The sequence below is a fragment of the Lactuca virosa genome, chromosome 9 (genome assembly GCF_052849685.1).
Source record: "Lactuca virosa cultivar CGN04683 chromosome 9, Lactuca_virosa_CGN04683_v6, whole genome shotgun sequence".
Taxonomy (NCBI): domain Eukaryota; kingdom Viridiplantae; phylum Streptophyta; class Magnoliopsida; order Asterales; family Asteraceae; genus Lactuca; species Lactuca virosa.
Genome location: NC_136434.1, coordinates 101108481 through 101180569, shown reverse-complemented (window position 1 = coordinate 101180569; position 72089 = coordinate 101108481). Strand labels below are relative to the sequence as shown.

Here is a 72089-nt window from a genome sequence, read left to right as displayed (position 1 = left end):
CTTCATACCCACACAGACAACATGAAATTCCTTAAGGAATTTATGTGGGTCTTCATTCTCAAGACCACAGAATGAGGGTAACAAATGGATGAGTCCAGACTTGAGTTCAAAGTTGATTGTTGCAGGGTAATTAATGCATAAAGGTTGTTGGGTGACATCTTGAGTGGCCCACTGTCTAAAGGTTTGTTCAGGTGGTGGGTTTGGAAGATTTTGGTTTCCTCCATGATTGTCTGCCATGGTAGGAGTAGGTGAAGATGGTGGGGTGGTACTTTTGGATGTTGGTGAAGATGTGGTTGATGGATTTGATGAAGAAGCTCCGGATCGTTGTTTCTTTAAAAGTTTAGCTTGCTTCCTTCTTTGTTTTGCAGATTTCTCTATCTCCAAATCAACTGGTAAAGGTGTACCTGTGCGAAAAGATTTTGGCATAAACAATTAGTACTACCGTATCCCCGACAACGGCGCCAATTTGTTTGGCTGTCAAACCAACAAATAATGGGATAAAATAATATTAATAAAGCTCAAGTCACTGCTATTTCTTATACTAAAGATAGTTTAGAGTAAGCAGGGTCGGTCCACAGGAATACATGACTTCTTATCTTGCCATATTTTCACACATAATACAAATAATATTAAAATGGGGGATTGTGTTTGAACTAGATTTAAACTTCATAAATAAACCAGATTGTTAACAGAATTTAGTAAAAGAAATACATTTCCAATTCTGATTCTTATACATGTATTATGTTGAAAGATGCAAAATGAATATGATTATGTTCTATCTAGGTTGGTAATTTAGATACTAATAAACTCTAATATCCAAGTTGACAAAAATTGTTTTATTCAAAACATGTTCTTCAAATAAAACTTCATTTAATTGATTTAATTCAAATAAGCTCTTTCATCAAATCATTAAATGACTTTAAGTTCTTGCAACAATTACCAACAATATTCAATATTCTTCATAAGCTTGGGATTATGAACATTTAATCTTTGATTACACTCACTTTGATTTAATTACAATCAATTAAGTGCATGTTACTAACATCAAATCATAAAACATATACGAATTTTACAATTTGATTAACTAGATTGATAAAAACCCTAATTCATTGATCAAGTGAAAAAGAGAATAAACCAAACACATGATCAAGATCAAATCAAAGATTACTAGATGTTAAACACAAATCAAGTTCAAGTTACAACCTAACAACACATACTTAAGATTGTCTCAATTATATGAGAGTAAAGCTACTTTAAAAACTGTCGAGACGTTTATACGGCCCGTGTAAATTAAAGTGTGCAATTTACACGACCGTGTAAACAAGAAAAGTAGAATGCTCAATCCTTCCAGACCTTCGAAGTAGAATGCTCTTGTATATGCGTTTACACGGCCTGTATAAATTATAAGCTATCATTTACACGGCCGTGTAAATACGTGTGAAGCCAAATTCTTTATTTCTTCATTCTCTATTTTCAATGCTCCAAAACTTCTGAAACTTTGTCTCCAACTCTTTTTAACTTCCTCCATCAAGATCCAACCTTCAAAAGTCCCTGAAATATCATAAAAGTGTGTGAATGGAATTGCATCATGAAAAATCCCGAAAAAGATGCAAAATGCATGAGTTTAAACCTAAATGCAATGCACTTTTATGAACTAAAACTACAAAATGAATGCATGAAATTCACCTAACAAATTTCCCCAAGCTTGAACCTTTCTTGTCCTCAAGAAAGAACAAGAAGATTTAAACTGGAGAAAATAAAATAGAATAAAAGAAAAGAAAATTAAAGTTAAAACTATTTGAAACTTAATGCATGAAATCAAAACAAACATGAAAAGATCCAACCCAATTACCCTGTTTTGTACCATAGTTGAGAATGTACCTGTCATGCCTTGAATCAACTTGGCTTTAGTCTCAAAATATTATATGATAATAGAAATAAGACTTTGGCCACTCCTTAATGCTAACAATACAAATGTTAGTAATAATGCTATCGGTAACCCCGATCGTGGTGATGGCCAAGTACAGCAACGAGCACCTACTTGTAAGAACACCTCGAACCTTAAGCCTAATATCCTTAAACGAAAGTTCGAGAACACGAAAGGGAGTTGTTCAACTCAAGAACCTATCAGAGGGCAATGAACTGTGGTAGTCGATACCCCCATCAGCCCTGTTATTCTAGCACCAACCAAGCCGTACTTAGGAAACCTCCCACACTGCAGCAAGTGCAACTACCATCATCATGGAGTTTGCCGAGAGCTGCATTGCAATAGATGCAACATGAACGGGCATACCACCCGCATCTGTACAAACTCCGGTCGAGTTCATCACTTCAACTACCAATGTTGGAACCATTCCTATATGTCACCTTTGTGGCGAAATAGGACATTACAAAAGGGATTGTCCAACAGAGAAGAACGAAGGGGGAGCAGGAGGATTTTGATCCCAATACATGGGAAAACATCAAAGAACCCTGCTATATTTTGGTACGCTTCCAAACCCCGATAATTATCTATAATTACTTATATAAAAATTTGAAACCCTAACAGGTAAGCTATGATAACTTAGTGTATACATAAGGGTCATTTATAATTAAGATTTGTAGACTTAGAGTGAGTAATCCCGCCTCATTTCCTGCTCCTTGTTTGGTTGTGGATTTAAGGCAGGGTTGCTCAGTCAAAGGTCTTACCAATCTTAATTATACATGACTTGTATACACCAAGCGATTATAGTGAGACCTAGTAAGGATCGTTTCATGAAAGTTCATAATTTCAAATTGTCAGAACCCTCGTATTGGTAGTACCCGCCAATTTCGAATCAAAAGGGGTTCGTAGCGATAATAACATAATAAAACTAGAAACGCTGAGAACTTAGGTACATAGGATATCATCCTAGTAAGCATTCGTCCCAGAACGACTTATTATCTATTTCATCGAGAAAATTCTGACATCCTCATTCGACATGGTTTGGCCTGGCCCTTACCATGTGAAAATTCTTATGCTGTATAAGAGAACTTTTTCCTTAATCAGCCATAAGATGAAATTCTTTCAATCCATAACACAAAACCCTTAGGTTGTCTCTTGTTTCAAAACTTCAGAAGTACCCATGCGAAGAGTACCCCGTCATTCTAGCCTACTCAGTAGACAAGAAACTTCAAACGAAAAGCACCGAAGAAGTCATAGAAGTCAGTAACTATCGAAGTACCTCAATAGATTGTTGGATATAGTGTCTAAGTCCATAACTATATTTGGTATGTACTTGACCCGACCCGGCATGGTCCATTTGGGTTGCACTTCACCCGAAAAATTTATGGATAATCGTTTGAGAATAGTATAAGTTATGATTTATTAATATATTATAAGTCCTAATATATTAATATAAAATCATATTATTTAATTAGTATTGATCTATAATTAATTTTGAATTAATTTAGAGATCAAAAGTATGACTAATTAAATATGGGCTCTTGTATTTATATAGTGTGGGCTAATGCTTATTTGGAATGGGCTAGGCTTGCATGGAAAGTCCATGGATACTCCATGGAGCTTTAACCCATGGATCTCATGGAAATGAAAAGACATGGGTATTAGGGTTTACATGGATGTAACCCTAATCCACCACACTATATAAAGGAGGCTTTGGTTCTTGAAATTGCACTAGTTGATGTGTGTAAACCAAGAGGGCCGATTTCAAGAAGTTTGTGACTATTCTCTCAAGTTTCCAAGTTTGTGGTGATTTGTGACTTCCATTTGAGGCATCCACATTATTGGTGCTAGGCTCTCAAACTCCAAGCAATCAACTACTACTACAAGGTAAGTAATTCTACTAGTTTTATTTGATTCAAGTATCCCATGCCATGCTAGTTAGGATAAGAACCTTGGAAAAATAATTATTTGCATGTATCTTAGTCAAACATAGATCCAAGGTTTCTAGGGTTGCATGTACACCATAGGAGTGTTAGAATGCTCAAAACCCATCAGTGGTATCAGAGCCTGGTTTGTTTATTTGATACTTGATGCAAAAAAAAAAAAAAACTTGAAAAATCGAAGTTTTGTTCAAAAGCTCGTATCAAAATTTCAAGTTTTGTATATGTGCTTACGATTCTTGAAATTTTTGATATGAACACTCATAAACATATGCGTTTAGAAGATCATAGAAATTATGTGCTAATAATTGATTAGATTAATTCTTGATCTTTATGTGTTTTAATGGAGTCCATAACTAGTTCTTAAGTTATGGATAACCAAAAGTCACATTTATAAATAACCATTAAAAGAACACATAGGTTACAAAAAATGAAGAGTCTTCATTTTTAATAACCATTAACTCATAAGTTATGAGAAATGAAAAGTTTTGAAAGTTTACAAAACTTGCCCTCAAGTTTTGGAACATGTAAAGTCATATTAAAAACTTTAGTTCCAACCCCTAGAATTTTAAAAGTTAAAATTCAACTCTTATACTTTATAATATTATAAGTTTAATAATATTTATATATGTATAAGATCAAGTCGTCTTACCGCTAGTACGCCTCATTCACGAAGCCGGTCTATAAGGGGGGTATAAGGATGTTGCCTATAAAATGGCAACTTAATGGGTGTCCATTCTCACCCACCGCTTCCTTGATCGGTGGAGGGTCGTTAGCCGAACGGGTAGGACAAGGACTTATTAATTCTCATTAAAAGTATAATGATAATACTAAAGTAACTAAACTTTATTGAATTCCCAATCTTAGTTATTTTAGGAAAATATGAATAAGGTGCTAATCCATGAAATTACACTTTACACTTTGTTTAAGTCGTTAGTGGAGCGTGTGTGGTTAACCGGCACACTAACTTGAACTTAACAAGGTAGGTAAAGGGTGACTTAATGTTTATCATAGTATCGATGGAGCGTGTGTGGTTAACCGGCACATCGATTGAGGGGTAATACATTAAGGGTACCAAGTAATTTGCATGGTTACTTCACACCTTGTTTTGTGATCCTCGGCATCCCAGTCACAAAACTTGAAGGGCACACTCGAGATTGAAACATGCCATTGAAGAAAGTTCAATGAATCTCAAAGAATCTAGGAGTTTCTAAACCAATTAAAACCTAATTAAATATTTCGTTTTTCATGGTGGAAATTGGTGAATCGTCGTTCACCTACCTTCAAATATCTTATAGCTTAGATTACGGCATCCCTCTTCTAAGTTATAAAATATTGTGTTGGGTCCTAGCCTTAATATTACATTTGGGTGTTTTGTTAAGGACTATCTCTATATCTAATCTAATCTATTCCCCCCTTCTTTTCAGATGTCTTCCAATAACAATGCTTCTGGCTCAAACCCTACTAGCTCCTTCTCTCTCATGAATCGTTGTGGGAGAGTCATCTTTGATGGGTCCAACTTTACAGATTGGATCAAAAACATCAGGATGGTCACTCGGTATGAGAACAAAGAATATGTTCTCGACAAGGAGCTGAAGGTACCCGAGCCAACTGTTACTCCTGAAGAGCTTGCTGAATATGAGGTACATGAAAGAGATGCTACAAAAGTGGCATGCATCATGATGGCCACCATGACAGCCGAGCTCCAAAAGTCCTATGAGGACTATTATCCTTTTGAGATGCACCAGGACTTGATGGACCGCTACCATCAAAGTGCTCGTCAAGAGCGATATGAAATAATCTCCTCCATGATAACAACCCGAATGAAGGATGGTGAACCCATCACGGGCCACATGCAGAAAATGCAAAGGTATGTGGACCGTTTATTGAAGCTGAATGTGAACTTCCCTGAGGAGTTAGCAATAGACATCATTTTGCACTCCTTGCCATCGTGTTATGATGAATTCCGCATGACATATCACATGAACAAGGAAGAAGTCACCCTCAGTAAACTTCAAGGACTCTTGAAGACCGCCGAAAGTGGTCTAAAGGGTAAGTCGGTTGTTACTACTCCTACTCCTACTCGAACTGCGGCCAATGTCTTGGCAATCGGGCATGGCAAAGGGAAGAAGAGAAAGAACCCTTCTAAGGGTACCAAGGGTAAGATCCTTGAAGGCTCATCTTCAAGCAAAACCAAGAAAGGTTTTGTCACTCCTTCTGCTAACCCTAATGAGGCTGAATGCTTCTATTGCCACGAAAAGTCGCACTGGAAGCGAAACTGCCCAAAGTACCAGCAAGATTTGAAGGATGGGAAAGTAAAACCCAACCATGCAGGTATATACACTATATTGTCTAATAACTCACCTCATTCTAAGTCTTGGGTCCTTGATACAGGTTGTGGTATTCACATATGTTGTGATTTGCAGGGACTAAAAAGAAATGAGAATGTGGAGCAGGGAAAGATAAACTTGATCATGGGAAACAGGAAAGTTTCACCTGTCACCAAGATAGGAGTTTATTCCTTAGTGCTAAATAGTGGGTTTACATTAGATTTGAATAAAAATATATTATTCGCCAGAAATGGCAAGAAATGTTATTTCCTTTCATGCATTGTATAAACAAGGTTTTGCCTTAGCCAAGGAACCAAGAGATCATGGGAGATCCAGACACATTGACAGAAAATATCACTTCATCAGACATCAAATAGAAGAATGAATCCTCGTGGCAAAGAGGGTATCATCGGATGAGAACCCAGCAGATCCCCTCACGAAGGGACTGACTCGGGCTAAGCATCTCCAACATGCTCGGAGCATAGGGCTGAAGGATGATATTAGTTTTAGTAGTTAGATAATCTTGAAATTTGTAAAATGTAATTGACATTTGATAATAAATAAAAGCTGTTATTTATGAGTAAAGTGTTGCTATCTCTTATCAATCGTTTACTATTATTTCTTTTTGCATGTTTTGACTTCCAGAATAATTATGTTATGGTTTATATCATATTATTCAAACTCTCCACAGTCGGTCATATGTTGGAAGTAGATATGAATCAAGACTGTCATGGGTTGGCTTGTAGAGGTCTAAGATGTTAGACAAAGCGGGGCTACAGCACTCATGAGTGCTCATAAGTTCTGAGTATTGGATTCAACCCACGCTCACTTGTATCACTTCATGGAATTTATCTCGAGTGATCGTGAGACGGTAATATCATATAAGTCTTCAAACCTAGAGATATGATTTGTTGCCTATGAGTTGGTTATGCATTGATTGCACGAAAACGCATTGGTAACTCGATGTTATAAACCGTGCCTTTGTGTGTAGTTCAACAAGTAGTAGAGCAAACATATGAGTCGAAGTTTATCTGTTCCTTCTAGGATTAGAAGGGATATCTGGGCCCCTCGATGATTTTGTTTTGACCTATGTACCGGGCCCGTTCAGAACTAAATTGATGTGTTCAGTTAAGTTCTATGTCAAACAAATCGGAAATCGGGAAACAAATGCTGGACAATAAGCAAGACCATGTTCCATGTATTTGTCCGGCTGATATCTAGAACAGAGGATTATATGATCACTTATCTAAAATGGCGCTTCATAGTTCAACAGAGTTTAAAGAGCTACGATTGCTGATCGGTTCCTGAAGTCATACTTGCAACTATAGTTATTAGACTTATCCAAGTGGGAGACTGTTGGATATAGTGTCTAAGTCCATAACTATATTTGGTATGTACTTTACCCGACCCGGCATGGTCCATTTGGGTTGCACTTCACCCGAACAATTTATGGATAATCGTTTGAGAATAGTATAAGTTATGATTTATTAATATATTATAAGTCCTAATATATTAATATAAAATCATATTATTTAATTAGTATTGATCTATAATTAATTTAGAATTAATTTAGAATTAATTTAGAGATCAAAAGTATGACTAATTAAATATGGGCTCTTGTATTTATATAGTGTGGGCTAATGCTTATTTGGAATGGGCTAGGCTTGCATGGAAAGTCCATGGATACTCCATGGAGCTTTAACCCATGGATCTCATGGAAATGAAAAGACATGGGTATTAGGGTTTACATGGATGTAACCCTAATCCACCACACTTTATAAAGGAGGCTTTGGTTCTTGAAATTGCACTAGTTGATGTGTGTAAACCAAGAGGGCCGATTTCAAGAAGTTTGTGACTATTCTCTCAAGTTTCCAAGTTTGTGGTGATTTGTGACTTCCATTTGAGGCATCCACATTATTGGTGCTAGGCTCTCAAACTCCAAGCAATCAACTACTACTACAAGGTAAGTAATTCTACTAGTTTTATTTGATTCAAGTATCCCATGCCATGCTAGTTAGGATAAGAACCTTGGAAAAATAATTATTTGCATGTATCTTAGTCAAACATAGATCCAAGGTTTCTAGGGTTGCATATACACCATAGGAGTGTTAGAATGCTCAAAACCCATCATAGATCTCATAGGAAAATCATTGTACCGCAGGTCAAGTTCAAGAATAGAGACTAAGAACTCATTAAGTTAATCTATCGCTGCTAAGTGTATACACGAGAGTGGTATATATGTTAGACTTAACAAGATTAAGGATGTGTGATTCTGCCCTATCTCCTGTTCCTTGTTTGGTTGTGAACCTGGGGCAGAGTCACACATCCGAACGTTTTGTGAAATCTAAATTATATACGACTTGTATACACGAGGTTATGGTGGATGAGCCAAGTATGAGTCTGATCATGAACTTCGGAGCAAAATCCAGTATCATGTATTCTACCAGGTAGAATTCAACATGAGACCACGACAGTGGGTCGAGCTACTAAATGACTACGAATTTGAAATTTGTTATCATCTCGACAAAGCCAATATAGTAGCTGACACCCTAAGTCGGAAAGAGTACCCAGGTCATAGTTCCAATCATAGACTATGATAACCCATTCAAATCTCTCCACATAGAGTAAGGAGGCTCAACAGGAAGCCTTGAAACCTGAAAATGTGGCAAGTAGATAAGATAACTAGAACGTGTGAGTGCACGGTATGCCAATATCTGTTATCTCCATTGAGATAATAGAATCATCTCCTAGTTTAGGCCGTCACTCAAAAACCTCTAGGAACCATAGTAGTCATGATTCTATGGGATCGGCTATGGTAAAGAATGGGATATCCATTCACCAATTAGTCGAGTCCTTTAACACACTAGCATTTAAGTTGCTCCATTCGAAACCTTCTGTGGTCACAAGTACATATTTTATCTGCACTGGACTAAAGTAGGTAATACGCAACTAGCTAGAGATCCAATTTCCACACAACACCCTCGCTGATCTGGAATTCATCCGAGAAACTACCAAAAACAAAATACGAATCAGGAAGCGCCATAAAGCTTCCAGAGTTAACCAGAGAAGCTACGACTTCGATAAAAGAAAACCCTTGGAATTCCAGGATTGATGACCTTGTCATATGAAGGTCTCACTCAGGAAGGACAAGATGCGCTTGAGAAAGCGTGAAATACAAAACTCAAAGTACATAAGACCATTTAAGGTTATTACGAGAATCGGTCTTGTACTTTTAAACTTAGACTACCACAAAAACTTAATAACATTCATCCTATTTTTCACATATCAAATCTAAAGAGGTGTCTATCCGATAAAACACTTGTTATTTCACTCGATGAAATCAAGTTAAATAAAAGTCTACACTCTATAGAAGAAACAATAAAAACCATGGATAGGGAAATCTGAAGAACCACGCTAAGTCTCATCCCGTTAGTGAAGATTCGTTGGATTACAAACCAGGAACCTGAATTCACTTGGGATAGGAAAGATTAGACCTAGTCCATGAGTATCACTTTAGACTTAATTTCGGAACGAAATTCCCTCTAACGGGGGGATAATGTGACACCAGTCAAATTTTGGTCAGAAATTAATTGATCAATAATCATAATTGGGATGAACCAAGTGGTAGAGTTTGTAACAAGGTTTCCAAAAACATAAAGAACACTGAAATCCGAGTTATAACGAAGAAGTTATGACCAATCGAAAATCCGCGGTAAAACCGGCAAAACACTGTTCAGTGAACAAAGCGAATTTTCGATAAAAGGATTTTTAGCCTTAACAATCTAAATGAAACTTGTAGAATATGTTATACCGAGAACGTTCATAAAAAGAACGTGAAAATCCGACTTCGTATGAGGAAGTTATGATTTTTCAAAGTTTCGGTTTAGCAGTAGACAGCTAAAAATTCGAAATATAAATCGATCGATATTTAGCCAACGCAACTTAAACGAGAATCGAAGGTCTCTTCAAAAGTAGCACAACGGTAAAAAGACAGACGAAAACGGACGTCGGATGAAGAAGTTATGAATTTTTAACGGATTCCCGTCCCGGTCTGTTTAAAATAATAATATTAAAAATAAATTCAAAACCAGCCGACGAAGTCTAAACGAAAGTCGTAGAGTATGATTTTACCTACGCGTGCATATAAAGAACGTCAAAAACGGAGCTCGTATGCGAAAGTTATGATTTTCGCAAGTTTTTGGCACAAAAATCAAGAAAATCTTGAAAACCGGGAAATTTCGCATGTCACCCTTCAGACACGTCATCATCACGTTCGAACCTCCACGTGTCATCTTCCGGTTGGACCGTGGTACACGTGTTATCTCCTGAGTGGAGCGCAGCCGAGGTCCAATAAGCTTCGGACAGCCTCGCATCGGACACCCCGGAGACACCCCCTTCGCATACGTGTCAATCTTCTATTGGACCGAAGTCCGGTCCAATCCGAGCCTCCCATCTGCGAGCCTGCGGTCCGAAGTAAGCCAGAAACCTCACCACCTGTCCGACGCGTGTCACCTTCGCACAGCTTCGGGTCCGAACCTTCGGACTATATATAGCATGCGAGGACTTCCGAAGAAACCCCATTTTTCACCCCAAAATTTCCCCCTTTTCACATTTTAGCCCCGGAAACTTTCTCACGACCCCCGAAGGCCCCGATATCGCGTCTAAATCCCGAAGCAAGCCCCGGAGCCCCGGAATTCTCGAGAATTCATCCTCTCTCCTGTCGAAACTCTGCCCGGTTTGAGCCGGTTTCTCGTTAAATAAACTCTTTACGGGAAACGAAACGCTGCCCAAATCACCGCTTATCAAAGTCAGTTCATACCCCTATAATTTACCTTTTCAATGGTTTTTAAATACTTTTTTAGGGGGGGATACAAGTTTAACACAATATTAAATTGTGTTAATAACTGTGTGTGATAATAATCACACAGAAAGTTTCCGTATGCTTTTAAGAATTTCCAAATACTTCCAAAATAACGTGAAGCCATGTTAAATTCTTTGAAAAATGTTTTATAAACTATTTCAAAGTATAAATGCCAAAAATCATGTTTATATATGTATAAATATATAAATAAGAATTGAAGGGCTTAGGACTAATGAATTATCCTATATCCTTTTCCTTGTTTGGATGTGGAATTAGGGTTGTATTATTTGTCTGAAGGTCGTTTCCGTCTTAATTATATATATATATATTATACATATATGAGTACCAAAGGTTACTCCTTTTGGTATCTTCACCTTTGTATCAGGCTGAGCAAAGGTGTTCATCCATGAGAAACCATGCTAATCAGATAGAACATATAAATTATAATAGGTATAATTTATCATTCAAAACTGAAGATACAAGTATGATTTACAACTGTATACTTTCCAAGGAAATTACCAGAATTCATTCACCTATACCAAGATATGTATAATACCTTTAATATACGAACAACATATTAAAGAAGTAAAGATACATCATACCTAGTTTGCATTAACAAAGGTACGATACAGAGTACCAGGGTTAGCAAACATGTGGTAATGCCGGGTTTGCTTTAACAAAGGTACGATATACAGAGTACCAGAGTTAGCAATCACGAGTAATAATACATCATACCGGGTTTGCATTAACAAAGGTACGATATACAGAGTACGAGAGTTAGCAATCATGGGTAATAATACATTCTGTCGGGTTGGCATTAGCAAAGGTACTATACAGAGTACCCGAGTTAGCAAACTCGAGATAATAATACATCTTACCGGGTTTGCATTAACCAAGGGTACGATACAAAGTACCAGAGTTAGCATTCATCGGGTAATAACAATAATACATCGGAAATCTTGTTGAAACAATAAATTTGTGAGACCCTTCACGGTGTGCTTATCTAAGTACGACCTTTTTAAGTCCTGAACTATTAGCCAAAATCTCTTGTAGGGAGAGCGTGAATTTGTGTATAGATCTATACGGGACTGACAATCCCGCACCTTTACTGTTCGCTATAGTTTAGCCGACAGGCCTAGGGTGTCAAATATCATACCGTTCCGACGCCTGAAGAATGTCGCTGCAGGTATTTCCGTCATATTAGTATGGTTAATAGGACTCACATGGATAAAACAACGAGTGAATTACAAAGTAATATACTTCTCTTATAACAGTAAGAAAAGTTAATTACATCCCGACCAGATATACCTTCAGTAGCTTTTACTTACAGTAAGAGCTATATATCATGAAATCAAGTATTGTACTTCTGGTTTTGAACATTTAAAACCACAAGGCAGTATTATGGATAATAGAATACTCTCCATGATTAATACTAAGGTTGTTACTGTAGAACATATATAACTAAGAACACTTTTACCAATGAAACGGTTTATGGGATTAAACCACTTTTACAAATGAAACGGTTTATGGGATTAAACCACTTATACAAAGGAAACAGTTTATGGAATTAAACCACTTATCAAATGAAACTTAGTCACTCAATCTTTGTAAACTAGTATAACATAAAAGACCTTTAGTGGTTAATTCTATAATTCCTTAGTTATTACATCAGATTCGTACATAAGTAATGTCCGATTGACAGTGAAATGTGTGACTTCCGCCTTACTTCCTGTTCCTTGTTTGGTTGTGGGCTTAGGGCAGATACATCCATTTAACTATCAATTCAATATTATGTTATGTATAATCAGTATAAACTAAGTAATTACAGAGGGAAACTATTGAGGTTATCAGTTAATCACCTCAGGAGATATAGGATTTCCTGGAGAAACCAGTGAACTCATTCAAAGAACTTAGGGTATACTTAACAGAACTAAAATACTTATGAACTCACCAGCTTAAATGCTGATCTACTCTTTTCAAATAACTTGTATTCTCAGGAATCCAGTAGACAGGTACACTCCAGAAGCTTTTGAGAAGACTACCTAGTACCGTACCGCGACTCTTGTCTTCTATTGTACCTACTTTAGTGTTTCAATATGTAATGTTTAAACACTTATGTAAAACTTATACTTATTAATGCAATGGTTGTTTGTACTTTGATTACTATATTGCATGTGTTGTGATACTTACCTAAAAGTCCTCCACCCCCGAACGTTTCCGCCGTTCTGGTTTGGGGGTGCGACAGTTCTTGATGAAATTGATGGAGGCATAACCGATTTCATGAGTTATAGATGGGTGAGCTTGTATTAACGAAGATCGCAGATGCAGAGCTTTTAGAGGAAGGCGACAATGGAGATGATGCTTCCGATTTAGGTCAAATATTATAGGCAGAGCTTGAATTTAGGTTACAATTTTAGATTTTGATTTGGGCTTACCAATTTAGGTCAAATTATGGTGATTTTGCTCCAATTTTGGTGGTGTCGGAGAAATAGAGAACGTGAGGGTGATGGGTGAGGGAGGCTATTTTAATTTTTCTAATGGGAGCAACTTATCGGATTTTCTGGCGAGTTTCGACGTGACCGGAAGGAGAAAGAGTGCAGATCTTTGAGACATAGAGCAACAATGGCGGTGGTTGGTGGTCTGAAAATTGTAGTGGCGATGGTGGTGCTTCACCACCGGTAGGTGAGGGTCTGACCGGAAGGAGAAAGAGTGCAAATCGGGGTTTTTCTTCCCTTTGATTCTTCATCCACAGAGAGAGAGAGAGAGAGAGAGAGAGAGAGAGAGAAGACCCTTTAATATTAAATAATTATTATTTTTTTAAAAATAAGGCAAAACTTTATAAATGGTCTCTGTGGTAGTGAAATGACAGAAATACCCTTCACTTAACGGCCAAATTGTAACGGAGTTAACGAAAATGACCATTTATTAAAAGTTTTGAAACCATAGGGACCATCTGTGAGGTTTTTATAAATTAGGGACTAAACTTCAGATTTTCGGAAAGTATAGGGACCATTTTTGAAGTTTTGTCTTTAAAAAATAATAAATCAGGAAAAACCCATCTCCCTCTCATATTTTACGATCTACATTCCCAAGCAATAGGTCATCAAGGCTATATATGACGGGTGTGGTTGGCTGACACGACCTTAAGTAGTTGGCTCCCTCAAGTTTTCATGTTGGAATCTGCACATGTGATTGTGGTGTAGTCAAAGTTTAGCCATTATGTTGGGCAAGTTTCCTTTCGTCGACCTCTTAGGGTGGAGCCAAGTTTGCATAATGGAACAATTTATTCTTGTTATTAAGATATGTTGTGTGATCGTCTTCTTGTGACAAATGGATCTGGACGTTGCATGGTTCCCGGAATTTCTCTATGTCCATGGCTAGGGCTTATGATGATAGTGTAATGTTGTCGTCGATCCTGGCTCAGACTCGATGAAATCAAAGGGTCCTTGTAACATCCTAAATTTAGGACTAGATATTTTCATGTTTAAATTAATTAAATAAATAAGTACATAAAAATCTAAAAAGAAAATAAATTAAAATGATAATTTTAATAGAAAATGTAATGTCCCAATTTTACAGAATAAATAAGTCCTTGTAACATGCTTGCTTCTTATAGATTGGAGCCGAAATATGAAGCATGTTGCTTGCTAGAAATTTGGGTTCTTGTTTCTGTTCAATGTTTTTTTAACAATAAGAAAAAAAAATATTGTTTAATATGATAAATATTTTTATTAACTTTTTTTAGATTATGTTCATCTATACCATTAAATGCATAAAATAAAATGCTTTTATGATGAAATAAGATATTTATATGTTTGATATGTTGAATTGTGAACATTAACAAGTTATGAAATTGATTTTTAAGAAATTGATGATTTTTTTTTTGTTAAATTGGTGAAGTTGTTTTTGTCAAATTCATTAAGATCCATTCAATATTTTTGTTCAACAACCTTAACAAACATCATGTTTTGATTCAGGTTTTTTTTTATTCATGCAAGCTTATAAATCGTACATGAGACTTGTCAAACAACTCCTTACTTAGGAATAAAAAAAACCACCATCCAAAAAATCCAAAATTTATTAATGCTTACTATCTGACAACAATTAGGATGTATAAAGGTATGTTAGTAATGTTTAGCACAACGAAAGAAACACCAAAGCAATAAAACAAGTATATCATCTTATCGAAGCATGAGAATATGAAGTGGTTTCATGAGTCGTCGAGATGTACATCTATTGCTATATATAGATAATAAAATGATTATTGATAAAAAAGATCCCTTTACTAAAGGAACAAGCTGACAAGCATGATATTTTGTCATCATCCGGTTCGAATAAGAATCAAAAGTACCAAATGAGTCCATACAAAATATATGTCATCTAGATACACGTGTATAGGATATATGAATGGTTTTATCACTTTATATAAATAAAATAAATTTTTTACTATATTCTTTATATAAGTGAAATAAAAGTTTTACTATATTCTTTTTACAAAAAAATTAATACTAAATAGCCATGTAGGCCTATAAAATAGATCATGTTATGAACAATTGCTTTATGGGTCTTCTAAGACCTTATGATCGGTGTCTATCCCTAAAAGTTTAAGAAACCTTTTATAAACACACACAAGACTTTCGTTAATCCATGAACATGATCTATACATCATGAACAAAAAAGAATCAGGAGATTAAACGAACAAGTTTTCTTGTTCATGTCCGTTTGTTTAACAAATTACATTGTTCATGTTTGTTTATGTTCGTGAACATGCTAAAACTAAACGAACGAACAAAAACGAAGGGAGATAAACAAACATAATTGAATATATATGAACATAAACAAACATATAATATAGTCATGTGATCACACACAATTTAACATGTATAAACATAAAATTAACTTACATAAACGATCGTAAATAAACAACATAAGAACATTCATAAACATAATTGAACAAATGAGACCAATGTTCATGTTCGTTCATTTAACTAAAAGAACTAGAATTTTTGTTTATGTTCGTTCATTTATTAAATAAATGAACATAAACAAACTTCCTGCCATAGTTTCGCAAACAATTTGTTGACGTTTGGTTCATTTACGGCCTGCTTGCTTATGTTATGTATGACATTTGTTTACTTTCTCGTCGAGCTAAATTTCAAAATTTTACACATATTGGAGTTTTTACAAAGAAACTATGGTTTCAACATAAGGGTGAACTTCCTCGTGCCCCATTGGTCCATCGATAAAGGGACTCATATTAATATTTGCTTGAAACTCTTGTAGGCAATATTGTACCTTATAATCTGATTCCTTGGAATTCTGATCACGCTTCATCTTCTTCTTCACCCTAACCATATCTAACAACTGAAATCGTAATAAATTGTGATGGAAGGATCTGGTTTTCTACGGATCATCTCTGAGTAACTCATCAAGCTCCACTTTATACTTAACAAGTCACCTAGAATGATCGTCCATCTCGTACACATTCAGTTGCATATGATTCCGACTGCAATCAGGCGTATCCACCAAATACAGATGGCTTTGTGATTCCCTAAAGTAAATAGGTATAAGTCCGTATTGATAACCTCTAAAAATGCAGCCGTCACTGTCAATGGCAATGATGCTAACTCTTCCGTGTCAAGCTTAAAGCAACATAACTTAAAGGTGTTAGGAGCCCAGTGAATTGCTTGATTCCAATAAACACCATAGCTGAAGTACGTATTATGCGGCGCGGAAATAGATTCATCTAAAATCTTCCATTTTTGTGTCTCAGACGAATAGATTTGTGATGCGAATACCAAGGGGGGTTCTTTTTGGATTATTATGAACGCATCAGAAAATAAGAATAACGATAAGAAAACAAAAACAATGAATAACTTGCTCGACAAGAAAACCAGAAAAGTAGGGGTGAGCATATTAACCGAAAAACCAAACCATAACCAAATTAACCAATATAACCGAACCATTTCAACCGAACCATTACTAAAAGATATGGTGCGGTTTCTAATTTTGATTAACCGAATACATATGGTTCGGTTATGGTTTTCATCCAAAACCGAACCACTATTAACCGAACCGAACCAATAATATTAATAATTATTTTTAATATAATATAATATTAAATACTCCCTCATTCCATATTTATTATCCACTTTTGAATTTTGGTGTATTTATTTCTCAACTTTGACCTTAAATATTTTTGTTTTTTATATATAATACTTGAGGCAGAATATATGAATGGATTGTGTTTTAAAAGTCAAAAGTAAACAATAAATATAGGAAGGAGGGAGTATAATGTATGTAATATATTGAGAATTGAAATTTTAAAGGGAAATTACTTGGAATTAGATATGATAAGTAATCTTCTATCAATATAGTTATATATACACAATCATTCATTTTTTATAACAATGGATTTATGTTTTTCAATTTTTATAGAAAAATATTTTTATTTTTATGTCATTTTGGACCATTATGGTTAACCGATATTAACCGTTAACCATAACCAATAACCGACTAAAACCGTTATCCAAAACCAATATTAACCGTTACCCAATGGTTATTGAAATACATTAACCAATTGTAATGGTTATGGTTCGGTTTTGACCAATAACCGAACCAAACCGCCCCATACACACCCCTACAGAAAAGATAGCTTATACAAACAATCTAGACCTATAGATTGAGCGTCGATGAAAACAAATCAAGACCTATTAATTTGAATTCGAACCAACCTAGAATACGCGTCCTAGAATTGACAAAGGGGCGAGTACGCAACTTAAAAGAACAACGTTCTTCAAAATTCAATTCATTTCACTCTCAATAATTCAAAAGGTTTGACATTGGGAGCTATAATAAAAAGGAAACTATTAAATAAATGCTAAAGATAACTGAAAAACGTCTCTAGAATCTTCCCACGCAATTAACCATGCAAAGCCATCCTATCATTGATCCTAAGTAGCTTTCACACCCAACAACTTGCACCAGCTCATTGGAACCAACATATCAGCACAAAACCATCGGAACCAATGAGAGCCCAATGGGTTCCGAAGTTCGCATCACAATTGGACCTATTGCGAGAATCAAATCCAAGTCCAAGAATCGCACCGAGTAACCACTCCGAGTTTCACATCTATTCGTATCGAAATAACACAAGACTCTGATGTGTTCTGACATATCGGAACCAATCACAACTAGTCGCAATCAATTGAAATCGCAATGGAATTCACACCCAACCTTGTTTTGAAGTCGTTCGCATTAGCTATTCTAGTAGACTGTGATGGATTGTGATCGATCGCATCCAATCGCAACCATCATTCTCCTCGCATCCATCAGTCCTTTCGCATTCATCAGCCATTTCAGATCTAATACGCCATTAACACTCATCAGCCTGTTCGCATCTAACCAACCATTTGCACTCAATAATCGTTTCGCATCCGATAACAAGACACTGCAACTCATTGCGACCGTTCGCATCCATTTTCAACCAGTTGCAACAACTACTCGGTTTGGAACTAAAAGGCTGCCTTTTGCAATCGTATCATCCCCTCCACCTTTGAAAGAAATTGTCCTCAATTCCGAGGGATCAACATGTTGTTTTCCATACAAACCTTCAATACAATCCTTCTATGTTGGTATCTTCTTTCAAAATCATCACCCTTTTTCAAACAACTTAAAGAGCTTTCTGATCGTGACTTCCATTTGTGGATCAAAAACCACTTTCTTACACTACCATTAGGACCGTGCAAAATAATCTCGTAATAATTTAAAGGATTAATAGTAGGCATTTGAAATAATGTATCATGGTTTGTATTTGTAAATTGATGATTAGTACGTCCCATCATTAAGGGCTCCCCATTCAAAACACACCAAAAGAATATACGTCCGAACATCATAAACTCCTTCACACGCGAATACTTGGGACTTGGAACATCATATTGACTAGAACTTTCGTGATCACATCCCATCTCCAAGGATTCAATGACCTGATTCGCAATTCCTTGGCCTCCTTCGGATCATAATGACATGCAACCTTGTCAGAAAAAGTCGCACCTTGACACTCCTTTGGCAAATTTGCCTTTGTGTCTTCTTCTCGTACCATCTGCTCCACTTTCGTATCCTTCTGACCCACAACCACATCTTAAGATTCTTCAACCTTTTCAACAATTTTGTTCGTATTAACATAATTGTTTTCTTCCACAATCATTTCAATAATTTCGTTTCTATCCACGAAATTAATCCTTTCAACAAATTATCCTTCCTCGTCAGTGTCGTAGATAGGGGTAGAGTCCTCAACAATATCGTCAATTTCTGATGGTAAACGTAGTTCTATGCGCTAAGCGGAGAACATTCAAACAATTCAAATGATTAGGGCACATGCAACCTATTAAGGATCAATGTCTTTCACGTATAGGCAACATACTATAAAACTTTTCTAATGAAAATATGAGTGTGAAAATCCATAGCCCTATGGGCCTATTTATAGTGCAGACAAGAAACCCTAGATAAGCCCAAACCCAATATAATAATATTATCTTGAACTGAGTAATTATCCAGCTTCCTAGTTATCCACCAGGGATAATTGTTGAAACCCTAAGGCTCCTAAAACCGTCCAAGCCTCATGGAGGGTTCTAGAATGCCTCTTAATCACATATTAAACAATTTCACTTCAGTCCCTGCACTTTTAATTAATTCTTTTAATCACTAAATTAATTCCAATTAATTTCTGATTAAATATTAATTAAATATTAATTAAATATTACTATTTCTAATTAATATATTATTTCCATAATATATTAACAAATCATTTATTTCAAATTATTATTCAAATAATAAATCAACCTCTCTCTCCAAAATAATCCTTTCCAATTGCTAGGTTTGAGGGCAACCCAAAAGGACCGTGCTACCATCAATTCAAGTATATACCAGTTATAGTTATGGGCTTAGAAACCTAATCCAACAATTTCTTCATTAGAATTCTATTCCTTAATTTTTTTTTTCCCACATCTCATCTTCATCCTCGGTGTCGTATATAGAATGAAAATATTTAACGGTCACAACAGAAGATTCTTGCACAACGGTAGGTTCTTCAATCACAACGGTCTCTCACAATCACATCCAATTTTCTTTTCCAAGATTTAGAAAATTTAGGAATAATCGTGATTGGGTGATTCACTGGAACATACCTTCTTCTGAGTTTGCGTTTCAAGGATTCCCAAGATGAGATTTTCTTCTTCTCTTCACGACTTCTTTTAGCCTTCAGTCCTTCATACCAAATCACCACTTCTCCCTTCAGCCTTAAAATCACATTCTTGCAGCTCATCTTATCATCTAACCCTTTGAACTTAATTTTTTTATATTCTCTTCCCAATCCAAATACTCTTCTAGATCAAATCCTCTAACGAACTTAGGCAAATCGTTTACATTGACGCCTCCAACCTTCCTTGGTTGTTGCCGCCTTCCTTCTTCTTGCAACCCACGCAAAACTTCACGCAAGGAATTCACAAAATTTGGATCGTTCACCTTCATGACTCCTGATGCGATTTCAACCATAATCAACAGTAATAGTCTGAAAAACGAACTTGTTGAATCACAACAACAACACAAATCGCAACTGCAAATCGAAACTGAGTTCTAATATTTTTTTTTTAAACAATGATCATATTCAACAAAATTGACAACAAATGAAATCAAATGAACTTGTCGATCAGAACTGTGCTCCGATACCACATAAGATGCGAACAGGGGGGGTTATGAACACAACGGAAAATAAGAATAATGATAAGAAACAAGAACGATGAATAACTTTCTCGACAAGAAAACAAGAATAGATAGCTATGATAAACAATCTAGACATATAGATTAGGTATCAATGAAAACAAATCAAGAACTATTGATTTTAATTCACATCAACCTAGAATACACGTCCTAGAATTGACAAAGGGGCGAGTATGCAACTCAAACGAACAACGTTCTTCAAAATTCAATTCATTCCACTCTCAATAATTCAAAGGTTCAACATTGGTAGCTATTTATAGTCTTACAATGATTACAAAATAAAAGGAAAGTAATAAAATAAAAGAACCTATTAATAAATGGAAATTATTAAATAAAGGCTAAAAATAACTTAAAAGCATCTCTAGAATATTCCCACGGAATTAACCATGCAAAGCCATTGTACCATTGATCCCAAGTAGCTTTCACACCCAACAACTTGCACCAGCCCATTGGAACCAACATGTAAGCACCAACCCATCGGAACTAATGAGAGCCTAATGGGTTCCCAAGCTAGCAATGTAATAAGACCATTGTGAGAATAACATCCAAGTTTGAGAATCAAATCGAGTAACCACTCCAAGTTTCGCATCCAGTCATACCAAAATACCACAAGACTCCGATAAGTTCCGACATATTAGAACCAATTGCAACCAGTCACAATCAATTGGAATCACAATCGCATTCACACCCAACCTTGTTCCGAAGTAGTTCACATTAGCCATTCTAGTAGACTGCGATGGATTGTGATTGATCGCATCCAGTCGCATCCAATCGAAACCATCATTCTTATCGCATCCATCAGTCCTTTCACATTCATCAGCCATTTCAGATCCAATACCCATTCATACTCATCACTCTGTTCGCATCCAACAACCCATTTACACTTAATACTCTTTTCGCATCTGATAACAAGACACTGCAATTCATTGCGATCGTTCGCATCCAATTGCAACTAGTCGCAACTACTACTCGATTTGGAACTAAAAACGTTGCCTTTTGCAATCGTATCAATTTGAGTCTGAAATTGGTCCTCCTTTGGCTTAACAAGATGAACACACAACTTTGTAGTGGACATAATCTGTTTGATGAAAGGCCTGACCCATAAAATGGACATTTTTAAGAACATCCTTGCCTCTAGGAACCAATGTTATGATTAGAAATTTCCTGGTGGCGAGGTTGAATACATAATACTTACGATCATGTTGGTCCCTCGTTTTGCTACAACAAAACAGTAATCCATTACAATTTACAAGATTGTAGAGTTTTAGTGCCGCAAGGATCACGATAGAAATTGGGATTACAACTCGGGGGGGTGGGGTTCTCACCATCAAACTGAATATACATATTGTAAACAAAGCGAGGAGAAATTGGAAATTTTTTATATAGGAGGGTGAAACATGGGTGACTCAAAAGGGAACGTCAATATTTGGATACAAATTTGAATCTAAGAACAAAGGTAATAGGAAGTTGGTGAAGGATTTCAATCACAAAATCATCGTTTGAGCCTGTCAAAAGCTGCAGACCGATTGTTCTTAGTGTTTTGGGGGGTTTTTTGATTTTGGATATAGTGTTCACTGTTTTTGGAGTGGGGTGAAGGCGTTGAAGAAGAGGTGTATTTAAGGTGTGATTTCTGGTAAACCGTGATTTTCCCATAACTCAATTATACATTAAGCATGCATATAAATACAAAGCCACTTGGGCCAATACATACAAGGCTTACATAATGGGCTATCTAGAAATATATAGAACTAATACAATATAACATGTGATCCGCTAGCAGCCCCCCGCAGTTTTATCAGGAGGAGAATTCTGAATGGTTCAACTGGCTTTAAAATTGTTGAATAGTTTAGTAGGAAGTCCTTTGGTGAAGATGTCGGCAAACTGAGCGGAAGATGGAACGTGAAAGACACGAACATCACCCCGGGCAACCAGGCCACGAACAAAATGAATATCAATCTCGATGTGCTTCGTGCGTTAGTGCTGAACTGGGTTCGATGTCATGTAAGCAGAGCTAATATTGTCACAATAAACAATAGTTGCTTTGGTAAGAGGACATTGAAGCTCACAAAGTAAATTACGAACCCAACAAGTCTCGGCGACAGCATTGGCAACGCTGCGATACTCCGCCTATGCACTGGATCGAGAGATGACCCCTTGTCTTTTAGAAGACCAGGAAATAAGATTATCACCGAGAAAAACACAATACCCAGAGGTCGAACAGCTAGAGACGGGACATCTGCCCCAGTCGGCGTCTGAATATGCACGAAGATCAGAAGACGGGGAAACATGATGTCGCAGGTTGTGGTCCAGAGTCCCTCGAACATAGCGCAGTATACGCTTGAGTGCATTCATATGAGGCTTCGGGGATCATGCATGAATAAACATATCTGCTGAACTGCAAATGCGATGTCCGGGCGAGTAAACATGACATATTGAAGAGCACCGGTAAGACTGCAATATAATGATGGATCCGCAACAGGAGTACCGGTATTGTCCAGCTTATGAGTGGTCTCTACAGGGGTACGAGCTGGATTAAACTGAAGCATATTGGCTCTCCCAAGAATCTCAGAAGCATATTTCTGCTGAGACAGAAAGAGACCTTGAGGAGAGCGAGTAGCAGAAATGCCGAGAAAGTACATAAGGGCCCCAAGATCTGTCATGGCGAACTCTCTGCTAAGTTGAGTAATGATAGGCTGGAGGAGAGAAGTAGAGGAGGTCGTCAATACAATATCATCCACATAGAATAACAAGTAGGCAGTGTCGCCTCCATGATGATAGATGAATAGAGACGAATCGGTGAGGCTGTGGTGAAATCTCATACGAAGAGCATGTTGAGCGAACCGCTGGTACCAGGCTCGAGGTGCCTGCTTTAGACCATATAGAGATCTCTAAAGATGACAAACATGGTCCGGGTGTCGAGGATCACGAAAACCGAGCGGTTGATGCATGTAAATGGTCTCCTGAAGATGACCATGAAGAAATGCATTTTTCATGTCTAGCTGATAAACGGGCTAGTCCCGTGTAATAGCCACACTGAGTACTGTGCGTATAGTGGCCAGTTTGTCAACCGGGCTAAACGTCTCATCGCAATCGATCCCCTACTGCTGACTACGCCCATTTGCCACCAGGCAAGCTTTATATCGAGAAAGAGATCCGTCAACATTAAATTTCTGTTTAAAAAGCCACATAGAGCGAACTACGTTGACCCCCAGCGGTCGTGGTACAAGGACCCAAGCACCATTTGTAATAAGAGCATTATATTCCTCGTGCATGGATTTATGCCAGTTTGGATCTTTCAAGGCCTGGAGATGTGACCGTGGGACAGAGGAAATGGAAGTAGTGTGAAGATTTAGGTGGGTGACAGGTTTGACAAGTAACATTATTTTGTGATAAACGACAAGAAGTTGAACTATTGGATGACAAATGCTTCAAATCTTGATCGTTAGGGTGACCAAGTCGTTGATGCCACGTGGTGGGAGTGGTACCGACAAACGCATGACTGGAGGAGCTTATGACAGGATAAAGGGCACCAGAGCTATCACAACGGATTAGAGGGCGACGAGTCTGATAATCAAGAACAGTAAAACCATAAGGATCAAAGTCAATAGAGCAATTATTATGAGTTATGAATTTTCTAACAAATATAAGGTTTTTAATGATGTTGGGTGTTATGAGAATATTTTGTAAGTGAAGCGGACGGTAAATATTAGAGACAGGAAAATTTGAATGTTCCGAGGTCACAACCGGTATTGCAGATCCGTTACCGACATAAATAGAGCGAGGAGTATACAAATTATTACAGAAGGAAGTGAGTATACCTGTGTTAGTGTGGACATGGTCGGTTGGTCCTATGTCCATTACCCATCCGTTTTGCCCCAGGCCCAAAAGTGACATTGTGTTGAATAGATGCGGAAGGGATGTGGGTTGATCGCCACTGCCGAGCCATGCCTACGGGGGCTGATCGTAGCTTGAAGTCTAATGGTGGGCCTGAGGACTCAAAGAATGGGGCTGTTGCACACTAGAATGGGCCGAAGAGGGTCTGCTAGCAAATAGGCCTTGGGTGTTAGATGTTGGGCTGCTCCATTGTTGGGCCGATTGAGGAAATTGGTTCCCAGTCCAAAAGTTGTTTATAGGGCGACACAGGGGGACCCCACTGAGATGAAGGGCGGTGCACAGGCTGAAAAGGCGGTGGGATATAAACCCAACCATATTGACCATGAGCAGCTGCACCTCCGGCGGAATGAGGATGTTTTCGAGATCGGCGATTGTTACCGCCACCACGCCGGTCGTTGCATCGGTAGGAAGAGCCACCACCGCCACCACCTCGATTGGAAGGAGTGGTTGCGACGTGAATGAGGGAATTGGACGAGGAATTGGCATCAGGAGATGGGGCAACGACACAAGGATTAGCAAGCTTGGTTTTTTATGCAGCAAGAATGAAGCGCATTTCGGAAAAAGTAGGGAACGGTTTTGATAGGTGGATGATGTTGGCAAGACCCTCGAATTTGTTGGACAGTTCGTTAAAGGCATAAATAACAACATGCCTTTCTTTAAAATTTTCACCTAAACCTTTAAGAAGATCAGTGAGTTTCTTGATTTTGTTGCACTAGTCATGAACACTTAAGTCTCCTATGGTGATGCACCGAAGCTCGCTTTCTAATTGCATAGTTGTGGTTTCTTTGTTGTCATTGAAGATGGAGGATATGTTCAACCAGATTTTACGGGCAGATGCGAGAGGAGAGTAGGCGTTGGTGATGAGACTCTAGGAAATCGAGTTGAACAACCACAATTTGACGAGGTTGTCAAGTTGTTCCCATTCTGTGTCGGTAGGTGGCTTGTTTGGTGCATCATAAGTATCATCGATGTGGCCGTGGAGGTCGTAAGTAATGCAATGAGCAGTAAAGAAGTCACTCCAAGGATCATAGTTATGACTGTTGAGATCGAGAATCAAGGGAATGTAAGTCTTGATGTTGGTTATTACGTATGCCTTGTGAGGAGGTTTAGATGATGTGCTACTGTCTCCTGGCATTGCAGAGAGGGAAGAAGAAAAAGCAAACAGGAGGGAAGAAGAAAAACTAAGAAGAAGAAGATAGAAGTGATCGACTAGGGTTTGATAGAAGAAGTCTCTCATACCATGCTAAACCGTGATTTTCCCATAACTCAATTATACATTAAACATACGTATAAGTATAAATCCACTTGGGCCAATACATACAGGCTTACATAATGGGCTATCTGGAAATATATAGAACTAATACAATATAACATATGATCCGCTAATAGTTTCATGGTTAAAGATTGTAGTGGAAGTTGATAGTAAAAAGAAAACAAGATTGTTAAAATCATATTTATATTCGTACAATTTCTATCAACAAAAAAAATACCGTTAAAAACTTAAAATCATATTATATTCGTCCAATTTCATTATTTGTCTTTTTTAATAATCTTTTAACTCGCAGTTAATCATATTTATATTCATACAATTTCACATAAAAAGCTTATTTCAAAATCAATATGTAAGGCTCGACTACCAAGTTTATTATTTTTTTGGACAAACAAAAAACAAGCTCCCTAGACCAAATTTGTAATTTCTAACATTTTTACGAGAAAACTCAAAGAAAAAAAAAATCCACACATAATCAATTTTTAATTGTAATATTAAAAGTAAAACGAAAATAAGTTATTAAAAATAGTTTTTTTCTTTCCCATGAACTTTAAGACTAATATTTAAGACTATTATACTATAGCCTGAATTCAAAAGAACGGTGAAAACCACATACTTTTTTCAATCAAGGACATTTCCTAGTCAAGTCAACGTTAGCAAAGCATTAAAGCGTTAGGCAAAGCTTCCATGGCAAGCTAATAAGCTATCAGCTTCCATGACAAAACTTAAAAACACACCTTAAATACCCTTTCTTCAAGTCTTTCAACCCAGTCCAAAAATGGTGAACACCAGATCCAAAATCAAGAAAATCCAGAACACCATAAACCTCTGGTTCTCAAAGGCTGCCATGGCGGACAACAATCATCTGGCCACGGAGTCTGGAGCTCTGATCGGTTCCAACGACGATCTTTTAATTGAAATCCTTCTCCGATTGCCTGTAACCTCTGTTCTTCGATTCAAATCTGTATCCAAGTCTGGCGTTCCCTTTTGAGTAACAGGCAATTTACCCTACTGTATAAAAATGCTTCCTTCTCTCCTGGTTTTTTTGCTAGCAGTTTGTATATTCCATTTGATGATGAGAACGAAAGCATTCCTCCTTTTCGTAATCTCGACTTCTATCCTGATCCCCATGGTATTAGAATCTTGCAATCTTGTAACGGGTTGCTGCTTTGTCGTAGCAACGAAGAGGACGAACGTGTGCATAAATATTACGTATTTAATCCCACCACCAAGCAATTTGCAGTCATCCCATCAATTCTCGGAGGCATGGCTGTTCGTAAAACCATCATATTTATGGCTTTGGCATTTCATCAAACAGATTGTGTTCACTACAAGGTTGTTTGCTTTTACTTTCCTGAGCCTGACGATGTGATTAAGGTTCAAATTTACTCCTCCGAAACAGGGAAATGGAAGATTTCAGATGATTATATGTCTTTACCCGATTGCTATATCGACTACATAGTTTTTTGGAATCAAGCGATCCACTGGTATCAGTTCGATGACAAGTCATACTTTAAGCTCGACACAGAAGAATTTCAATCGTTGCCATCTGAAGATTTTGAAAACTGGGAGATGACACTCTACTTTGGGGAGTCGCGAGGCCATCTGCATTTGGTGGAGAGGGTCGATCCCAGGGAGAGCCGTTTACAGCTTAATGTGTTTGAGATGCTAAACGATCATTCAGGGTGGTTTCTTAAGTATCGAGTTGACCTTGATGAACTTCCAGATGCTTACCCGGAGATGATCAATAGCTATTTTGATCCATTGAGCTTGGGTTATTACATATTTGATGTGTTTGATGTGGTTAGGGGTGAACATGAAGAAGAAGAAGAAGAAACATTTATGGTGATCAGAGTTCCAGGGAAGGTCATAAGGTAATAATGTTGTGGACAAGAGTTTCAAGCAGATATCTGACAAGATCGGACAAACGAGACGCAAACATGCTCATCGTTATATTGAATCTTTGGTGTCTTTCTAATATGTGTAAGGTCCAGTTTGTGTGTAACCTTCAAAATCCTATTTTCTACTATTACTTTATACAGAATCAAAGAACGCTAGCTCGCTCTTAAAAGCACGTCCAATTGAAGGTTTTACATTGATTTTTACTATTTTAGTTAGTCTTTGAAAATGTTATATACCATTGGCACAAAAAGACTACATATTTTTGTTATTTACTTCAACCATAAGAACAAAATAAATTGAAAGTACAATGTTATTCTTGGGTAGATTTTTAAGTATACAATGTCTCGATACAAAAAACTGAAAGTGCAATGGCGCAAAAGTATAAAATAGAAGTAGAATGCTATAATGCTCAAACAAATAAAGAAATAAATAAGTACGTTATTTCTTTCTGTTGGATCAATAACTCAATATAATGTGAATCCAGAGGACCACATTTGTGTCACAAAATAATTTAAAGTACTCCTACAACATTGACATGCAGTAGCCCACATGACGTTTATGTTATTAACAACTCATCCCAGAAAAGTTGGTGAATCGAATAAAATCATTCTTGTCTTGGAAACCAATAGGCTCAAGAGTCTTTTGTTATGTTTAATTACTTATTCATTGTAGATAAGGATTTTCATTTTAAATATAAAATATTAGTTTTATTCAAAAACTACATCAAGACCAAAGGAAAACTGGCAACAAGTTGCACCGCAACATTATTATCCATGACTTGCCTCTCTCTATTGATGAACTCCACAACTTTTGGTGCTACAAAACAAATAGTATAAACACATGTTGATTATCTATATATACACGTTTTCACGTGTTTTATCACTTTACAATAGACAACATTTAAAGCAACTTGACTTGTGGTGAAACCCTACTCCTCGGTTCCACCATGAGAAACCTATTACACCCACACATGCATATTTCAATTCCATTTATTCAAAAACAGTAACGTGTGATCTAAATGTTGATCTAATGATCTTTGTAACATCCTTATTTCATGCCAATTTTAGTCCGTTTTTAGTGGAATTGTTTTTTTGGAAAATAAAATAAAAAGATAAACAAATAAAAATAAAACTATAATCTATTTTATTAGTTTAAGAAATAAATCTATAATTAAATAAAATAAAAATGTTATGTTTGTGAAATAAGAAATTTTGGCCTAAATTAGTAATTTAGACAAAAACCTATTGATAGACCGAGGTTTAACCCAACTTTATTAAGGACCATAAATGTTAAAACCATTACTAGTGAAGGTTTAAAATTGTAAATATAGTTAATGGCTAGTTGTTTTATGTCCATTAATGATAAAAATGTGAAAATAACAGTTAAAGGAGTTGTTAGTTAAAAGACTAAGGGGCGTTTAGATTGTTAATTTTATTTATTTATTTATTTATTTTGTAGCATTTTGGATGTGTAAAAGGATTTGCATTTCCATGTATTTGGGTTTAGATGAATTTAAATGCTACATTGTGTTTAGTTCGTAAAATTTTGAGGGAAATTAAAATCCTGTTTTTAAATTTTGGTTTGGTTTGCAAAGAATATGTAATATTTTTAAGCTAAATGACATAAACGTCTTTTTTTCCTGTAGATATTTATTTGTTTTTATAAATAATTAAAGTTATAAAATGAAGTTAATTAACTTATTCAAATTATTGTTTACAAAAACATTTTGTGATCATTCTAGCAAGTTTATTTTTGCATTACATTGTTTTCATGATTCTATTGCCTATCAATGTGATTAAATACATCTCTATTGTTAGAAATTGTTGGGTAGAATGTCAAAAGTCATTAACTATTAATAATATTTTTAATAATAGCAACATAAACGAAAGCAAACAATAGAGAGAAACTCAAAGTATTTTATAACTGAAATTCAAGATGCCTCTAAAGGCTTACAAGAACCCTTTATAGAGCGTTATGCTAAATTTGGTAAGTACGGCCAAATTTGAAAAATTAAAATAGTCAATAAATTCTAATAATAACCTTCTAAATAGGAAAGAAAATTTCAGAAAATAAGCAAAACATATATTTTGTCACTAAAACAGAATAAATAAAAACAAAAATTGTTCGAAAATTATGAAAAACTTAGATTTTGTGGCCTAAATAGTGGAATTTGGGGGTCGACCTGTGAGGAGCTTTGGCTCGTCAATACCTTTTCGTCGATATATCTCACGCCTCAAAATTCCTTACGAATTAAAAGTTATGCCTATTTCAAGTTGGGTATTTTTTTTGGCCATGTTTTTCTTTCTCACACTTGTCCATAAAGGCTTCTGCCAAATCATCTACATGCTCCGCATCAAGCAGGATCCTTTTAGGTTGCTCTCATGACCTATTTTAGCAACAGGAATTAAGAGAAATTAAGTTTGTTAATTTATTATGATTTAACAAATTAATTATGTAACACCTGTTTTCCATAATTAACCAGCTAAAGACTTAAACGGACCAAAATTATGGTTTTTGAGAAAACCATATGCCACAACGTGGTGGGTTGATGGCTACGGTGGGTTGAAGAAAGCGTCTCGCTTGTTTGCCATAATGTGGCAAGGTGTTGGCCACAGTGTGGCAGCTGTTATAGTCCAAACCCATGATTTTAGGGTTTCTCCCATATCTAAAGACTTTAACTTTAGGGTTAGGTCATTCTCTTCATCCTCCACCCTCCTATCTCGAAACCATATCCCCTTTTGAGTGTTCTTGAAGTGCACTTGGTGTTCTTGGCCATTTGAAGGATTATTTCTCATGTCTTGGTGTGGAGCTTGAAGATCAAGTTGCTTGCAAAATGTTTTGTTGAAGAACTCAAGTGTAGATCTAGCAAAGTAACTTCATTTATGGACCATTGTGAGTATAAAGCTTCAACCTTTGCTTCTAGTTTGTCAGATCTAACTTATGGTCCATTTTTATGCCTTTGGTCCCTTTTTGGTGGTATGCTTGGAGTTGAGGTGATTTTATCCCCTTCTAAGCACTACATATTGTCTTCTGGACCTCTTCTTGTTGGAAAGTTGGTAGCTTGACCTTGTCCTTGGATCCATGCATGCTTTGTGATGGATTTATGTCATTTTTGGACTTAGGTTGTAGATCTTGCTTTGGAGTAAGGTCCAGTTGGAAACTTTATTCATTAAGTCAATGAGAAAGATTAGATCTGAAGTTTTGAGCCTTGCTATGTATGAATTAAGCTCTTAATGAAGAATTGTATAATTTTCCAGCAGCCACGACGTGGCTAAGGACTTGTCATGGCGTGGTGGATTCCAACTTCATGACTTTGTCATGTAATGCCCACAACGTGACCAATGAGGGACCACATCGTGGTGGTGTCCTGCATGTCAACTGTTTTGTCTGAACATTCCTACGACATAGCCAAGAGGTCTCCACGTCGTGGTAAGCGTTAACTTTGTTGGCCAATTACTTTTGTTGACCGTTGACTGTTGACTTTTGACCAGATTGACATAGGGTTAAACTTGGAGGATTTAGATTGTTGATGGAGAATTTTTCTCTTTTTGGTGTTATTCGGTTCGCGGGATTAAGGAGTGTAAGGTGTAAGGGTGTTGATGTGTTTCTTCGGTTCTTTAGTTCAGGTGAGTTTCTCACTATGCCACATATACCGTTATATATCCTTTGTATGGTAGGATAGAGGTACTGTTAGAGTACAAGTATGCTAGTTGGCTAGGATACCTACTTGTTATGCATGTGCAATTTAGGACATTTGGTGTCTTGGTATGCTAGACTAGTAAGGTCTTGCCTGTTGATCGTATGATACTGTTAGGAGTTATGTTGGTTAGAGTAACTAGGTTAGGCGAATTATCAGGATTATATATGATTGACCAGCGAAGGACTTATTTGAAATGTGGTAAATGGCAGGGTAACTAGGGAAGGCTAGTTGCTAAGGGTATGGATATACTAATATATGTTATGTTTTTATGTTACACGATTATGTAGTCATGATAACTTTGGTTCTATGTAGTATAAGTTGGATAGGTTGAGAACTCTTGGTCTAATGCCTAATTGCAATGCTCTTGTCTGATTGTTTGACTGTGTACCTGATCCCTGACTACATATGACTTTACGTATTGTATGAAAGACTAAGATCTGGCCTCTCGCATTTCTATGAAGGACAAGGATGTAACTCCTAGCAGTGGAGGTTGGGCTGGGCCTGTTTACTCCTAGGATGGGGCCTATTACGGAAGTTTGGGCTAGAACCATTATGTATGTTTGTGTGGGGCCCATTGTGAGATGGTTGGTCCGTTAACTCTTCGGCTAGGCCCGTTACGTACGATATAAGCATGTGGATAAAGTTTTGTTTGCTCAATGCTAGAGTCGATGATTGTATGTGGATGCATTGTATGTATAGTGGAATATATGGTATATTGGGGAACTCACTAAGCTTTATGCTTACAGATGTGGATTAAATGTTTTTCAGATTGTTCGTGATAAGTGCTCAACGACACTATACATACGCATCGAAGATATCCGTTTCCGCGGTTTTGTAAACTTAACTTTGATAATGTATGGTTTCAATCAAACAAATGTTACTCAATGGTTTTTGATAAAGGTTTTAATTGGTCAATCAACTTTATAAAACAAAAATCTCTTTGTAATTTTTGGGACGTTACAAATTAGAAACTATTTTGGAATTAATTAAATAGTTTTAATTAACAATATGGATTAAATATTAATCAATTCATTATTAATTAATTGGAATAATCCAAAACCCTCCAAAATAAAGGTAATGATCGAAGTTATCCTTAGGATTACGAATATTGACCGATTTGAATAAGGATAAGGTTTATCTTTAGATTTTTGAGTTGTTTAAGGATTAAGCACATGTAACATCCGTGTTCTAGATTGGTTTAGCTTTATATTTATCAGGGGATAAGATGGAGTTTTAGGAAAAACTCTATGCCATAACATGGCGCAAGGATGCCCATGGCGTGACATCGAATAAAGGAATTGTGTATTAAGGGTTTCCACAACATGACAGCTGTTTTGGCCCAAGCCCATGATTCTTTTAAGGACCCCTTCGTATTTAAAACCCTCTAAGTAATTTCTAGGGTTCATTATTAGCTTCTAACACTCTTTTAACTCAGAGAAAACCAAGCCCTAATTCCTTTGGTGATTTGTGGCCTTTTGGAGCATTTATTAGCTTGGAAAAGAATAGAAGAAGGGGAAGAAGGTGCTCAACTGGCGGATCTTACAAGGAAACAACACCATCAACATCTCACATTGCTTATGGACCTTTGTAAGCATTAAAGGCTCAAACTTTATGGCTTGAAGTGGTTATATCTAAGATATTATCACATGTTCTTCATGTTTAAGCAAGTTTAAAAGGAAGGAACACATAAAGTTGGACCCTTTATGACTCTCTTGAGTCCTATGAGCAACATACATTGTAGATCTAGACTTTGGTTGGGGTTCTTGACCTTGCATGAGTTTTTGGGCATTTTTAGCTCATTTTGACCTAAAATGGATTCTAGACATGTATTCGACATGCATATCTATGAAGCTTCCACCTTTATGATAGATCTGGTATTAGAAACCTATCTAGAGTGGTTGGGTTAAGGAATTTTTTAGATTAAGGGCTTAATGGTTTAGACATTCTAGTTTTTGGCTTTATTTGGACCTAGGGTTGGAGATCTTGATCTCTTTAGGTGTCTTAGTGGATGAATTTGGAAACTTTATACATTTAGACCATAGAATGGACCAGATCTAAGCTTTGGAGCTCTTGGAATCGAAGAAAACGACTTAAGCCATTAAGCTTTTGGAAACCTAGCGCCCACGGCGTGGCCTTAGGTCGCCACGACGTGGCAACTGGGAAATGCCCGCCTTTCGATTGTATGAGGGCCACGATGTGGCGGTTGAATAAAGTAAATGTTATCCGTTGACTTTTGGTCAAATTTTTATTTTTAGAAGGTAGACTTCAGGGTTTCCTTGCTTGGATTGTTAGGAGGTGTTTAACACCCATCTTTTGGTGTTGAGAGCTATTGGTTGTGTTCGGTGCGCCTTCGAGCGGGGTTTTTGTCGGTGATGTGATTTAGGTGAGTCTCCCCACTATACTTGTGGGTCGATGGCACCAATGTCGGCCCACTAGATTATGTTATGTAGTAAGACCAGCTGGTGACCCCTGACAATTATATGAAAGACCTGGATATGGATCCCGACAAATTATATGCAAGACCAAGGTCTGGACCTTGACAGTTATATGTAGAATGCTAGTTGTTTTTCTGATACTTGCATGGAAGAGTAGGAGGTGGCTCTTGGCACTTGTTTATAAGACCCAGGTTTTGCCCCCCAACATAACAAGGAAAGACCATGATATAGATCGTGTCATGATAGTAACTATAAGACTATGGATGACACATAGCAATATCTATTCTATGTATGGTATGTGGTAGTTTAGGGAACTCACTAATCTTTGTGCATTTGGTTTTATGTTTATGTGTAACGCCCGTAGATCCGGGCTAGTCAATTTAGAGATGATAGGGGTCGAAAATGACTTTTCGACAAAAGATTATTTAGAATAAATAATCTTAACCAAGTTGTAGTACATGTTACAAGGGTTCCGTACATATAAAGAACGCCGAAATCTGAGTTATAACGAAGAAGTTATGACCCGTCAAAGTTTCGCGACGGAACCGACACGGCACCGGGGAGCGTAAATAATGAATTTACGATGGAGCGATATTCAGCCTTAGCGATCTAAACGAAAGTCGTAGAATTCGTTAAACCGAGAGCGTCCATAAAAAGAACGCCCAAACCTGACTTCGTATGAGGAAATTATGATTTTTCGAAGTTTCAGCTTAGCAGTGTACAACCCGAAATCTGAGTATTAGATCGAGCGGTTTTTAGCAGACACAACCTAAACGAGAATCGAAGATCTCGTTAAAAGTAGCGTAACGATAAAAATATGGACGAAAACGGACGTCGGATGAAGAAGTTATGGATTTTTAACGGACCAATCCTGTCCCGGCCTGTTAAAAATATAAAATTTGAAATAAAGTCAAAATTAGCCGACGAAGTCTAAACGAAAGTTGTAGAGTACGTTCCCGCCTTCGCGTGGATATAAAGAACGTCGAAAACGGAGCTCGTACGCGAAAGTTATGAATTTTAGAAGTTGGGAAAGAAAAATGTGAAACTGCGAGGGGGTGATGATGTGGCTCGATCAGGGCCGTCACTTGATGATCACAGTCTGGTCTTCGGATTCGGACACCTGGCCTCGCTACGCCTCGCATACGAGAGGAACGCCCCGCGTCAGAAGAGGGTTACGCCCAGCGGTCTTCGGTTGAGCGGTTCCGGAGCATGCCACGATGACCCATCCGAGGAGCGCCACCTGTTGTTCTTATCCGAGCCTTATGCCCCGCGTAGCCAAGGACTACGCCTAGCGTAGTTCGAGGCCTCGCAGGCTATAAAAAGGCAGCGAGGGCAGCCGGTTTCTCACAGATTTTCACAACTCTTTCTCTCACTACTTTCTCTCTCTAGCTCCCCTAAACCCTCCTAAACCCTAGGTAAACCCCCTAGCTCCCGAAGGAAGCCCCGAGGCTGCCGGAGTCCCGAGAAAAAGGGTCTTTCGGTTCGGAAACGCTGCTCCAAGCGAAGCCCGGTTTTCTTTAAAACCCGCTGTTTTGTCGAAGGAATTTGTTTAAAGAGTAATGAAGAGCTGTCCGAGTACCAAGTCACCACCTTATCAGGTGAGTGCATAGTCCCTTTCATGAACATGATTTTAATACAAGTATTGATTGAATGTATTAAATATATGTTTATGTGCGAATTATTTGATGTTGTCTGAATTACGTGCTAAAGAACATACCTGGTTATTTATAATGATTTAGGTTAATGAGTAAACCTAAAATTCGTTATGAGGGTCATTGGGTAGTATCTCCTTATGAGTACGAGTGAGATATATACGGGGAATAGAACCCTTAAACATGTCATTGATCCAGAAGCACGGATTAGACATAGTCATTCGTCCCTAGTCCGAGAGTATGGATTGGACTCAGTCCACTGTCGTTAATCCGGGAATATGGATTAAGACATAGTCAGTTGTCCTTAATCCGAGAGTATGGATTAAGACATAGTCAGTTGTCCTTAGTCCGGTAGTATGGACAGGACATAGTCATTGTCATTAATCCGGGAGTATGGATTTAGACACAGACCAATTGTCCCTCATCCGAGAGTATGGAATCGGTACAATCAAGGACTCGAGAGCATGGATTAGATCCGGAGTAAGAGGTAAAATTTAAGGTCCGTGAGTATGGATAGTCTCGTTGTGAGGATTGACGGGGTAGGGTAAGAGTTGATTATATATATGGGGAGATCGTATATTGTGTGAGTTTATATATATATATATATATATATATATATATATATATATATATATATATATATATATATATATATATATTATAACATTGTGGGATTAAAATCCCTATGTACTCACCAGGTTTCCCAACCTGACCCACTCAGTTTATTTATATCTCAGGTGTTGATATGAAGTCACATTACACTGAGAGATTAAGGAGATATAAATCACTAGTGATAATGAATGTAAGTTCTGTTTATGCTTATGTTTCTGAATTGACGATGACATCCCAAATGTTTTAGCATGAATAAAAATACATTTCTTCGGAAATGCCTTGATAATGTAATTATCATGTTTTTCTGGGAACAAATTCTGCAACGTTTTTCTTAAAAGAGATACTCTGATTTTTATAAAGCATAAACAAAATCGGTCTTTTCTGGCCGTGAAAATTGGGATGTCATATTATGGTTTCGGGTACTTTTGATTCCAAAGGGAAGGGCCCGGCATGACTGCATTACATCCCCCAGAGATTTCTGCATTGGCTATTTGTGATTTTTACTCTGATGTTGAGATGATATATTCACCTTGATTGGTTTTGGAACAACTCCTTTGTATGGATTATTGTTTTAAAAATGAAAATTTTACTATGAATTTTTGGGATATTACAAGTTGGTATTAGAGCCTTGGTTTAAGGGATTCGGGCACACTCTCGAGTGTGTCTGAACTCAAATCGAGGAATTGGTAATATTTTTGAAAGAAAATTAATTTTCTAAAAATATTTTTATAAAGAAACAGAGGTGTGATGCATGCAATCAGCCGAGCCCAAGTATGTGATTCCCATAATACCCATACATAATTTTATGTTATATGTTATAAGAATTGCATGTTAGATTAGGACTAAGGAGCTGCTCATGATTGCATGATAAAATGCTAGGAGATATGTCTTTATATACATGTTGGTTAAGCTTTTAGAACTGCATGCTAGTATGGATATCTGATGATTGGATAGAATGGCCTGATTAGGTGTTTCACTGGTTTAGATTTCTCTATTCCCTAATGTTTCTTACTTTGTTCTTTATGGGACTCATATTGACGTGAGTTAATTATTTCATGAATATGTTAAGTTACATGCTACATGGTTAAATAATCTCAAAGTGATTGATTTGACCCTCGTTTTAGTCTAACCGTTATAGGGTTGAGTCTTTTAGTCGAAGGATTATCTAAGCTTTGTTTCATGTAATTGTATTCACAAAGTAGTTAGCCGATATTAGTAGAGGTTCTTCAGCAACTGATGGCAGGGTAGGGTGAGGAACCTAGGAGAGCCTAGGAAGTGTTTTAGTGGGTTTGTATGCGCTGTTTTGCAGGTACTTAGAGTGTCGGTTTGAGAAGGTGACTTAGAGGATCCGAGATGATTCTTGAGGAAAGTATGGATAGGTATGGAAGATAGTATTAGGCCTATACTACTGAAAGAACATGACCCATACTCAAATTAAGGAAAGTTGCGAGGATTCTAACAAGCCTGGAGGACGAGGATTCTTTGGGTATGTTCTGATCATTTGTGTGGTTGCGTTTTAGTATGGTGATGAGCACTAGTGGAGAAGGTTCGGGTTTAGGTTCAGGCTCTGATGTTGAGGCGATTGATGAAAAGATACATGAGCTTGTTATGTCAGAGATCACTCACAGTATGTTGGATGTGACTCCTGTGATGTTTGGTACCATTAAGGAAGGGGTCATGGAGCTCTTGGATAAGCATCTTGGGGATTTTCGGGTTGAGATTTCAGTAGGACAGTTAGGGGCTCGAACTCAGGCTTGTGCAGCCCCAGAGTTCTTCGGGAAGGAGGATCCTATTGCTAGTTCTTGCATCGAGGGATCGAAAGGTGGGATATGCACCATGCCTTCAGGGGATCGATTCCGTGATTGGATTATCACTGAGGTTACACAGACCTTACAAGAGGAGTTGTCAGACATTATTGATCATATCACTGATAGGTTGGTTGGCAAGTTCGAGAATTAGATTTCAACCGTCCAGGAAACTGATGGGATTGTCGAGGTGACTCGGGAGTGGGAGCATGGTATGGATATGCAACTAAGAAATAGGAAGCAGACTCATGATCCGAATCTGCTAACAAAATATAAGCAACTTGATGTTGCCATCCCTAGTGCTAAAGGCCTGAGGGGCCACGACATTTTTGATGGGTTTTGAGCATAACAAACAATCCTTATATGTGCATGCAACCCGGATTCCTTGTATCTATGTTTTCTCTAATTGAGCATACAAGTATTGAATATCAAAAGGAAAACCCTAGGAGGTATATACTATTTTTCTAAAATCATAATATAAGATAGTTGTAACACTAGTCAAAATAGGTCAACAACAATCACATGTGATTATGTTAATCAAGTAATGTGATTATGTCAAACAAGTAATGTAATAAACTTACTTTGTAGTTCATGGAAAATTCTAATACAAATATGAACTTTCATACCAACCTTATATTATAAATCGAAGTACATGTCCATACGATTCCAAAAATATATATAACGTCTAAATCTGACTTCACGTGAAGAAGTTATGATAAACTCTAACACTATAAATCTCTATAATTAGAAGAAGTTAAAATATAGTGAGAGTTAGCTATAGAAATCTAAAAGAGAGTTTTAGTACTTGGAAATACCTACACGTGGATATAAAGAACGTCAAAAACGGAGTTCGTATGCAAAAGTTATGACCTTCCGAAGATGTAGCAGTCTAAGAGCATGACATGTGGCAGAAACCCTAATCAGCCATGCTCCACGACGTGGACATAAAGGTAACGACATGAATGTGATCTAGGACACTTCTCAAGGCTAGTATGCAGATGGAAATTCTACGGAAGTGAGGTGTTGAAACTCCATGATGTGGACATTAAGGTCACGGCGTGAAGTCAGTATCATGACACCTTCTCAAGCTAGGACCCAAATGGCAAGTCTATGAAGTGATGCAGCCATGCTCCATGACGTGGACATATAGTTTTGGGCAGCCTATAAATAGCAAGTTCGACCTTAACACTTCTTACACCTAAATCTCTTCTCTCTCTCTCACATTTTCTGAAGGCATTCCACATCCCGAGCCCGACGATCATGAACCGCTGAATGTTTCTAGTTAGATTCCATAAAATCACGCTACTAGGGTGAGTTTCACAGCCCCAATTTTTATTTTTTTCGGGGGAAAATGCATGCTAATTATTATATAAAAGTTAATATTATGTTTATATGATGGTATGTTCGTATCAACATAGATAGTTATATTAACCGGGATATAGTTGCTTTGTATCACGTATACCTAGAATATATCTAATATATTGAAAATATACAAATATCTTAAACTTGTTAGTATGTTGTTATTATAGATTATACTAATGTAGCCCCATAATTATACTCGGGAGTTCTATATATACTATTTATGTTATAACCCCGAAGTTATACTCGAGAGTTATATATGTTAATTGTTAAGTATGTTGCTATTATTGGTTTTATGTCAAGATAAAACCTGGTTTTACTCCAAGTTATAGTTGTTGTACTACCTAAGTATCATGAAATTAGGAGTAATGTTTAGAAGCATAGTCTAGTAACTTAGGGTTTTAGACACAAATAAGCTTTTGTTGTTAGAACTTTAGGAGGCGGACAAAGTCTACATGAGCTATTTATTCATCAACTAAGATTGGAAATCTTAATGGAAATCCTCTGACCTGTAACCACTAATCTCGTGTGAGCGAGGAAGTTGTGTATGGATCTATGTGGGTTAACGCCCCATCCGTGGTTGTAGGCTACAACCCAAACGGTTTTTACGGTGGACTATAGATTTATGCGGGTTGACAACCCCACCCATGGTTGCTAGTTACAACCCAACGGTTTGCGGGTGATGAACTATCCTAATGATTGTTTTGTTTTGGACCCGACACCGATGAAGTGCACAGGGGAAGTATTTACCTTGGTTTAATCCTTCATGGCGCCAATGGTGGTTTTATTTTGGCACCAATGATGGAACCATTTGTAGGATATTTTAGTGAGAGGTCTTTATGTCATAGAAGCGATTATGGACTCATGGTAGCACAATTTTAGAAGCATTATACTTTGTCGATGTACAATTATGAATGTTAATTATAAGTTTCCCAAACACTTATACTCTAGGTACAAGGAACTTGTAGGTATACTACTTGCTCATTAAGTAGAACATTATACCTAGCACACATACTCGTATAGAATTGAAATAAGATTTATATGTAGTAACCTTCCTTGGTTTAGGATTACTCATAGTATATGGGAATTTTAGGTATCACTTATTTGGTAAGTAAACCAGAATACCTAGGATATATACAATATGTTAGAGATAAGTATGAGTCAGAATGATATTTTCAAACTATGATCTATACTTTTCGAACTTGGAAAAATACTATTGTCTCAGAGTAAAACCTGTGGACTCACCAACTTTATGTTGACGTATTTTCAAAATGCATGTGTTTTCAGGAACTTGATAAGTTGGAATAATAATATAACTTTCTATTACCAATTAAGGTATGTAGTTTACAATAACTCTTTTGAAATGCTTAATATATGTTATATAACTGTGATACAAGGAATGACGTTACACCCCCGGTGTTTCTGCCGCCGGTTGGGGGTGTGATAGATTGGTATCAGAGCTATTGACTATAGAGAACTAGTACTTTCTTAGTAAAGCACGACTATAGTCAAGGGTTTACACTATTAGGTTTAGGTATAGGTATATCCCTTAACCTACAATAAAAAGTGTTATTAATTATTCTACTGAAGGACTACATAGGGGAGCAGTGACAGGATAGACACGTCGCTTTGGGTTGTTGGATTTCAGAACGGCTATATGCTAAAATGATTCTGCCCTTTCGACTGTCCGGACTGGCCGGTGCCTTATCAGATAGACCTGAAGTAACAAACAATAAATTAATAAAGCATGAATACAACAAATAAGAAATATATAGTCATATATAAAGACTCAAACCCTTTATAAGAATACACCTAAAACACTCGGACACCCGTAATGCTTTTGATCTCAAGGATTTAAATCAAATATTCCAACTAAAGTTTATATGTGCGTAGATCTTATCACAACTAGGTGTAGGTGCGTAACTACATTTTATTATGAGCAGATCATATGGACTATTCAAATTGGAAGTAATATTTGATAGACTAGATACTTGGTGATTCAAACTAGGAATTCGACATGGCTTATTCTCGAGAATGGATAATCATAGAAGATATAGATGAAAAGCAAGAAGCTTCATTCCCTATGTTGGCAGGCGATCCTTATTACCCTATAAATCCAACTACCTTTCATCCAATACCTTTTGACAATGGAACACCTTTACCTTCCAACGAATGGGAAGAAAGCGGGCCAATAAAAGAGACAGAATCAGTGGCATCTTCCTTACCACCCATGAATACTCTTTACTGTCAAGTTCCAGGAGGAGCAAAGATGAAACGCACAGCTCGTAAGTCCATACCAAAATGGATAAGGATTAAGAAGAATCCAAAGGGAACATCTTTGGATACCCATAGAGTTCAAGACGAACCTGCGAGGATAGCGCAAACGGTTGATAGGTGGGTAGCAGAAGAAAGAGCTGCTAACAAGTATGAGATCGGTCAATCATCCCGACCATATCTTTCACTTTCTTCTGAAGATGACACTTTATCTCAGCTATTTGAGAAAAGTGTGAGAATTGAAAACAAGATGGAAATTGTTAAAGGAAAGACTACTCATCTTGCAGGAAGAATGTGAAGGCTAGAAGGACAGAGAACACGAGATCAAGAGGCAGTGATGGATGTCCATCACCGCATTAATTTCGCTTATAATGACATGATTACTCAGGATTCAAGGATTGCAGAACTAGAGCTCTACAATCAAACCTCAAGAAATGAAGAACGCATTGGAGATCTTGAGCAAAGAAACCAAGCACTTGAGGAACAAATGGTTCACGTCACTGACGCACTAGGCCATCACTTAGGATACTAGTAGATAGAGTTGAACTAGTGGTTATGTGAAATAGGAGATAACATCAGACTAGTTAAGATAATGGGGAAAAGTTTATAGCAAGGGTGTAGTAAACCTTGCTATGTTTTTAGAAACTTTTCTCATATAAACCTATAATAAACTGGTCTAACCACTGGTAATAAATATGAAGCATATATTACAATAATCCTGTGCCAAATAGTGTCGTTCACTATGTTCTATATCTTAAAGAATAATTGAAGTCATTAGTATATTAATGACTAAATAAAATACTTCATAAAACTCATAATATTCTTACTATTTATAATAGGAACTAAAATGCCTAGAAGAAGTAGTGCTCGACTAAACCTTAACCAATGATCAGAACCACAACAACAACAACCACCACCACCAGAAATAAACCCCTCAATAAGTTCAGCAGAACTTGAAGAAATTATAGCTCAGAGAATCACTACCACTCTAGATAATGTCATAACAGGAGGAATTAGAAATGAAGGCAATGTAGGAACCACCAGAATGTGTACTTACAAAGACTTTATGAATTGCAAACCAAAGAGTTTCCATGGAACTGAAGGATTCATTAATTTGACCAAGTGGATTGAAAAGACAGAATCCGTCTTTCAAATAAGCTTCTATCTAGATGATTGTAAAGTACGATTTGCAGCATGTACTTTCGTTGATGCGTCGTTAACATGGTGGAACAACCATGTAAATATAATGGGAATTAATACCGCTAATTCCATGAAATAGGTGGAGTTGAAGATGATGCTAGTAGAAGAGTATTGTTATCGGGAGGAAATACAAAAGTTGGAACATGAACTGTGGAACCTAACAATGAAGGGTTCAAAGATAATTGTTTATACCGCTAGATTTAATGACCTTGCGGTGATGTGTCTAGCACTTGTAACCCCGGAATACAAGAAGATCGAGCGATATATCTGGGGTCTAGCATCACAAATCAAAGGAATGGTGATCGCATCAAAGCCTACAACATATGGCTGTACAAAGCGCATAGCTCATCAGCTAACCAACACAGAAATCCAAGTGGGATTTATGGTCACAAAAGCTGAGTCTCCCGAATCTAGAACGTACAAGCGCAAATTTAATGGGAAGAATCCTAGACAATCATCTGAGAAGAGACGATGTGTGGCAACTAATTATGCAGTCACAACAACCATACCCATACAACCAAGGAATTATGTGAAGGGTTTTGAGCATTCTAAGACTTCTATGGTGTACATGCAACCCTAGAAACCTTGGATCTATGTTTTACTAAGATAAATGCAAATTTGATTTTCCAAGGTTCTTAACCTATCTAGCATAGCATGGGGAACTTTTAAACATAAATGCTAGAAGAAGAACATACCTTTTGTTGTTTGGATTCCTTGAGAACCTTGTGACTCTAGCACCTCAAGTGTGATGCCTCAAATGTATCACACAATACCACAATAGATGGGTTATTCGCCCTTCTTCATCCATTAAATTCGCTCGAGGATTTTGAAGTTGTATCAGTGGAAGATGCTTGGAGATATCAAGTTTAATTGAGATATTTGTGTTTATTCATTCGGTTTTGGGTTGCGTGTACGCTAGGTCGACTGGTCATGGAATGCTGGTTCTTGTAAGATCAGGTTGGTGACAACGTTGAGTGGTGAGTTTGTGGATGGCTTGAAAAATTCTAATGGGTACGAGATTGACAGGGTATAGATGATTCTAAGTTGGGTAGAATCGCTTAGGATTAATGGGAGTACCTCCAAATGTAAAAGAATGTGAAGCTTCCAATCTAATGTCATGGATAGCTAGTTATGGGGGTGGTTTGGGCCGAGGTTTATTCAAGTGATTATGTGAAGTTGTCAATTGTTATCAGGAAATCATATGGTGGAAATTTAGGTTATCTTGTCTGAGAACATAAGTCATAAGTGGTAGAGCATTTTGGATTCATGACTAGTCTCAGGCTGAGGGTTGTGTTAGGACCTTTCTGCATGTTCTTGTCTGATGAAGGCTTTGAGGTTCGAAGCATGACCCGAATGCCTGTTGTGGTTCAGCAGTTTGGAGTTCTGACTTGTATTGATTTTCGGCTATGTTTTCTCATGGATAGTTGGAAAGACCATGGGTTGGGACCATGGTAGTGGTAGGAGTGTTATAAGACTATGAGGCGGCCGTAGCATGCACTAGGTTGGCAGACAGTGGTAGAAGTGTTGTAAGACTGCAGGGTGGCCGTAACATTCACTAGGTCAACAGACAGTAGTAGAAGTGTTGTGATTCCACGATTGGCTTGTAGCTTTCTCTAGGTAGAGTTAGACCCTAGCATGATGGGTTAGGAGACTATGGGTGGGCCACAACATTCATATGATTAAGGAAGGTTGTAGGCCAGTTTGGGGATGGTTGTGATGTAAGATTACTGATGGGCTGATAGCATTCACCTAGAATGTAATGGACTATCTAACGTTCACATGATGGTTTGTTAAGTTGTCACTAGTTGAATATGAGGGCTGTTAGAGCTATATTGGAAAACAAGCTAAGATAACTTTTGTCTGGTAGACTCTTGGTTGGAGTCTCGTGGTATGTCATGTGGGAGGCTATTAGCTACAACAATTAGTTTGAAATCCAGTACTTCAGTTAAATGGCAGGTCCGTATGAGACCAGGGAGATCTTAGATGGATCAAACATGTAAATTTTGGTTAACAGGATGGGATTTGTATGTTGGTATGGCATCAACAGTTGAGTTTGTGTTAGAAATTGTTTTCATATTCAGGTACAAGGTTACCGACATCGGTGAATGGTCAAGAATGTTGTTTTCTAGTACAAGTGGAACAATTCAGGGACGGAGGGTTTTTTTCCAGTTTGTGTTGCAGCGTAGACTCGTTAAGGTTGTGAATTGGAAAGGCCATGCTTGTCTGAAGGTCAAACATTGTTTAGGGTTTTCAGTTTTCGGGCAGAACAGTTGGAATTTTTCCTTAGTTGGTCGAGAGTGGAGGATTAAAGTTAGATTTTTTTCATGAGGATATGTGATCACTGCTAAGATTAGGGCTTTGATAGTAGAAATAGAAGACAATCGTCTGCACAAGAGGACTTCTTAGTACTGATTAGTATCCAAGAATTTTTGGCAGGGTTGTCGGGTGTGGTAGAGTAAGTTGTAAGCAATGACTTGAAGGACAAAATCTAATTTAAGTTGGGAAGAGTTGTAACACCTGTGTTCTAGATTGGTTTAACTTTATACTTACCAGGGGCTAAGATAGAGTTTCGAGAAAAACTCTATGCCACGACATGGCGCAAGGATGCCCACAGCGTGACATCGAATAAAGGGATCAAGTATTTTATTGGACCGCCACGGCATGGCCAAGGGTTCCCACGACGTGGAAGCGTTCTGGCCCAAGCCCATGATTATTTTAGGGATCCCTTCGTATTTAAACCCCTTTAAGTCATTTCTAGGGTTCATTACCAGCCTCAAACTCTCTTTTACCTCAAGGAAACCCTAGCCCTAATTCCCTTGGTGATTTGTGGCCTTTCGATCATTTTTTTAGCTTGGAGAAGAAGAGAAAAAGGAGAATAAGGTGCTCTATCGGCGGATATTGCAAAGAAACAAGACCATCAACATCTCACATTGCTTCTGAACCTTTGTAAGTGTCAAAGGCTCAAAATTTAGGGTTTAAAGTGGTTAGATCTAAAATATTATCCCATGTTCTTCATGTTTAAGCAAGTTTGAAAGGAAGGAACACATAAAGTTGGCAACTTTATGACTCTCCTGAGTCCCATGAGCAACATACATTATAGATCTAGACTTTGGTTGGGGTTCTTGAACTTGCATGAGTTTTTGGGAATTTTTAGCTCATTGACCTAAAATGGATTCTAGACATGTATTGGACATGCATGTCCATGAAGCTTCCACATTTATGATGGATCTGGTATTAGAAACCCTTCTAGAGTGGTTGGGTTAAGGACTTTTTCAGATTAAGGTCTTAATGGTTAAGACATTGTGGTTTTTGGCTTTATTTGGACCAAAAGCTCATAACATCCAAAACTAGCTAGATCTAACAAATGCATCATCAAGATTCAAACTTTATACCTCTAGAAGATAGATCAATGTGAACAAAGTCCAGATCTACAAGCTCCAATGCAACCAACACTTCTACAAGAAGTTCCTTCTTCTCTAAGGTGTACCATGCATACTCCAAAGCACTCAAAATCACCTTCTTTTAGCTCAAAAGGCTCATCTAAGGTTAGGGTTTCATGAAAGGGTGTTGGAGGGGTGGAGGCTGAGAATGGAGTGGGTTGGGGGAGTTAAGGAGCTTAAATAGGGCTTAAACCACGAAAATAGGGTTTGGGAACTGACTGCGTATGCCCAACGTACTCCTGGTACGCCCAACGTACTCAGGATTCCATTAGTACGCCCATCGCACACCTTTTTGTACGCCCAACGTACTCAGCTTGGCCCAAAACCCCCCAAACTTCAAACGGTCATAACTTCTTCGTTCTAACTCCGTTTTCGACGTTCTTTATATCTACGGAAAGGTATTGAGGAGCTCTACAACCCTATCTAATTACTTTTGACTTAAAACACATCAAACTAAAATCCATAATTCATAAAAGAAGTCTGAAACACTACATTCCCATTTTACCCATTTACTCCAAAGTGCAAACCGAACTATTGGGTCACATATCTACATTACCCACATCTAAATGGGCCTAAATCTTACCTTTTTAAAGGCCCTAATCCTTATGATGACCGCTCTTCGGGCCACAACCTCAAATTAGGAATTGATTCGGAACAAGGCGTTACAATTCTTATGGATCCAAACCAAAATATCCCACCCACCCCGAACACCCCAAACACTCCAAATGATCCGTTAACTAATATTGGCTACATGCAATTGTTATCATCCCCCATTCAACAACAACCTCTATTCACCAATCTTTCATACCACCCACACTACTACCAACAACAACAACAATCAGAATTCGTTCAACCCCAATTTCAAGCCTTTCAACAACAACCTTCTCCGCAATTTCAACCCCAAACTTCCCAACGTCAACAAACTTCACAACCATCTCAAGTTCCATTTTCTCAATCTCAACCCGTAAACCTCGACAATGACGTCGACGACGAACGGGTTGAAGAAACACAACCAAGTCGTAGAAGGCAAAAAAATCAAAAGATCCAAGGAAAAATAAAAATACGCAATGGACCAAGGAGAAGGAAACTTTAGCTAAAACTTGGATTTTCATATCACAAGACGGGGATGTCGGCAACGCGCAATCGGGTCAAAGATTTTGGAATCGTGTTTTAGACCATTTCCACACATTATTAGGAAGGCAAACGAGTCGGACATACGACTCGGTCAATGCAAAATGGCGTGACCTTCGAGCGGCTTGCACCAAATTTAACGGCGTGTTTGAAAATCTTAAAAATATGCATCGAAGTGGTAGCAACTATTTTAACATTTTATCAACCGCGTTGTACCAATACAAAATTACCAACAATGGTAAACCGTTTGCCAACCAAAAAGCGTGGGAAGTTTGTCGCAATGGTCCAAAATGAGTCCTTTATCCGGAAACGACGCATTCGTGATCTACCACCTGTTCCAACAAAAGGCCGAGAACGTCCGAGTCAGACATTGGTGTTAACCTCGACCTCAATGATGAGTTCGACGCCACCGAGGGGGAGGGTCCACCGGACGTCCAACTTCGTCGACCACCAGGAATGGACAAAGTGAGAAAGAGGGCGTCTTCTAGCGGAAAATCAACAAACAATGACGTATTAGTGGAGAAAATCGACAAAACTCTAAATTTTTTAGAAATTTTTTTTTTGATTTAACGGAGGAACAACGTCGGCGACAATTGACACTCACCGATCTTTAAATTATAAACACGGTGCCGCAACCGAATCTCGACCCGAAAAATTTAAGGGTGTTTTTTAAAATTCAACAAGAAGTTCTCGACAAATATCGCAACTAGATTCTATGGTTTTTAATAATTTAGGTTTAATTTTCTATATTATTTTTATGTTTTTTTAGTATTTTAGTTTTCATTTTCTATGTGTTTTTATGTTTTTTTTTTAGTATTTTAGGTTTAATTTTCTATTTTTTAGGTTTAATTTTCTATGTTTTTTTAATTAATGTAATGTGGTTTCAATTAATATAAAATATTTAATTATGTTTTTATTTAATTTAATCATTAAAAAAAAAAAAATAGATAATCGTGGAGTGACGACAATTTCCTATATCTAGTGGGTTGGTGGTAAAACTGATGTGTCGTAGAGATGACACCACTTTTTGGATGGGTTGGTGGTAACGACTCCCTACAACCTAACTCAATCTGTTTAATAAAATGTCAGACCTATAAAATAAATACTGTTAGCAACATCCATGCCTACAAGAACCAATGGGATGACCACAAATTGCTTGTTGATGAGATTTAATACATAGAATCTACGAAAAGGTACAAACCCCGATTGCTACAACAAAGCAACAATCCATTACAAGATTGCACGATTCTAATACCACAACAATCATGATAGAAATCGAGATCACTAAAAGGAGGAATGCTTGGGTTCTATTACCAAATGGAAAATACAAATTCTGACAAATAGCCCAGGAGTGACTTTTAACGGATTGCCAGTGTTTGGATAGAGACTTGAATAAATACAAAAGCATCCTAGAAGTATGTACTAAGGAGCTTGTCCCATATAAGGTGGGTGTTTGGAAATTTTAGTGGTATCCTCTCTCTAATTTGTCAACATGGGCTTAGTAACTACATTTGTAAATCCGTAGCCAAGATCCTACATTTTTCATATTGGGGAGACTAGAGATTTTTGATATGGTAGGCTTAGATCAAAACACAAAATGATAAAAGAAATCAGGTCGGTAAAATTTTATTTATTTATTATTATTTTTTTTACAGTTGAAAGAAAAAAAATTCTCAAATAATCTATATTATTGCAATATTAAAAGTAAAAACAAAGATATTATAGTGCGAACTTTTAATAATTTTTTCAGTGAGATACTATATTTTGCAATTAGAACCACATGATAGGGACAAACTCAAGTCAACGTCAACCAAGTTTTGGACAAAGCTTCCATGGCAATCTTCTTTTATGATTAGTCGTCAGCTTTCATGACAATCTTTCACCATAAAAAAGAACACCTTAAATATCCTCTTCTTCAAAGCTTTCAATTCACTCAAAAAACGATGAACACCATAGCCAAAATCAAGAAAACGCAGAACACCATACATGCGGACTCCAATCATGTATCCACAGAATCTGGAGCTCTGATTGGTTCCAACGACGATCTTTTAATTGAAATCCTTCTTCGTTTGCCTGTTACTTCTGTTCTTCGATTCAAATCTGTATCCAAACACTGGTGCTCCCTTTTGAGTCACCGCCATTTTACCCTCCTGTATAAAAATGCTTCGTCCTCTCCTGGCCTTTTCGCTCACAATCTGTATATTCCATTTGATGATGAGAACCGAAGCACTCCTCCTTTTCGTGATCTCGACTTCTATCCTGATCCTCATGGTATTAGAATCGTGCAATCTTGTAACGGATTGCTGCTTTGTCGTAGCAATGAAGGGGACGAACGTGTGCGGAAATATTACGTATTTAATCCCACCACCAATCAATTTGCAGTCATCCCATCAGTTCTTGGAGGCATGGCTGTTCATAAAGCCATCTTTTTTATGGCTCTGGCATTTCATCAAACAGATTGTGTTCACTACAAGGTTGTTTGCTTTTACCTCTCTAAGCCTGATGATGTTCTCAAGATTCAAATCTACTCCTCCGATACAAGGAAATGGAAGATTTCCGATGAATCTCTCTCTTTTCCTGATCCTTTTTTGGCAGCCTTCCACTACATAGTTTATTGGAATCAAGCGATCCATTGGGCTCCCTACTGGGAAAATCAAACGTACTTTAAGATCGACACAGAAGAGTTGCAATCGCTGCCCATGCCGGTGGTGGTGGCGTCTTCTGAAAGTTATGAAAAGTGGGACATGCCCCTTTACTTTGGGGAGTCACGAGGCCATCTGCATATGGTGAAGAAACAGAGGGTCGATCATGGTGAGAGTCATATAAAGCTGAACGTGTTTGAGATATTGAACGATCATTCTGGGTGGTTTCTCAAGTACCAAGTGGACCTTGGCGAGCTTCGTGATGCTTACCCAGAGACGAGGGGTTACTGTAAGTGGATCCCATTTTATTACGATTTTGAAGTGTTTGATGTGGTTAGGGGTGAACATGAAGAAGAAGAAGAAACATTTATGGTGATCAGAGTTCCAGGGAAGGTCATAAGGTATAATGTTGTGGACAAGAGTTTCAAGCAGATATATGACCAGAACTACTTATATGGACGAAATGGACACATGCATGTTCATCGTTATATTGAATCGTTGGTGCCTTTTTAAAATGAATAGTAACGCCCCATTTGTGTATAACTTTCAAAATCCTATCTTCTTCGCTATTTCTTTATCAATAATCAAATACTTATGTGTTTTTAAATATAGGGAAAATGACTTACCAATGTAATTAACTTTTCGGTATGTTCACATATAGATAACTATCTTTTTCTTGTATATATCTAGATAACAAACTTGTTGGAAGTGTTCACATATGACCATTATGATCTGCTATAGCAGGTTAAATCCTAGATGTGAACACTTTCAACAAGTTCGTTACTTAGATGTGTACAAAATAAATAGTTACCCAAATATGAATAAAACGAAAAGTAAAAATAAATTACATGAATGGTCCCTGTGGTTTGGAGGAATTTGTGTTTTTGGTCCCTAACTTATTTTTTTAATTTGGATGGTCGTTACTTTTTATTTTTGTTGCGCGTTTGGTCCCTGCTTACCTAAAAAGACTATTTTGCCCTTATTAATTTATTTTTTAATTAATTTTCTTATTTATGTATTTATTTTTTATATATTTAAAAAAATTAGTAGACCTCACATATCTGTATCTCCTCACCATAAACCTCAAACCATTTTTGAGAAATTTAATTCAGATGATCCCTACTGTTTTTTTTGTTGCGCGTTTGGTCACTGTCTTACCTAAAAAGACCATTGTGCCCTTATTAATTTATTTTTTTAATTAATTTTCTTATTTATGTATTTATTTTTGATTTATTTAAAAAAATTAACAGACTCCACATATCTGTATCTCCTCACTATAAACCTGAAACCACGTTTGAGAAATTTAATTTGGGTCTTACCGGTCACCATCCCATCTCTCATCCTCCCCAACTTTTATTTCTTTTCCATCTCTAGTGACATCGACGTCTATTAATTTTTTTTAAATATATAAAGTATACATATATAATTAAAAAATAATAATAAAGGCACAATAGTCTTTTTAGGTAAGACAGAGACCAAACTCGTAACAAAATTAAACAGTAGGGATCATCCGAGTTAAAAAAGAAATTAATTAAAAAATAAACAGTAAAGATCATCCGAGGAGATACAAATATGTGGGGTCTATTAATTTTTTTTAATATGTAAAAAATAAATACATAAATAAGAAAATTAATTAAAAAATAAATTAATAAGGACACAATAGTCTTTTTAGATAAAACAGGGACCAAACACGCAATAAAAATAAACACTAGGGGCCATCCAAGTTAAAAAAATAAATTAGAGACAAAAAAAAACAAATTCCCCCAAACCACAGGGACCATTCGTGTAATTTACTTTTACTTTCGTTTTGTTCATATTTGGGTAACTATTTTTTTGTACACGTCTAGATAACGAACTTGTTGAAAGTGTTCACATCTAGGATTTAACCTGCTATAGCAGGTCATAATGGTCATATGTGAACACTTCCAACAAGTTTGTTACCTAGATATGTACAAAAAAAAGATAGTTACCTATATGTGAACATACCGAAAAGTTAATTACCTTGGTAAGTCATTTTCCCTTAAATATATATGCAAAGTTTTGTTTCTAACCAAATCAAACAGACAACATAACACAATTTTAGAAAAATCTTGAAACAGTAACTAAAGCAAAATAAATATTTGAAAATTTTAGAACTAATCACAAAACAAAACATAGTGTATGATGCTATTTTTGTTGAGATTTAAATTTATGTCATTATCTTTTGATTATTTCTTGTTGAACAAGATTATCGTTATCTTAGTATAGCTGGCTTCCTTATCTGATAAGGATACCTTGATTATAAAAGGCTCCCATTGTAATCGTATTTTTCATGAAAATAAGAATTTAGATTTGATCTTAGTTTTATTATGGTATCAGAGCAATACCTGGGAATACAATCCTAGTGCTCGATAAGAATAGCAGTTGGAGACAAGCCGGAGTCCTCCACAGGAGGAGACAAGTCGGTCCTTGACATATCTTCGCCTTACTTCCTCACAAATTCTGATCACCCGGGACAAAATTTTGTAGGAGAAAACCTCTTACGGGATAGGAATTATGGTGATTGGGAAAACGAGATGACTAATGCTCTTTTTGCCAAGAACAAGATAGGGTTCGTTGATGGAACTCTACTCATGCCATAGGAAGATTCTGCAGACTTAACCAACTGGAGGAGATGCAACACGATGGTGAGAGGATAGCTGGTGAGCTCCATGGAGAAAGAAATAAAGAGCAGTGTAAAATACGCTGCAACAGCTCGTGACATCTGGTTAGATCTGAAGGAGAGATTTGGAAAAGAAAATGCTCCACGAGCATATGAACTTCGACGTGCAGCCACTAACATACAACAAAACAGCTTGAGTGTATCCTCATATTACACGAAGTTAAGAGGTGTATGGGACGAAATTCAATCTATCAGCCAAATCCCATCTTGTTCATGTACCGGGTGCAAGTGTGAAATTAATAAGGAAATCGCCAAACTCCGGGATAAGGAACGTTTATACGACTTCCTTATGGGATTGAATGAAGAATTCAATGCAGTAAGAACTCAAATCCTCAGTAGCAGCCCACTTCCTACTTTAAATACTGCATATCACCTTGTCAGCCAAGACGAACAACAACGACAAATCGGCAATGCACGTAATACTAATTCAGAATCCTCAGCATTTCAAGCAGCAGGAAAATACAATCCTCGTCAATCTGGTAAAACTGGTTCATAGTTGAAAGCTAAACAAGATAATCGCAACAAAACTGTTAGGAATGAAGACAGATGGTGCACACATTGCCAAAAATCAGGACACGTGATAGATGGTTGTTTTGAGATTATTGGCTATCCAGAATGGTGGAACACAAAAACCACAAACTTGAAAAACCAAACAGAAAAAAAAGGGACGCAAGCTAAGGTTGCTGCTGTTACAGAAGATTCTGGTCACCAAACAATCATAAAGGAAGAGTACGCTAACCTTATGAAAATGCTAAAGGCTGCCAAAACAGTTGATGATCATCCCAAAGCTAACATGAGTGGTAAGATTAATTCCAAAGCCTACATGACTGATAAGAATGAAAACCAAACTTCTAGGATTATTGATTCAGGGGCCAGTGACCATATTACCCCTCATAAAGATTGGTTAAAAGCTGTCAAAACCAATCGACATAATTCTTCGGTCACCATTCCTAATGGTACATCTATACCAGTTAAACATGTTGGAAACATTCACTTGCCAAATGGGTTTGATCTGAAAAATGTGTTGAATATTCCAAATTTTAATTGTAACTTGTTATCTGTGAGTAAGCTTGCAAATGATTTGAACTGCTCACTAACTTTCTTACCAAAAACATGTTACATTCAGGACTTATGTTCGAGGAACCTGATTGGGACGGGTAAGGAACGTGGAGGACTGTATTACTTGGACTCATTCAAGGAGAGCAAGGTGGCTGTAGCAATTTTGAGCAAAGAGATGGTGTGACACAAAAGATTAGGTCATGCGTCAGAGGGAGTTTTACGAAAGTTACAACAAGTAGATGTAGGTAATTGTAACCAGTTTTGTGATTCTTGTCTTAGAGCAAAACAAACCAAACTTCCGTTTCCTATTAGTTTTTCCAAGAGTTATGAGATTTTTGAGTTAATACATGTTGACATTTGGGGTCCATATCGAAATGCTACTTTGAATGGAGAACATTATTTCTTGTCTATAGTAGATGATTACAGTAGAGGAGTTTGGGTTTATTTGATGAAAGAAAAATCTAAGGCAAGCTATTTTCTGAAATCCTTCTGTAATATGATAACTACACAATTTGATAAGAAAGTGAAAAGGATACGAACTGACAATGGTTTGGAATTCAACTCAAGAGTTATGCTTGAATTCTATAAAGAACGTGGCATACTTTTGGAAACATCTTGTCCCTATACACCAGAACAAAACGGCGTAGTAGAACGAAAACATAGACACCTCTTGGAAATGGGTTGTGACAACCGTCAAAATTCGAGTCGGTTCTAGATTTGACTAAACTTAGTTGCACGTATAGGCATGACACATACTAGACTTAGTAACTAGAATCTAAGTTATAACCTACTAGGAACTTGGAAACAATTAGAAACAATGGATAATGTACTTAGATTTCACATTAATATGTGAATTCTACAACTACTTAACTGTAGAGTCTATCCATATTCGGGTCACTCTTTGACTTGAACACCATTTCATTAATCATATACACCCATCTTGCACTTGACCTAGTAGTAGAAATTAGGTCATAGTCTCATAGAAACTTAAGTCAAAGTTGAAAACTAGGACTAGTATACTTGATTTCCTCAATTTCGCTTGAATCTCGAAACCACTACATAGAAATGTCAATAAGCCAATAAAATAAGTTATAAACATTATTATAACTATAAAAGAGTTACAATACCATAAGATAAATTTAAGTCTCAAAGATTCTATTGATTTTGATATCCAAAGATTTACAAACTCTCAAAAACCCTAAATGCCCTAAAAACCTAAATTTATGAAATTTGACCTTAAAAATTCTATAAAAATAGTTATAAACCTCATAATATGATCTTATAATAATTAAAATTATAAAAATGCATTCATGGAAAATAAAATTTAACTCATTAACATTTACCCTTAATTTATAAATCAAAAATTAAGGTTTTATGAATAAAAACTTGATTTTAGTGCACATTTTATATAAAAATTTAGATATTTTATAAAAGAACTTAAATTTTATAAAAGAAAATGAATGAGAAATGGGTATTATACTCAAAAATTCGGATCCCTCTCTCCCCATATCTCTCTCACACTCTCATTCTCCAACACACACACATCTCTCTTCTTTCTCTCTCTAGAAAACTCTCTCTACCTTCTCTCTAATTTTTTTCTCCAAACACCACTCCATTCTCTCTTCCTCCCTCTAAGAACCACGAAATTTTCCAGAAAACAAACCCAAGAACACTCCTCAAACTCGAAATCTTCATCATCTTGTGGTGTTCTTGAAGGTAAAAATCGATTTCTACTTCACTTTTCCTTCAAGTTTTGCTATTTTTCTTACACTTTTTACTTCTTCATCTTCTTCAAACTTGTTTTTCTTTTTGTTAAAATGGTTTTTAGAACATCATGGATATGTTTTAACACCATGCATGTATGATAAACAAGGTAGCATGTTCATGATCTTAGTGCAAAAATCGATTTTAAGGATTAAAACATCAAACTCAAGTTAAGAGCTTTTGAGAAACAAAATTTTGTTCATAAATACATGTATACATTTTGATAAGTTTTAATCTTTTGATCTCTGGAAACATGACTAAAATATGAGTTTATCATGATATATTTAAAATATTTCAAAAGATTTACTCAAGGAAATGATGAAAACTCACTTTTCTAACCAATCATCATGCATGCAATCTGCCAGATTTCTTTACCTGACTTTAAACTGTCATATCTCACTCATTTCTTAACCAAAATTCGTGATTATTTTTCTGAAATATAGTATTTTGAGTTAGCTTTCAAACCCATCTGACCTCACTGTAAAATTCTAATATTTCGATTTTTAACAATTTTTACAAAACTGTTGCTCAAACAGCACTTTCCTTATGAACATTTGTTTTGTGTTGCATGTTCAAAGGACTTATTCATCACTAAAAATCATTCAAAAATTATTTTGAACTCTTAACATCATGTATTAAGAGGTACAAAAATATCTTGATTTAAAAGTCTTTGGAACATGTTGCAAAAATTCTCAAAGTATAATCTTTACCAAAATCACAAGAACCAAGTTTTCTCTATAATTTATTGAGCCTTTAGGCATGTTTTTCGACATCAAAAATAAGAAAACAATTTTTCATTGTTATTAAATTATATGAAGATGTGTTCTGGAAATTTTCAGCTCAATATATATTTTCTTTATTTTTACATGAAAATAATAAGAAAATAGAGTGTTAAATCATATAAAATACTTAAACTAGTAAATAAATTCTGGAAAAATGCTTGGATGATCCTTTAAGTTAATAAACATCTCCCATTAAGTTTCATCCATTTGTGTTACTGTTTAATATGGTTTTGAATTTTCTTTTTGTTTAGCTCTAATAAATCATAAAACCACATTAGGGAATATATAAATGGTATCTAATAATTTTCGCAGCTTCTACCCTATATGGAAGACTCAGGAAAATATTTTGGGAGTTTTTCAAAATGTATATCTATTTTTCATGATTTTTTTTTGTGTTTATAATGGACTAAAAACAGGAAAAATAGTTTTACTCATTCAAAATTCATGTAAATTTACCAGAAAATCTTTTAATATTATAGGATGCTGTATAAAAAGTTTGATGGTTTTTCTCTTCTGTATGTTATTTTTCTTCTATTTTCCCAAGATTTAATACACTTAAATGCACAAAAATCATAAAATTGGGTTAAACAGTTTAGAAATCAATTTTTATATTTTTCCCAGCTTAAGTATGTGTAATGGCAGTATTATAAAAAGTTTAGGAAATTTTCTTAACTCATTGCTATTTTTCATGAAGTTTTATCGATTTAGAGAATTAAATATAAGAAAAATGGTTAAGAGAATTAAATATAAGAAAAATGGTTATGCATATCTATAATCCATGAAAATTTATCTGGAAGTCTTCTAATGTATTTAGAACCAAAATCTGAAGTTTGGTAATTTTTATTATCTGTTTAGTATTTTTCATGATTTTATGGTTATTCAAGAAACTAAAATGGTGAAAAATAGTTAGACAAATCAAAAATTCAAGAAAATTTATCCTGAGGTCTTCGACTTCAATTAAAACTGAAATGCAAAGTTTGGGAAATTTTAGAACTTAATTGATTTAGTTCTTGAATATTTAATCACTGGAACACCTCTTAAAATGTTAAATATTAACATTTCAGTAATGAGAATTTTCCACTTAAATTGTTATATAACAATTGATTCATTGAAATTTAATTTTCGCAGAAAAATATTTGTAACTTATCAATATTAAATTTTGACACAATATTGACATAATTCTATTGTAGTAGTAACTATATTAGTGTTAGATTTCGATTAGAGACTCACTAGCGAATACCATTATTGTAGGAATCGGTAGTGGTACAAGTGGATCGTAGTTCAAGGAACCATTTGCATCATCTCAATGCATTGTGAGTATTCACGACTCCCCCTATTTTCGGTTTTTAAATGTTTTGGGGTGGAAAAGCATGTCCTAAAGTATTTATGTTCATCGTATTTATTTGACTCGTATAAACTTGGTTGCTATATTTTGCATATTGTGAGTTTTCACAGCCCCTATTTTACGTTTTAATGTTTTGGGGTGAAAAGCATGCTACAATTTCTATGAACATTTTTTTATGAGCGTGAGTTATGAACTTCATAATGTGAACTTTATGGTATGAACCTTTTATTATGAACTTGTACTATAAATTTGGTGTTGTGAACTTGTATGTTAAGTCCCCGAAGAACCGATACAACCTATTAACTCATATTCGAGCCGATGGTCTTATGGATAGCGCTATTTGGGGTCGACAGCCCCCACTCGCCCGGAACCGTGAGTGCATATTTCCATGAACTGACATCATGGGAACCATGGACATGATGGAATGGGGCAGGAACGGTCATTAGGCTTGGGTTGTGAACTCATGAATGGAAACTTGATGCACATACGAATCTTATATCGTATTTTATTAACGAAACTTATATACTCATTTTAACAAGAAACTTTTATTACTGGAAACTTATATACTTGCTTTAGCAATGAAATTGTTTGCTCCTTGTAACAACGAAACTTGTTTGCTCATTGTAGCAACGAAACTTATTTACTCGTTTTAGTAACAAACTTTATTTTCCATAAGAATATGAACGTTGCATCTCATTTGGGCAATATACTTCATTTCTCATGATGACAACGAACTTTGTTTGTGCAAACTTATTTACACATTTTTGGAATTTATTTTTATTTATGGAAACTCTTATCAGAACTTTGAGTTCAATTCATGAAACTAATATTATTTTTAAATCTGTGACTACTCAGCAACTATTTTTATAGTTGACGCTCGTTTTACATGCTTTTTCAGGAATCATCTAGTAAAAGGCACGTAGAGACACATCACTTTTAGGAGCATGCGCATGTGTTGTATTTCAATTCACATTGTAATTTTTTTTAAAGTTGTTCAAACCCATTGTAAATTTGTAATGCCTTTTAATACTATGGTTGGTGTTGTCTTTATCTTTTGCTACGAAACCCTTTATACTGTCACGCCTTGTGTTTCCGCTTTAGCGGGGTGTGACAGAAAATGGTATCAGAGCCGAAGGTTATAGAGAATACTGGTTTTCCTTTGGAGAACCACAACTATAGCAAAAAAAAAGTTTCAAAATGTTTTAAAATACTGAACATACCACTGGTATAGCTAATTCGAGTACGCATTATTTGACTTTAATTAAGTATAGCTTGACCAACTATGCTTAATTAAGGAAAGTTAATGTGAGGCTGGAAACGGTTATACTAGAATTATGTTCAAAACAATTTTCAACTTTAAAAAACAAAATTTTTCGGTGTGCGTACGGGTGCATATTATAGGCATTCATCTAGATACACTTAGAAACTAAGTGCACTAATATAACAATGTCTTTATTTAGAAATATTCTTGTCCCTTATCAAGTGCTAGGTTAACCACTTAGGTTATATCACTAGCCACTCTAGGAGCAATGCACTTAGTACTGAGAATGGGTATTCCTCGGTAGCTATTGACTTTAGATATAAGGTTAGTAGCAAGATATACACTAGTAATAATCTTAAGTCGAAACCTATACCAATTATTCCTCAATACCTCTTCATCGTCTTCGTACTAGAGTTACAACTAGGAAAAAGCGTTTCGATACCGACACGAATGATAATTGGAGCATCGCGTAAGGAGGTAGATGAGTCGCCACTAAGTAATCACTTGGATACCATTAGCGGACATTCCAGATTCGACTCACGAGGAGACACAGAGGTTTAACCCATTGCTACCCATACGTGAGACCTTATTAATATGCTACGATTTAGCTCTACGTTGTTTCCACCTTGAGCTTAAAACTTAACATAGGATGTCCCTTTGACCTCTATAAAAGGCTGTGAAACTGCATTGACACCATAAAACGGTTTTCAAATAATTTTTTTTTCTTGTTCTTTATCTTGGGGAAAAGACACTGGTACTCGCCTTAGACTTGCCTTGTACTCGCCTTAGTATTTAGGTACGATCAGCTACACTAACATACTTATTCCTTATTTCTTAATCTTCCATCAAAAAGTTAGTTCGTTTCATCGGTTTTATTTATCATCTATAAAATACTTTATAACCACTTCATACAACTTACTAGACATTTCCTAACAATGTAAGCGATATTCTTGCTAAAAATCTTTTTACAACTTGCTTTAACTTAACACTTTTCTTCAAAACTCAATTTAACCAATATTGGTTTTAACATTGCTATTTTAATTTCATTTCAAATCCATTTCAATGGATATATGTGCTTTTAAGGGCATATAAACCATTTTAAACCTTGCTTACCATTTTGGCACGTTTTCGAAAAACTTAGAAACATTTTCTTTTATAAAAGTGTTTAATAGGCTGCCCACAAAAGTTCTTGAAAGCAAGACTCCGTATGAAATGCTTCTTGGAAAAATTCCTTCATATGACCACCTCAAAGTATTCGGTTGTCTCGCTTATGTGCATGACAGCGTTGGGAAACGAGACAAATTTGGTGAGAGGGGCAAACCTTGTGTTTTTTTGGGCTATCCAATGGGTCAGAAGGGATACAAATTCTTTGACATAAAGGAAGAAAGGACCTACATCAGTCGCAATGCCACTTTCATTGAACATATTTTTCCGTTTAGAAATGATTACAAGATCAACAAGAATGTGGATAACACAAGCTTTCCAGAAAATATGAACATAATGCAAATGGAAGTCGACGATTTGGATAAAAGTTTACAAACTTTCGAGAAGCAAGTTGAACCTGAAGTTCAAATTGACTCCATTGATGAATCGTCTGACTCAAATAATGGATCTGATCGTGATAATAACAACCAAAATCGTGATCAGGATGTCGTTACAAATCATGAAGAGACAAACTCTTCGTCTCGTGACAGAGCTCCAGACCAGGTTGAGCGAACACTTCAACAAGAAAACTGGAGAAATACCAGGACCAAAAGCAAACCGAAACATCTAAACGAATTCGTCACAGACCTGCCACCATCTCTTGATCATCACTCCAACGTTCCTACATCGGACTCCACTACCATTCCCACTTCAGGTTCCTCTACCTCCTCCATGGTACATTCGATCTCTAATTTTATCTCTTATAATAAATTTTCTAAACCTCATCAAGCTTATCTTGCGGCCATCACGTCTCATGATGAGCCTAAAAATTTTTCTCAAGCTGTTACAGATCCAAATTGGCGTAAAGCTATGTGCAAAGAAATCCAGGCCCTTGAAGAAAATGGAACTTGGGTTCTTACCTCGCTGCCACCAGGAAAGAAACCTATTGACTCGAAATGGGTATACAAGATTAAATATAAACCAGATGGTCAAGTTGAGCGCTACAAAGCACGACTAGTGGCTAAAGGATATACGCAGATTGAAGGAATAGATTTCCATGAGACATTTGCACCAGTTGCAAAATTGGTAACAGTTCGATGTGCCTTAGCGGTCGCCTCTAAAAGGAAATGGTTTGTTCACCAAATGGATGTAAACAATGCATTCTTACATGGTGACTTAGATGAGGAGGTCTACATGACAATTCCTCAAGGTTTTAACAAAACGAGTGGAGATCGGGTCTACAAACTACACAAATCCATTTATGGGTTGCGTCAAGCTTCTAGAAATTGGTATCAAAAATTCACGAAGGCACTTGTGAGCAATGGTTTTAGGCAATCTAAGGCTGACCATTCCATGTTCATCTTCAAGAAAGGCTCAATACATCTTGTTGCACTTATTTACGTTGATGACATTCTTTTGATGGGGAATGATGATAAAAGACTCAATGAGGTGAAAGCATACTTACAAACACAATTTAGCATTAAAGATTTAGGACCGTTAAAATATTTTCTTGGCATTGAGGTGGCCAGATCGGCTGAAGGTTTTGTTATTAGTCAACGCAAGTACACTTTGGATATTTTGAAGGACTCTGGAATTGAAGGGAGTCGCCCTAGTTCTTTTCCTATGGAACAAAATTTAGAACTTCATAAAGACGATGACAGCTCGGAGGTTGATGCTTCCAGGTATAGACGGTTAGTAGGAAGATTGCTTTACCTCACAGTTACACGTCCTGACATAACTTTTTCTGTAAACCAATTAAGTCAGTTTCTTGCTAAACCTCGAAAAACACATATGGATGCTGCATATCGGGTACTTCGTTACCTTAAAACCACACCAGGCCAAGGTCTATTTTTGCCTTCATCAGGGAATCTTGAATTGATGGCATATTGTGATGCTAGTTGGCTAAGCTGTCCATCCACCAGAAAATCTTGCACAGGTTATTTCATTAGCTTGGGAGGTTCTCCTATCTCTTGGCGCACAAAGAAACAAAGTGTTGTTGCTAGGTCTTCAGCTGAAGCAGAATATAGGTCCATGGCTAGTACTGTTTGTGAAGTTGTTTGGTTAAGGTGGCTCTTGCAAGATTTCGATGCTACTCAAAAGGGTCCTACTCCTTTGATGTGTGACAATGATGTAGCTCGACACATCGCAGTTAATCTAGTTTATCATGAACGGACCAAGCATGTTGAGATGGATTGTTATTTTGTTAGAGAGCGAGTAGACAATGGAGAAATAAAACCATGTCCTATTCGTTCCGAGTTTCAAACGGCAAACGTGCTCACAAAAGCATTGGGAGCAGATCGATTTAGATTCTTATGCAGCAAGTTGGGAGTTCGTGATCTTCACAGTCCAACTTGAGAGGGAGTGTTGAGATTTAAATTTATGTCATTATCTTTTGATTATTTCTTGTTGAACAAGATTATCGTTATCTTAGTATAGCTGGCTTCCTTATCTGATAAGGATACCTTGATTATAAAAGGCTCCCATTGTAATCGCATTTTTCATGAAAATATGAATTCAGATTTGATCTTAGTTTTATTAATTTTTGATTAAAGAGATAAGTATGTTGATATTGTTAGTTAAAATGATAAGTATATTGTTATTATTGATTAATAGATAGGTATGTTGCTATTACTAGCTAAAAAAATAACCATATCATTAATATTTTTGAAAAGATAAGTATGTATCTAATGTTGTATAAAATATGAATTATGGTGATATTATTGGGTAAAGAAGATAAGAACGTTGTTGTTATTTATTAAAAAGATAAGTATATTGCTATTAGTGCTTAAAAATATAAGTAAATTCTTATTATTAGTTACAGAAAATAAGTATGGTGCTATTATTTGTTAAAAAGATAAGTGTGTTTCTATTATTGGTGAAAAACATAATTCTTCGATCTTTCTTAGAATCTCAGAAGCTTCATGGTTATCAAATTACTGAGAGGAAGCTTGGTTAGTCACCAACAAAGTAATGTGGCAACGAAAAACAGGGCATTTACATGGATGTAGTACTGATCCATGATTCCAAACTTCTAAAATGCAATTGCGTAACAGAGAAAGGAAAGATGCATATTAGTTATTAAGGTGATCATAAATCAGATGCACACCCTTTAATTTTAAGATGACAAAAAATCCTAAAGTTTTCCTTTAACACTCACAAACAACTATAATGTCCATGCCAACATCCTAGTTCCCAAATGGGAATAGCGTCTTTTGCCCAATGATCAATATATGCCCATACAGAAACTTCAATTGATGAAATAAACAAAGGTTATATATACGAAGATTCTCCATAATTGTTTCTAAATGAATTGAATGAGTGAATGTGCTGTTTATTATGTTAACTGATAAAAAGAATGGGGAAAAGTTCATTAGAATATGAAGACTTACAGCAATACCAATGAGAGCAATTGCCTTGATGGGGAATAACTATTAGAATATAAAATCGTGTTTTATGATGTTCCACAAAATCAAAGTCGATTGTTGTCCGCCCTCTTGTTGTGTTAGTTTCTACATTTGACATCAATCACAACAAACTAAATCCGGATTTTGGACCCAAAAAATAAAACTGTCATGGAATTTCAAGAATAACTTTGGAAACCGACAAACAGTTCCAAAATTAAAGAAAAAATAAACTTGTAAATCCGTAGCCAAGATCCTATATTTTTCATATTGGGGGACCGGTCGAGTTAAAACTCAAAATGATAAAAGAAATCGGGTCAGATAAAAACGATACTTTATTTATATTTCAATTAAAAGAAAAAGTAATACACAAATAATCTAGATAAAAACGATACTTTATTTATATTTCAATTAAAAGAAAAAGTAATACACAAATAATCTACATTTTATTGTAACATTAAAAGTACAAACAGATATTACAGTGCGATTAAATGTCAATAATGAAAACCATATAATTTTTTGTCAACCACATGATAGGGACAAACTCATGTCAACGTCAACCAAGTTTTGGACTAAGCTTCCATGGCAATCTTCTTTTATTTTTACTCATCAGCTTTCCTGACAATCTTTCACCATAAAAAAGAACACCTTAAATATGGTGAACACGAGAGCCAAAATCAAGAAAATCCAGAACACCATAAACCTTTGGTTCTCGGAGGCTGCCATGGCCGACACCAATCATCTGGCCACTGAGTCTGGAGCTCTGATCGGTTCCAACGACGATCTTTTAATTGAAATCCTTCTCCGATTGCCTGTTACCTCTGTTCTTCGATTCAAATCTGTATCCAAACACTGGCGTTCCCTTTTGAGTCACCGTCGTTTTACCCTACTGTATAAAAATGCTTCCTTCTCTCCTGGTTTTTTTGCTCGCAATTTGTATATTCCATTTGACAACGAGATCATAAACACTCCTCCTTTTCATAATCTTGACTTCTATCCTGATCCTCGTGGTATTAGAATCGTGCAATCTTGTAACGGATTACTGCTTTGTCGCACCTATGATGGGGACGAACGAATGCATAAATATTACATATTTAATCCCACTTCCAAGCAATTTGCAGTCCTCCCATCAGTTCTAGGAGGCATGGCTGTTCGTAAAACCATCATTTTTATGGCTCTGGCATTTCATCAAACAGATTGTGTTCATTACAAGGTTGTTTGCTTTTACCTTCCTAACCTGGACGATGTGTTTAAGATTCAAATCTACTCCTCCTATACAGGGAAATGGAAGATTTCAGATGAATCTTTTTCTTTACCTCATCCTTATTTTGTACCCTTCCACTACATAGTTTATTGGAATCAAGCTATACACTGGGTTCCCTTTGGTGACAATCGATCGTACTTTAAGGTCGACACGGAAGAATTTAAATCGCTTCCCTTGCCTGTGTCGGTGGCGTCTTCCGAAGGTTATGAAGATTGGGATATGACACTTTACTTTGGGGAGTCGCGAGGCCATCTGCATTTGGTGGAGAGGGCCGATCGCAGTGAGAGCCATTTACACCTGAATGTGTACGAGATGTTGAACGATCATTCGGGGTGGTTTCTCAAGTATCGAGTCGAGCTTGATGAGCTTCTGGATGCTTATCCGGAGATGAGGGAAGGCTTTCCATATATGTCGAGCCCAATTTATTACGAATTTGAAGTGTTTGATGTGGTTCGGGGTGAAGAAGAAGATGAAACATTTATGGTGATCAGAGTTCCAGGGAAGGTCATAAGGTACAATATTGTGGAAAAGAGTTTCAAGCAGATTTCTGACCAGATCTATTTATATGGACGAACCGGACACATGCATGTTCATCGTTATATTGAATCTTTGGTGTCGTTCTAATACGTGTAACATCCAATTTATATGGTAGAATTTGTGTGTCTATATCTACAAAAATGTGGAAAGCTATTAAAACTGGACGAGGCATTTGGTCGAGAGGAAAATTGACTCCCCCCACCCATCCATACATAGCATTTGTTTTAGTTCAAACCTTGTCACAGATTTATGTTTCCTATAGATTTGTGTCACCCTATGTAAAATCTATTGGTTTACGCCGGTATTCATCAGACGGATTTTTGACAATACCAATTTTCGTCATTATTTCGTAAAAAATGTGTCACTAAATTACGGCTCCCAATTATGTTGTTGTTCCGTCCGTGTTATGACGCAATTTTTCCATCGGTGATTTCTATTGGAAAAGCTCGCCTTTTCTAGTAGTGGTACTAGCCTTCTCTCCATTTTTGTCAGAGTGTTGGGTTTTATTGAAGTGTTTTGAGAAAATCAAGAAATTCTACAAGGAGCAAAAAACGAAAAATGACATGGTTGCTTCGGGATACTAGTCAAAGTTGTAGAGTTTTGATGGAGGCTGCAAACAGCTACACCACCACCACCACCAACGTTGCACCCGGGTGTGGCCTCTACGCCAGTATTCTCAAAGTTATTCCACGCAACTATCCCAACATTTGGAGAATTCCTCGGCATATCTAAACTTTCTCAAACAGACGTGAAGAATGTTTGGGGCTACATCAAGAGTAATAATCTACACGTCTTTCATTAACGTGATTCTAACTATATCATTTCTTTACATTTTGTGATCTTTGTCCTAATGCCCAAAAACTAGTTAATCTCTACCTGATTTTCGTATATGCTTCTTACATTCCATTGTTTGTTGATGTTAAAGAGTAACGGGAAATACAAGTGCGGCCAATAAATAGTAGAGACAAAAGATTGCTAGAGTTTAATTATTATGAAAGAAGAATATAATTACAGTACAAAGGAAAGATAGTTATATATAGGAAAATTATCTAGGGTTAACCTAACTAAATGGCTAGACAAAAAGGTCCAATATAACATAAGCCTAGAACTATATTATGATAATATCCCCCCACCCCCCTCCTCCTCAAATTCACAAGGCGATAACAGTAAGAACTTAGATTTTGTCGGTTAAGAACTGAAAGCGAGACACCGACTGAGACTTCGTAAAAATATCAACAATTTGTAAAGTTGATGGTACTTGTGGAAGCGAGATGGTTCCAAACTGAAAATGATGTCGAGTGGAACACAGTAAATCTCAATATGTTTTGTCCGCTCATGGAAAATTAAATTCTTTGCAATCTGTATCGCGATGTTGTTATCACAATGTAAGAGGGTAGACTGAGAAATAACAACACCCATATCTACAAGAAGTCATTGTAACCAAATAATCTCACAAGTAGTAACATCCAAAGCACGATACTGAGCCTCTGTAGAAGAGAAAGAGAAAAATCTAGACGAATCGAAGTGGGGGAGAATCGTCCAAGTAGTCAGGAACAGAATTGGATGCGAAACTGGGATGAGTTCGTATTCTCGTTGGGAAGGAAAGCGGCCCAGGTGGTTGTTTGGATAGGGCAGTGCGTGAGTTGGGAGTTTGGAAAGCTTCCCAACGTTGAGTTCGTGTAGTCACGATAGTTGATAGCTGGTGTTGGGAAACTCGGTTGGAAAATTCCCAGCAGGACGCGAGTTAGTCGGGATGTTAGACTGCGTGAGCGCTCGACATTGGATGTTTCGGATTGGTAGTCAGCGGCTGAGACAACGTGGAAGGTGTTGTAAGACTGCGGGATAGTCGTAGCATTCACCAACAGCCAGACAACGTGGAAGGTGTTGTAAGACTGCAGGATATCCGTAGCATTCATTAGCATCCTAAATAGCGGAGTGTGCGCGGAGGCCCGTATCTCCTAGTTAGCGGAGTATGGGCGAGGCCCGTATCTCCTAGTCAGCATGATAGAAATCAGGAAAAGATAGTTCGCTGAGGTTCGAGGTGGAGTTGGACCTGTGTAGCCCTAGATAGGTGAGACCTATGGGAAAGGCCGCTCCATAGTACGGTTTGGGTGAGACCCATGGGCGAGGCCCGTACGATTATAGCAATGCAGGTGGGACCTAGCAGAGACCATAGTGTCAAAGTAGGGGATCGGGGATCCCAAGATCAGATAGCCAAGCGGCAATGTAGATGGGGTAGTTCTCGATAGCCGAAGTTTTCTTTGGAAATCGCTGGGAGCGACTGAGAAGGTGTTCTTTAGTTCAACAACCGGGTGGGAGTCCGGTATTCCAGATAATAACAGATCAGTTGGGACCAGGGTGGTCTCGGTTCATCCGGAAAGCGGATAAGAGATAGCAGGATCTTCGGACAAGTAGTGATAAGAGAATTATTGTGTGGAGCAGTTAATTGACTGGGAGATGCTAAGTCACTCACAACAGGATTAAATAATCTCAGAGTAAAGGGTTTGACTCTGTTGCGCAGCTCTCGTCTGAGTCTAACCGTTGCAGGGACGAATCTTTTACTCGAAGGATTATCTGATTTACACGCTGAGTTGAGCGTTCAGCATCTGGACATAGTAAGTGGAAGCATTCAGTGGGTAACGATGAAATGATTGGCACTGGGAGTGGCTGGGATTCAGTTGCGGTGGAGGATTTATCCTTCATAGATATAGAAGAAGGTTTTGTTTCTTATGTACAGTTGCCTTGGGAAGGCCATCAACTGCGCATGGTAATGGTTGGACCCTCAGGATGCCAAGTGTAGCTGTCCTTTCGGGGATCGGACTGAGCAGACAAGGTTATGCGTTGTATAAGAATTCTTGTGAGCATTCAGGATAGTTCAAATTGACTAATGTGTCCCATGAGAAGCATCAATTAGTCCGGGATAGATAGCGGAAGCCGAGGGCGTGACGCGTGAGAAGTATCCGAGATAAGTAACCGCAGAAGACTTCGAGGACGAAGTCTAGTTTAAGTGGGAGAGAGTTGTAACACCCGGAATCTGGAGTACTAATGAAGGAAAGAAACTTTGCATTTTGAAGGTCTACTCGTTGAGTCCAAGGGGAATGACTCGACGAGTAGAAATAAGATTAGGACGTGGGTGGAGGGACCTACTCGACGAGTTGGTCTGGGTTTGAGAAACCCTAAATCCGGGTTTTGTAACCTATTTAAACATCCTTAACCCACACCCTGCCCTCATTTACAGCCTCCATTGTCCAAACCCTAATCCATGAAACCCTAGTGCCTTGTTTGAAGTTGTGAGCCAATTTGAGTGATCTTTGTGTGCTTTTGAAGCTCGTGGAAGAATAGAAGGCTAGAGGGCTCCAGAGGAAGAGAGTAGATCCAGAAACTACACTTCATTGGCTACATTTTCAGGTAATCAAGTCTCTATCTTGTCTATTAGTTCATTAGATCTCCTTATGTCCATTTTAAGAGGGTTTTTGTTCAAGAATCTTGATCTTTGGGACATGGACGTCCCAAGTGGCTTACCTTTCAGATTTGGGATCTAGAAGGGGTTTCATGGCATAAAGGTGCAAACTTTATGACCATGGAAGCCCCATGCAAGCTTAAAAACGTTATCATGGCCTTATAAGTCCCTAAATGTATCGACGTGAAAATTTAAAACAAATTTTCATTTTTAAAACAAACATAACTCATATAATAGTTCTCAAAATATCATAAATGTCAAATGTCATAATAATAACAAATCCCAGAATCTCAAACAACTCTTCTGCCAGTGTGTACACATCATGTCGGCGCCTTCCCGCGATCCTCGCTAGTACCTGAAACACATATCACATAACACGGTAAGCATAAATGCTTAGTGAGTTCCCCAAAATACCACATACAACACATAAGCCACTTGAGGTTATAACTCGGTAAGACCCTCCGGTCAATGTGTCTCAGTAGGACCCTCCAGTCCCGTAGCTCGTTGGACCCTACGGTCCGGTCTAGCTCATTGGATCCTCTGGTCCGGTCTAAATCGTTGGACCCTCCGGCCCGGTCTAAATCGTTGGACCCTCCGGCCCGGTCTAATATCGCATAGCATACATATATCACAAGGCACATAATCTCATACATACACATAACACATAAGACCCTCCGGTCTGCACATATGTATCACTCTAGGTAATGTATAGTGAGAAGACTCACCTCGGGTAACTCGGATAATCTCGAACTCGAAATACTGATCTAGCCTCCGCCTAATCACATAAATTTTTTTCCTATAAGTAACAACGGCTCTTAAAGGCTAGATTAATCCCCCCTATAAACCCTCAAAAGGGTAAAAGACCATTTTACCCCTCCAAGACCCAAAAGTCCAAATGTTGACCAAACCCTAAAAGTCAACGAAAGTCAACTCAGTCAACGGTCCAACTTTGACCAGACTCACCGAGTGCACTCGTGGGACTCGGCGAGTTCATGTGTATCCTCTGAATCCTTCTAAGGCATCACTCGACTCGTCGGGTTAACCTCCCAACTCGACGGGTTACCACTGGTCACGAATCACGGGGCAACCCGATCCGACTCATCGAGTTCTCTCATGGACTCGACGAGTTTCCTCCATGGCCATACTCATTCGACCTCCTGAGGTCAGATCTATTTCTCTAACTTATAGATCTGACCTTCTAACACTCAAAAGTCACGTAAATGTCCAATCTTTATGCTCATGCAACACTCATATGGCTCTATTTGATGAATTAGCTCTTAATATGACAACCAAGATTCAAAACTCCAATGGAACTGCATAAAGTTGGACGATTGGGACTCTCTGGACCATTCAAGGTCCAGATCTAAGGTCTATTCCACTCTGGGACTCCTCATGCTTCTTATTCCAACTCAAGAAAGGGTAAAGAAACCCTAGATTCAAGAAGTCTACACAATATAGAAGGGAAGGGTCGAATTGCTACCTCAAAGTGAAGCTTCCTTGCTTGAATGTCTCAGAATAACAACCTCCTCTTGTCCTTCTTGCTGGATCACCTCTCCTCCTTAGCAAAATCACAACAAATGGCTCAAGATGGCTCTTTCTCTCACTTCACACGCTCAAGCTTGTTAGGGTTCTTTCTTCTGGAAGGGTGGCCGCAAATGAAGGCCATAAGGACCCTTAAATAGGGCACGGGCCCAAAGATTTAGGGTTTCTGTCCACAGCGTGGACTCGTCGAGTCGACTCACCGAATCGTCGAGTCTATTCATTAATCCGAGTCATCAGTCGCGATCCTACTCGACTAGTTTAGGCGCCAAATCGTCGAGTCCCTCTCCTTATCTCAAAATAAATAGTCAAATTATGATACCTGGAAATCCGGATGTTACAATTCTCCCCCACTAGAACTACACTTCGCCCTCGAAGTCTCATTCTACGAACAACTCTGGATGCTGCTCCCGTATCTCCATCTCCGGCTCCCAAGTCAGCCCGAACCCTTTCCGATGTTGCCACTGGACCTGTACCAGAGGTACCTCCTTGTTCCTCAGAACCTTGACCTTCCGATCTAGGATCGCGATCGGCCTCTCAATGTAATTTAGGCTCACATCCACCTGAATATCCTCTAGTGGCACTACTGCCGTCTCATCGGCTATACACTTCCTCAACTGGGATACGTGGAAGGTATCATGGATCTGGCTTAACTCCGCAGGTAGCTCTAAACGGTATGCTACCTTGCCCACTCTCGCGGTCACCCTGAAAGGACCAATGTACCGGGGCCCCAACTTGCCCCTCTTCCTGAATCGGATCACTCCTTTCCAAGGAGATACCTTCAAGAGTACGAAATCCCCAACCTGGAACTCAAGCTCGGATCGTCGCCTATCCGCGTAACTCTTCTGGCGACTCTGGGTTGTCAGTAAGCTCTGTCTGACCTGCTGAATCTGCTCCGTCATCTTAAGCACTATCTCAGTGCTACCCATCACTCGATGTCCTACCTCCCCCCAACAGATGGGGGTCCTACACCTCCTCCCATATAACAACTCAAAGGGAGGCATACCAATACTCGAATGGTGGCTGTTGTTGTAGGAAAACTCAGCCAAAGGTAGGTATGTATCCCAACTTCCCCCGAATTCCATGACACATGCTCGAAGCATGTCCTCAAGCGTCTGAATCGTCCACTCACTTTGTCCGTCCGTCTGTGGGTGATAAGAGGTACTGAAGTGCAACCTCATACCCAACTCCTCATGGAATTTCTTCCAGAACCTGGAAGTGAAACGTACATCTCGGTCTGACACAATCGAGATCGGCACTCCATGCCGCGACACCACCTCTCTCACATATATCTCTGCCAGCCTCTCTGCAGAAGAGCTCTCACTGATAGCAAGGAAGTGAGCGCTCTTCGTCAGCCGATCCACAATCACCCAAATTACATCAACACCTCTCGCGGTCCTCGCCAATTTGGTGATGAAATCCATAGATATCTGTTCCCACTTCCACTGTGGAACCTCCGGTGGCTGCAACTTGCCATGCGGACGCTGGTGCTCGGCCTTAACCCGACGACAGTTCAAGCACCTCTCCACTACCCACGCAACATCCCTCTTCATACAGGGCCACCAGTAATCCCTCTTCAGGTCCAAATACATCTTAGTGGCCCCGGGATGGATCGAGAATCTCGATCTGTGCACCTCCTCCATCAGTATGCTACGTGCCCCGCCCATAAACGGCACCCAAATCCG

The 72089-nt window shown here is 37.4% G+C and overlaps 3 protein-coding genes and 1 pseudogene across 3 annotated transcripts; all 4 read left to right on the top strand.

The window, feature by feature from the left end:
* Window positions 1-26677: 26677 nt before the first annotated feature.
* On the top strand, window positions 26678-28173 carry LOC145138058 (F-box protein At5g07610-like; annotated as a pseudogene).
* A 21266-nt stretch (window positions 28174-49439) lies between these two features.
* LOC145139624 (F-box protein At5g07610-like) lies at window positions 49440-50661 on the top strand. Its single transcript, XM_079073380.1, has one exon. The coding sequence runs from the start codon at window positions 49450-49452 to the stop codon at window positions 50659-50661; it is 1212 nt and encodes a 403-aa protein (XP_078929506.1). The 5' UTR covers window positions 49440-49449.
* Window positions 50662-52838: 2177 nt separating this feature from the next.
* LOC145139623 (uncharacterized) lies at window positions 52839-54092 on the top strand. The gene is made up of 2 exons (XM_079073379.1): window positions 52839-53328; window positions 53422-54092. Exons 1-2 carry the CDS (start codon window positions 52839-52841, stop codon window positions 54090-54092), a joined length of 1161 nt encoding a protein of 386 aa, XP_078929505.1.
* Window positions 54093-64254: 10162 nt separating this feature from the next.
* On the top strand, window positions 64255-65638 carry LOC145138453 (F-box protein At5g07610-like). Its single transcript, XM_079072536.1, has one exon. The coding sequence runs from the start codon at window positions 64260-64262 to the stop codon at window positions 65490-65492; it is 1233 nt and encodes a 410-aa protein (XP_078928662.1). The 5' UTR covers window positions 64255-64259; the 3' UTR covers window positions 65493-65638.
* Window positions 65639-72089: the final 6451 nt, after the last annotated feature.

Bases quoted from the DNA above. Each gene is read 5' to 3' on its own strand.
- LOC145138453 (XM_079072536.1), top strand. From the start codon at position 64,260: ATGGTGAACACGAGAGCCAAAATCAAGAAAATCCAGAACACCATAAAC.
- LOC145139623 (XM_079073379.1), top strand. From the start codon at position 52,839: ATGGAGAAAGAAATAAAGAGCAGTGTAAAATACGCTGCAACAGCTCGT. The intron at 53,329-53,421 runs GTAAAACTGGTT...GCCAAAAATCAG, and splicing joins ATACAATCCTCGTCAATCTG to GACACGTGATAGATGGTTGT.
- LOC145139624 (XM_079073380.1), top strand. From the start codon at position 49,450: ATGAACACCATAGCCAAAATCAAGAAAACGCAGAACACCATACATGCG.